This window comes from Carettochelys insculpta, unplaced genomic scaffold (genome assembly GCF_033958435.1).
Source record: "Carettochelys insculpta isolate YL-2023 unplaced genomic scaffold, ASM3395843v1 scaffold_0035, whole genome shotgun sequence".
In the NCBI taxonomy this organism is placed as follows: Eukaryota; Metazoa; Chordata; order Testudines; family Carettochelyidae; genus Carettochelys; species Carettochelys insculpta.
The window spans coordinates 9,203-78,479 of record NW_027439072.1 but is presented as its reverse complement, the minus strand read 5'-3'; the positions used below and the strand labels follow the sequence as shown (position 1 = coordinate 78,479).

The following is a 69,277-nucleotide window of genomic DNA, read 5'->3' as shown; positions in this document are numbered from 1 at the left end:
TTTGCTTGTTTTCCTTCCACCCAGAATCCCACTTCTCTTCCTGGGGTACCAGGAGCCACTCCTGGAGCACCATTGGACAGGCACAGGATTCTGCCTCCCTGCAGCCAGCCTCACCTGCACAGGCTTTGGCAGGAGAAAGAGTGGTGCTCCATTAACTGCACTGAGGTGCTAAGCTGCTCTCCTGCCTGCCTCAGCTTTACTTCCTTCTTCTGCCCCGTTCCAGCCTCACTTCTTCCTTTAGCAAGTCACGCAAAGGAGGCCAGCAGGAGAGCCGGCCTCAGTCAGTCAATCCTCAAGGGCAGAGGAGGCCAAGACACAAGCCTCCTGAAAAAGACCGGCCGAACTTGTGTAGCTTCCCCAGTCTGAGAGCGACGTATATGCTCTGCTGATACCTCTACCCTTTTTCACACAGCAGTTGGGTTTAACCCGGAGACAGAATGAGACCAGCTCTTCTCAGCCCCAAAGGGGAGCAAAGCAACCAAAGCGCTGGTGTTTTCATGGGGCTTTAAACAAGTACATTGCACGTGTAAAGCAAATGTAACAGCCACAAAGCTACAGAAGTTCTATCTGGGTTGGGTTCCCCTCCCATCACGTCCATCCACAAGTCACTGCTTACCCTGGCCCACGTGGGGAGCCCTTCAAAGGCTCAGCTGCTAGAGCAGAGGATGGCAGCTGCACCCAGGAACTGTGACTCCAGCTTTAAGAGTATCATGACCAGTAATCCCTATCACCTTCCTCTGTGTGTCAGTGTGATCTGGGATAAAAAGCAGCCGAGAGAGACGGCAGGGGAAGGTTAGGATGTGCTAAAAGCCATCTTTTTGGAATACTGTGTCACAGCCCCCTTTTATTGAAAACATGCTGACATTTTCACTAGGTATGACATAGGAGGCGTTTTAAAACTTCCTATGTCCTCTTGGTGTAAACTGTTCTGAAACTGAGGAAATGTCAAGAGAGGTTGATGCTCGTGGGAGGTGCCTTTTGTAGGTAGTGTGGCCGAGTGGTCTAAGGCGCTGGATTTAGGCTCCAGTCTCATTGGAGGCGTGGGTTCAAATCCCACCACTGCCATCTTTTTATGAACTGGAAGATGGATAGAAAGCTGCATTGATGGCCACACCCCAACTGTTGGAACTGACATCTCTGTTTGGAGATGGGTTTCAAGTATAATGTCCTCATGATCAGTTCTCTGTCTTGCAAGGTTCAACATCTTTATTGAAAAGCTGGATGAGGGGCAGGACTACACCCTTAGCAAATTTGCAGATGACCATAAACTAGTGGAATAGGTAGATCTGCTGGAGGGTAGGGATAGGCTCCTGAGTGACTTGGATAAATTACAGGGTGGGGTCAAAAGAAATGTCATGAGGATCAATAAGGACAAATGGGCTGTGTCCACATTTGGCCAAAACCTCAAAATAGCCATGCTAATGGCCAGCTGCTCTGCTGATAGGAATAGGGGGATTTCAAAGTCTGCGGGGTCCTTTGGAAACCTGCCTGTGCACCAAAAGGAGATGATGCCAACACCCAACCCCATTGGATGACTTCACCGTAGTTGCCAACACAACAAGATATTGCATCAGGAACCGGATTTGAGAGAAGGTCTGCCAGATCCAAGCGACCGCCTGTCGAGACTAGAGACCATGTTATGTCGTATTTACAGTGCTTTTGATGTAGGATTTCTGCCAACAGTACAGTGGCTTATTCCATATTTGTTGCTGTAGTTAGAATCAGTTTTATTTTAAAATGAAGAGGGCTTCTCAAGAGGGGAGGGAATGTGGTGCTTTAGGTGTAAGACTGCTTGTAACTACTAGAACTGTGAATCCAGGCTGCTGGCAGTCTGGAAACACAGAAAACATGAAGAAGAAGTTAGAAGATTCGCAGGGGCCTTACAGAGAGCTACAAAATGGTGCAGCAGCTTTGTCAAGAGGTCTCACTTTTGGAAATAAAGTGTGTGGAAGTTTGTTAGCGCCTTGCTTGTACGGTACCACAGGCTGGTGGGAGCAGGTCCCTCACAATCCTGGGTGTCCCTGAGGAGCGTCACACTCAGCTTAGAAGATTGAAAAGCTGAGTTCCCTTGTTCCTGCTCTGCCCTGTTTGTGTGCAAAAGGACACTTGCCTCCTCTGTCTGCCTCCACATCAGCTCCAGTAGCTCCACACCACAGCAGTGGTTCACAATCCGTGACCTGTTTGCAGCTCATTCAGCACCCACTTGTGACATCCTCACAAACACACAGGTAGTATTGGACACAGCCCACATTATGCACTGTGGTTTCATATGCAGCCTACAGTAGTGAACAAGTTGAGAACCATTGTGCTCGAGATGCTCAGAAGAGCCAAGTTTGGGTTAAAATTCCCCTCTGGCTGGTTCACCACCCATTCAGCCCGGCCCAGACTCTGGGAATGGGAAAGAAAGTAACTTCTGGAGGACATGAAATACCCTCAAAAAGTCCAGCAGCTCCAGATCAACCAAGAGATTATCAGACTGAGAATTGGGTGCCAGATAGAGGGGACTGTAACTGTACCTGCTGAGTCCCAGGGGAGGGAAACCAGCATTCGTTGCTTCTGTGAACTCCAGCACAGACAGAGAACTGCTGCCTGGTTCTTCTTTCCCCTGCAAGTTGTGTAGGGACAGAGGTCATCAATGGCCTTGGTAAGAAGCTGTAACATTTGTGAGTTCTCACTGGTTGTTTACACAGCTTTTCATCCCTGTGCTGGCTAAAGTGGGGCCAGCCAGCCAATCAGCTGCTCTGGGACTGTCATTAGGGCTGCAGGGAGCTGCATCATCAGAGACCTAGGCTTCATCACTTGCTTGCCAGACGGTGGTCTGGAGGGTTGTTACTCCTTTAAACCCTGACAGTCTGACATTGGGATTTCTGAGTGCCCCAGAACACACCTTACTGTCTCCTCTTCACTAGCAAGTAGCCCCTTTTTGCTTTTTTGTCACATGGCTGTCAGTGTGAAGAGGCACACCGAGGTGAAGTGCATGTACGGTCCCCCGCCCTGCTCATGAACTCTCTGCAGGGAGACACCAGCTAATCTCCTGCTTCTCAGAAATTTTCTTCTTCCTGTAAAGAATGTGCCAACAGGAGCTTTGTACTGCTGAAGGATTTGGGGAATGTGTCCTCAAATGTAAAGGTGCGCCCATGTAATGCCTTGAAAACAAAGCCTGATGGGAGCAAGTGAAGCAAAGCGTTTTCATCTCTTGTAAATAGCTTGTTGTTGGAAAGTCACATTTTATGACTTTCCCCAGTGTAAGAATTGTGGAGTCTCACCAGTGCTTGAAGTTGTTGTGGGCTACAGGGCACTCATGACTGCTGTGTCAGATATGGATTACAGAGGGATCCCTTCATGGAAACATTATGAAGTGAAAAAGGGTAGGACTAGTGGTTGATTCAGCTTGCTGAAAGCCTTTGGGCTATACAGCGGTAAAACTGGTTTGACTATTTCTTCCCCCCGCTGTTAGAAGGTGGACCTAAAAATGGGTCAATAACTATTCTGCTAGAATTCATCCTGGTGAATACGGAGATGCTGTACCTCGATGCAGAGCTGAATACCAGTATGAACTGAAATCCCCTATGAGCTGGTAGCTGAAGCCCTGGAGTGCTTCAAACACAGGGTTCTGTCTATTGCAAAACCCACAAGACAGGAGAGGGACATCTGGTGTGAGAAGCAGCCAGCAGGTGTGAGCAGCGGGTGGGCAGCTGGCAGGGGAAGCGGAACGCCAGTGCAGCACAAAGGTTGCATTACCTCCAGTTCAGAGAGGGAATGCAGCAAGGGCCATGTCTACACTAGCCTGTTCCTTTCGGAAGGGGCATGGTAATGAGTGAGGTCGGAAGATGATAATGAGGTGCTGCCATCAACATGCAGTGCCTCATAAGCATAATGGAGCACAAGGAGATTGAAAAGTGCCACTTTTGAATCTTGTACCATCTGTGTAGGGGGGCGGGGCCTGTCGAAAGGACCACCTATTATTCAAATGTCCCTTCTTCCTGTTTAGTTTTATGAAGGGGCGAGTGTAGACAAGTCGAAAGTGATGTGTCAGGGAGTGCAGGGACTGGGAAGACTTGGAAGTGGGGCATTTGAAGTGGGTAGGGAGAAAGTTTGGGTGTGTGGATTGGCTCTTTCCAGTATAGGACTGCTGAGCCTGAGAGGCAAAAGGCACAGCTCCATCTACTTGAGCAGGGATACTTACTTGAGGCTTGGTTGTGAACTCTGGGGCTACGTCTACACGTGAAGCCTACATCGAAGTAGCCTATTTCGATGTGGCGATATCGAAATAGGCTATTTCGATGAATAACGTCTACACGTCCTCCAGGGCTGGCAACGTCGATGTTCAACATCGACGTTGCACGGCACCACATCGAAATAGGCGCAGCGAGGGAACGTCTACACGCCACAGTAGCACACATCGAAATAAGGGTGCCAGGCACAGCTGCAGACAGGGTCACATGGCAGACTCAACAGCCAGCTACTCCCTTAAAGGGCCCCTCCCAGACACACTTGCACTAAACACCACAAGATCCACAGAGCCAACAACGAGTTGCAGACCCTGTGCATGCAGCATGAATCCCCTGCTGCAGCAGCAGCAGCCAGAAGCCCTGGGCTAAGGGCTGCTGCACACGGTGACTATAGAGCCCCTCACGGGCTGGAGAGACAGCGTCTCTCAACCCCCCAGCTGATGGCTGCCATGGAGGACCCCACAATTTCGACGTTGCGGGAGGCGGATCGTCTACACGGTCCCTACTTCGACGTTGAACGTCGAAGTAGGGCACTATTCCGATCCCCTCATGAGGTTAGCGACTTTGACGTCTCGCCGCCTAACGTCGAAGTTAACTTCGAAATAGCGCCCAACGCGTGTAGCCACGACGGGCGCTATTTCGCAGTTAGTGCCGCTACTTCGAAGTAGCATGCACGTGTAGACACAGCTTGGGTGTGGTATTTTCCCCAGCTTATGTCATATGACTTTTCTGCCTCTTTCATTAAAAGTACATTTTCTACACTCAGACTCTGTGCTTGTGAGTGGGGAAGCATTGCCCCCGCGAGGCACCCAGGGCTGTGCAAATTTCCCAGGTTTCTGGGTGGGGGCTGCAGCCGGTTATATGTGAAATGGATGAAAAGGGACCTCTCGATGTTGAAACAGACCCTGGTTGCTCCCAACTCATTCTGACAAAAGGCTTACACTACACAGCTGTAGACCCTCTTATCAGACCGAGCTCCTTCATGAGTCCCTCAGTAAATCAAAGGGGTGACTATCCTCCAGTCTTTTTCATAGAGTACTGGAAGTGGAAGGGACCTCACGAGGTCAACAAGCCCAGTTCCCTGCACGTTTCCTTGCACAGACTCCCCAAATGTCAATCAAAACTCCAGTAGCTGAGATTTATTCCCCACAAAAAGATCAGTTGCATGTGTTTCGAGGTGGTATTGGTGCAGGACTCCAGAACTGTGACAAGAGAACGAAAAGAGAAATTCCAGTCTAATTCCTAAATGTGCTCACGCTGAGCCAGATTGGAAGGTTTCCCTTCCTCATAACTTCTAGCAGTTTGTGCTTCCTGGGATGCTTTTCCGATTAGGCCACGTCAAAGGCTTCTTTGTCTTTCCAATATTGTTGCTGCCTTCAGTGTAGGTACAGGAGGAGAGGAGAAATGATCATGTCAATGTCCCTTACTTTACACGCTCCTCTGGGTGCCAGAAAGATCCTCGGTGTGTCTCAGAGCCAAGCAGCTCATGGTGTCCAGCCCATTGAGCAGCTGCCTTTCATGGCCATTGTGAACCTGTTCCCTACATGTCCCTTCCTGGTGAATGGCCAGGGATGGTAACTTAACATCTAGCTGGGTGTGGGTCACTGCTTTGTTGCTACTGCAGAGTTAATCTCTGGGCATTTCTCAGATTCTGAACAAAGAAAGAACAAACACAAAGAAAGAGCAAATGTTTTGTCTTCCAAGGTAAGAAGCGTACGTTTTTGAGAGAGAAATTTATCCCTTATTGCTTCTACCTACCTGAGTGGCCTAATGGATAAGGCGTGGGCCTCTGAAGCCAAGGATTCTGGGCGCAAATCCTAGCTGGGGTAAAGCCCTTTTTCCTGACTGTCAATCTCAAGATAAATGAAAATGTGGGCTTTTAAAATCAGACAGGGTCACTTCAGCAATTGTGCATCACTGGTGCTCTTGAAGTGCCTGAGGTTGGCTTCATGTGAATGAGTTGCTGCATATTCATATCACTGCCTCATTTGTATCTGTCATGGGGTTCAGGCTTCCCCAAACTCTGCACCCCATCTACAGGCAGGAGTGACTCTTACTCAGCAGGAGAACAGCAGGTTTATTAGCTGACAGGACACAGCATCTTACAGAAGAGTCAGTACAGCAGGCAGAGGCAGCCAGTCCAATCCATGCTGGTGAGAGGAGGCCCTGAGGGCCCCCAGAGCTGGGTCCTTCCCCCCTCCTTTGTCTCTCTCCCTCCCAGCCCAGACGAACTGCTTCCCACCTCCCAGTTTCAATTTAAACTCCTTGGGCCCGACCTCCCCCTTTGTCTGCAGTACAAAGGTGTTACCTGGTTGCCAACTTACCTCCAGCAGGAGCCCCACACCCTCTGTGAGCCACTCACATAAACACACACACATACCCCACACATCACAGCATCTTCTGAAGTGGCACACTCCCATAGCCCCTGCAAAAGAGAGGCTAAAGTGGCCCCACATCCTGCATGTATCAGACAGAAGTTGGTCTGTGGAGAAGGAGAAAGGGGTTGCTTGAGAAGAAGCAGATCCTGAAAATAGGCCACTGTGGGAAAGGAAGAGACTCAAAGCTGTGGGTACCCAAAAGGCTCCTGTTACCACCTGCCTTCAGCCTGAGGAGACGGATGGAGTGAGCTCTCTCCTGCTGGCAGCACAAGCACTCTCCTGTTCCTGCCCTGGGCTTTGCCGTTCCTCTGCATGCAAGTGACAAACACTCTCTTTTGAGTCATTGATCTTCAGACCCCTGCAGGACAAACCCGGCTTCCCCAGCTCCTTTTCCTCCCCACGTCCAGAGTGGTTTTACAAATGGAGTTTAATTAAACTTTCTCTCTCTGGAACAAAAAAAGCAGTAAAGTAGCACTTTAAAGACTAACAAAATAATTTATTAGGTGAGCTTTCGTGGGACAGACTCACTTCTTCAGACCAGAGCCATAGCAGAACACACTCAATATTTAAGGCACAGAGAACCAAAAATAGTCATCAAGGTTGAAAAATCAGAAAAAAATCATTATCAACGTCGGTAAATCAGAGAGAAGAGGGGCGGAACGGAGGGGGGGGGAGTCAAGAATTAGATGAAGCCAAGTATGCAAAAGAGCCCCTACAGTATCTCAGAAAATTTGCATCCTGAGTGAAACCACATGTTAATGTGTCGAATTTGAATATGAAAGAGTTCATCACGAGCATGGAAATTCTTTCCCAGAACAACCATTCCCATTGCATGGAGCACCAGTGCTCCACAGAGCAGCCTGGGAATGACTGGCTGAGAATCAGCACACGGGATCATTTCCAGGGCAGAAGGCAATATGCCGCCTCTGTGATAGACCCAACCTGGAAAGCAGCCTATGGAAACTGGAAACACAGAAATGATCGGGGCGCACGGACAGTACAGACAGAATGCCTGTCCACGCTGGAGCTGGGGACAGGAGCTGGCTGGCTTATGTCGGTGGACAGCAGCAACCTGGAGCTGTTTACTGCCTTTTGACTCTGTGCAGACGAGAAAGGACAACTTGTTTCCAGCCTCAGCGGAGGGTGGGGAGAAAAGAAGAGCTCTGCAAAGACAAGGGCCAAGTTATCCCTCCCACCCACCCCATATGCTGTGGCTGGAAGCAGCTCCTGTCCCTTTCCTCCCACACACATTACAAAAATTGCTGCTGGGCACATTCTGATGGGAACCCTGACAAAAATCTGGGCTGGGCGTGTGACCCTGCAGGCTGCGTTCTGCTGGAATCCAACTGAACTTGCTCAAACTTGAGGAATTTTACAGGTGTCCCATATTCAGCAAACGGAAACATGGTCACTCTCGGAAAAGTGCTGCCTTGGATTGTGGAAGAGACTCCTTGAGAAGAACCCGACCTTGTCTCTTGCAACAGTGTAAGATCTTCTCCAGCTCTAGCGGGGCTGGGTACAGGCACCTGACCCATTGTCATTGCCTCTACAAATACACGTCTACATCCTTAGCCGTGCACAGCCTTGCCCTCCGCTTTGGAGCCAAAATCAACAAGCCACAGAACTCTACTGCAAAATCCTGGCCTCCATCTACATAATCTTACAGTCCTTCACCCAGTCCCACTTTCTCCCTCTTCTGCGTACGGCACCTCTGACAGCTGTGGAAAATGGATCTTCATTGCAGTGACTCCTCGGTCACAGCACGGTCACCGCAGTGGTGTTGCCCTTCTGCACAGGAAGGCAGCCAGAAGTTGATTGGCCCTGCACCAAAACATGAGTAAGTAGCAAACCAAACCAAACCGACCAACCCGCTCACCTGAGAGGAGGAGTAACAAATAGACAAATAAGGTCTGGCGTATTGGAGCACTTTCTGTTTTGTCACCTGATAGCAGCAGAGTTATTTCCCTGGATGTATCATTCCATAACCCCAGCTGTGAGCAGGCAGGGAACTCAGGGCTCTGACTAGTGCAGCTCTCACTGAGTAGAGGCAGGGAGGTGCCATGGCTGGTTTAAATCTCCGCAGTGTTCTGGTGACAGGGGCCAATCAAGGAATCGGCCTGGAACTGATCAAGCAGCTTCTGGGGAACTCCAACCCACCAGAGTGGGTCTTTGCCACCTGCCAGGACCCAGCAGGGGAGCAAATGCAGGTGAGAACGGGGCAAGGGGGGTGGAGTTAGCAGTAGCTGGAGGGGGAAGCAGAAGCTGCGCAAGGGGCTTCCAGTGTTGCAGCACTTGGGGCTGAGACCCACACACTGGAGCAGGCAATGACTGCAGACCCTGCTCCAGCTCGAAGGTGCACAGTTGCACCCCAAACCCTCTACACCTGGCAGCTCAGGTCCCAGAGCAGTGAGGATGTGGCAGCATTTGGTGAGCCTGGGGCACCGACCCAGGGGCTGTGGATCGTCTTGCCCAGCATAGGTGAATAATGACTATAGCACAGCAATACCCAGTCCCACCAGCCTCCAGTGAGCCTAATTCATGAGTCTGACACCTCCCTTGTCTGCCACTACCTCAGGTCCTCTGTCTTCTCAGCTCTGCTCCCACACCCAGCCTGGAGAACTGCAGATTCTGAGTAACTTCTGGGTCATGGCACCAGCTCCTTCCACAGCTGACAAAATCCCCACTCACAACCAACTCCTGAGAACTTGAGACACTGCCAGATCCCAGCGGCTGGGGGGAACCCCCCTTACCTCCCCTGGGGGAACTGACCTCCAAAAGCCTCCTCCCAGTCCCCATGAATGATGGGGAAGTGATTTGTGTCCCAGACTCCATCACACTGAGTTAGACAATGGCACTGGAAATGCTCAGGGGCAATTAGAAGCCTCCTACTGGTACAGAAACCAGGGCAGGTTGTTGTACAAGGAGGCTTGGTGGAGAAAAGCAGTTAAGACATTGACTTGGTTCCCAGGGTCAGTGGGGATCTGGATCCTGCCCAGCATGGCCCTGGGCATGGGCCCAATGTCAATAACCATTTACTTCATTCTTTTTCAGGAATTGCGGAAGCTGGAGGCCAAACATCCGAACCTGGTGATCATTGCGCTGGGTGGGTGCCCGGCCCCAGGCCCAGAGCTGAGGTTCCATCTCCCTGCAGCATGTTCTTCCTGTTCCTATCCCCCTCTGCATCCCCCCTCCCAGGTTCACCCAGTCCCAGTGAGGAGAACAGGACCAGAGTCAATAATCGCTGAGAGCTCATTGATACCTTCACCAGCCCCAGAGGAGGCAGGTGTGAGTGGAAATTCTGGCAGGGTTGGTTGGCTCTGGAGAGGCTGGAAAGCCCCAGGACCACCATGTGGCAGGTTCCTCCTGTGAGAGTCACACATGGGCAGCTCTGTCTGGCATTCCCACCTCTGGGATGGAGCCCTGAATGTCCAGCTGGGGACTTCTCTCACCTACAATGCATCACAAGCAATTCTAAATCATCCACTTCCTTTGTCTAAGTGAGATCAACTCCGCGCGTATGAACTAACCACTAACTCCAGCACATTTCCATTTTCTTGGCTACTCAGATTGTCCAAGGAAATGATCATAATTGTCTCTCTGAATTAGCTTTTCCTCTTGTTGCTCCAGCACAGCTCCCCGTGCCTGGACCCAGCAGCAGTCCCCAACCCCCACCTCCTTTCCCCAACCCCCCTCCCACCTCTGAGCCCAATGGAAGAAGCCCTCTGGCCCAGGGGGCTGTGCTCTGGTGGGGGTGACATCGGAGAGCAGGAATCATGCTCTTGACCCCCTGCTCTGTCGCTGTAGATGTCACAGACCCAGCCAGCATCAAGGCGGCAGCAGTCAGAGTTGAGACACACCTGAAAGGCTCCGGGCTTAATCTGCTGATAAACAACGCTGGGATAGTGAAGTTGAACACACTGGAGTCAGAGACAATAGAGGACATGGCCCTGGTGTACGCGACCAACGTGACGGGGCCGTTGCTGGTGAGCCAGGTAAGGGCCCTGACAGAGAGCACGTGGCCAGATGCACCAGGGTTTGACAGTGCTTGGGCCAGGAGTCCTCCCTTCCCTGGGTTTGGGTCACTGGGTCAATATGGGGCCTTGGCTGGGAACACAAAGGCTGCAAGTGTATTGAGGGACTTGAACCTCTCAGAAATGAAACCTCACCCCAGATCCCTGCATGGCCCTGGCTCTGCACACACACTGCTTCAATCCCTCACTTTTCACACCCAGAGCATCAGTGCAAGGACAGCCTCATTCATGAAGCCCCAGTTCCCTTACTTGAGAGACCTCTGTCTCCCCAGTCCCACCACTATGTGTGGCCTTAAGAGGACTCTCTCCCCATCCCCTCAGATGGGGCCCAGCCGGCAGAGGGGCATCTGTCTGCTCCAGGGCTGAGGGTGACTGCAGCACGGAGCTGCGAGATGGTCTCTGGCTGGCCGGGCTGGGGCTCATGGACGTAGGTCCACAGCCAGGAACTACGGCCCTTCGAACTGTGAGGACAGAAACGTGTCCTTTCTCCTTGACAAATAGTCCCCAGTGGGATAAGCAGCAGGAAGGGGCTATCAGGGCTGGTTCCCTCTTTTACCAAAGGCACCGAGTGCTTGTGAGCATCTCTATAAAGCCCCTGGACCCCCTGGTCAGCCCATGAGACTCACAAATGGGCACCTGGGTCTGAGTGGCGGCAGGAACTGGCACAAACTCGACAGCCCAAAAAATGAGCTTCCCCGTGTGTTCACTACAAACCCATCTCTGCTGGTGCTCAGCAGACTGATGGCCCCAAGTGGGCTCACTCCAGGTGCCATACGAGCTGCAAGTGGCAGCGCACAAGGGGCTGGGGGGGAGCAGGACAGGCTCGGAGGGCTCCACGCTGGGTGGGTCTGTCACTGCCCTGTGTACAGAGACCGAGTCTGGCACAGGCCGGGGAGGCAGGGCTTGTGTGGCCAGAGGCCGGGGGGTTCAGGCACCTGCTGCGGAGCCGGCACAGACCAGTTAGCTTCACGCCAAGGGCAGCTGGTGGGGAGATGCCTCAGAGCAGGGGAAAGAGATTCTTCCAACCCCGGCAGGGCTGTGGGGAGGCTCTGTGCCCTCCCTGGTCCTCATCCTTCCTCTCCTCTCCCCACACACCCTGGCTCCTGGCCAAGCCACAAGCTGTAGCCTGGCTGGGCAACTCAAACCATTTACCTGCCCAGGGTAGGCAGGTGGGGGAGCAACATCCAGCCTGAGTCCCTGATCCCAGGGCCTCCTGCTCAGGATATAGGGGGGGTTCCCACAGGTGTCCACATGACTCTTCCCCTGCCCTGGCTCTGGCTTGCATCCTTGCCCAGCAAAGACTCACAGCTGAGGAGCTGCAGCTGGGCCATGCTCAGAGCCATGTGGGGAGCTCTGGGGAGCCGCAGACCCCCATCTATCTGCCCTGGATGGGGACTCTGAAGGCGGGAACATGAGTTGGGTCATTCTGGGCTCCTACCTGGGCATGAGCAGGGTCCACAGCTCCCCACACCTGCCTGTGTGGGGCTCCTACTTCTGGCCTGGCCGGGGGCTGGGTTTCAGGGGAAAGAGCAGAGACCCACCGCATTCTGGTGGCCTGTCTCACGAGCACGAGGCTGGTTCCTTTTCTGACCTCACGGCTGCTCTGCTCTCCCCACTGCCCAGGCCTTCCTGCCCTTGCTGAAGCAGGCTGCCCAGGGAAGCCCCCAGACAGGGCTGAGCTGCAGCAAGGCGGCCATCGTCAACATGTCCAGCGAGGCTGGCTCCATCCGGAATCTCTACCTCTGGCATCTGGGACAAGTCATCTCCTATCGCTGCAGCAAGGTACAGGGCACACCCAGCAGGGCCTGACTGCTGCCTGGGTCTGCTACTTGCACAAACCCCGGTCAGTCGGTGTCTTCCCCTTGTTCCCCATCCTACTGCCACCACTCCAGCCTCCAGCGCTGTGCTGGGCAGGGCTGGCAGATTTTTGTCTGCCTGCAATTCACTTGGGCTTCAGATCAGAGTTCCCATCCGGTGAGGAACTTTCTGTTGTGCCTGTATCCCGCTGGAGAAATCCTCACACTCTGAGGGGCCAGGGCAGCTCAGCCCCCGTCCAGCCAGTCTCAGCTGAGGGAAGGTCACTGCAGAGCTGTGAATTGTATCCCCCCTGGGGTGGACATACCCCATTTTGAGACCATCCCCAGTTCAACTCAAGGGGGTCAGATCCTTGCTGCGTCTGGCTCAAATGTCGGGTACCCCAAAGGAGCATCGATGTCACATTTCCACTTTCCTCTAACTGCCCAGATCCTGCGTAACAGAGAGCAGCCTCAGCACAGCTCTCATGTGTGCTCACCTGTCACGGCTCACTGCAGGCCTGTCAGCATCAGTGGCTCATCAGAGTGCAGCCACACCTGCATCTCGGTGGCTTGCTGTCCTCATTGAGCCCATCAGAGACTGCAGCTCACACGAGTGTTTTCTTCTCACTAGTGTTTCCGACAGGCTGAGTGCTTGGGCAGCCATCCTGGAAAAACTCACATGCCACCCAGCTGATCAGCAGAGCACGCACAGCCGGCAGCGTGTGTTTTCATTGGTGGGTGCCATCCACACATGCTTCAGTGCACATAAAGTTTATTCTGCACATAGAAGGACAAAAACAAAAGGAGCTCTGATCTCACCCCTTTGTCTCTCTGTCTCTCCCATCCCTCCCTTCGGGAGGGTGGGTCGTTTCCTACAAGGCTCATTCCCTCCCACACACTCTGCTGTCTCTGCTCATGGTGTCTCACCCGCAGGCTGCTCTGAACATGCTCACCAAGTGCCAGGCCTTGGGGTATGGTGGAGACGGGATCCTGAGTGTCGCTGTCCATCCTGGCTGGGTGCAGACAGACATGGGGAATTCTGACTCCATCCAGGTAGGTGCCTCGCTCGGAGAGGACAGTGACTGCCAAGTGTTAGGAGCAGATGTTTATTGTAGGGGTAATGGCTGTGCTGGAACCCATCCTGCCCTCCGCCTCTGCCCTGCGTGGAGGGATTGTGTCCCACTCAGAGGCCCTCAGGGATTCCATGCTGTGCTCTGGGCTTCCAACCTCCTGCTGCCGCTTGCTTGGTTCCTCAAGCTGCTGGCATCCCCAAGTGAAGGTGAGCAGAGCTGCTGCTGCTGCTGCTCTGGGGTTTTTATGGGCACCAGCTCACAGGTACTTTCATGCAGTCATGTCTGTGCTCTCCACCTAGTATCTTCATGTACCCCCAAAGCCCAAATCCCATCCTGGACTCTGGACAACTTCAACTTACCACTCTCTAGCCAAGAGCTGAAACCCACTCCAGCTCCCCAGCCCAGATCCTGGACCCCCATCCTCACACCCACCCCCCAGTCCTGAGCACCTTCCACATCTTCTGGTAGCCCAAATCACTAATTTCCAGCATTTCCCTAAAGCCCAAACTCCCAGGCAGAGCCCTCACACTCCTGCATCCCAACCCTCTGTCCCAGTCCAGAACCCCTCCCCCACTCACACCCCTTGGCCCCACTCCCACAGCATGAATTGTGTTACGTGCACCAGGGTGAAGGTCATGCATCACAACACAGCTGTGTTTTGCACACCCCCTGCCTTGGGACACACAAGAAAATTCATGCCACTCAGGGGAGGGACAGTTCAAGGGAACTCCAGCTGGGCCAAGGGCTCAACTTGGTCCTGTCTCTGGGCCCCTGGGGTCCTGGGATGCTCCCAAAGTCAGCTCCCCCACCTCACTCTGCTTCCCCCACCCACAGGCCCCAGTGACGGTGGAGGCGAGTGTCAGAGGGATGCTGCACGTGCTCTCCACGCTCTGCGAGAAGGACAATGGAGTCTTTGTGAACTGGGAAGGGAAAGTTCTTCCTTGGTGAGATGTTCCCAGCCCTGCGCCAAGAGCCCTGGGCCAGGCTTTTCCAGTGACCGTGCTGTCAGCTGTGCCTCTGGCCTCAATAAACCCACTGAGCTAACGCAGGGGCCCTGACTGAGCCTGGCCTGGTCTCTCCTGTCCTGGAAGCCACCGGCTGCACCTGGGTGGAGCTGCCATGTGACCACTGGTACCTCCCTCCACAGCCAAATCCCAGAGCTGGTCTGTGAGACAGGAGCTTTGGGTGTCCAGCTGGGAGAGGGTGGCTGAGAGTGAGGAAAACACCCAGGACCTCACTGCTGCAGGGAAGAGGCCCAGGGAGAGCTCACAGGCAATGACACCCCTTCTCCCGCACTTGTGCAGTATATTGAATTAGCCACCCTGAGTTATCTTGGCCAATGCTACCTAACCTGGGCCAAGAAGCCCCTGCCCCCGAGGCAGCCCAGGGGGCACTGGGAGGGGGAGGCCAGGAGCCTCTGGATACACTGGGTGTCTCTCTTCATCAGTCTGTCATACAGGAGGATTGTCTGGGCACAGCTGAGAAAGCCAAACCAGGGCAAAATGCTAACACAGTGTGTCCCGGTGTGGGCCAGGGTGTGCCCCAACTGGGGTGGAGCAGGCCACAAGACCTCCCCAACTCTCAGCCCTGCCTCGTTCTGGGCAGGCAGCAGTCCCCATAGGGCCCAGTCCTCCTTATCTGGGCTGCAGGTGGGCAGCATATAGGCCCTGTCCGTGGGGCAGGATTGGCCACATCCCACTTAGGCAGTCAAGATGTAAGCCCCAGCCCTAGGTCAGGGCAGGGCCACAGCTGATTAGTCAGGCTCAACCCTGACGATGTGCCGACCTACTCCGGGTCCCGTGGGTGCGCGTGGGGTGTGATACAGCGGGGGGAGTCGGGTGGCCCAGGACCAACCACCCCACCTTTATAGCAGCCTGATATAGTGTAGCAACAATATGTGATTCAGTGTATTCACTTTAAAACCTAGGTTTCCACAGTATTATGAGTACCAGAAACAATAACACTCCGATTGTGAACACCACAATGCCCTGTGGCTGTTCTAAGTCCCAATAATTCTCTATACAGACCCAGCTAGACCAGCTAGTGGTATTTACCAATAGTGATTTATTCATTTATTTGTAACTACAATTACTTAACACTTGTTATATATATATATATAGATAGTTATTTATTTGGCATAAGCTAAATACTAGGTTACATATAACTATATATAATTACATGTGACTTACCAATAACATCCAATGCTCCCACATCTCACCAATAACTACGTTACAGCGGCCCTTCAAGTCAGAGATACGGCTTGGTTGGGACCTTTCGTGGTGGTGACGTCCGGGTGATCAGGCCGGGGTCTGCTGTCTGGACTGGAAGTTGCTAGCCTCCGCCTTGTGTCCAGGAGCCCACCCCCTTATTCCTGCTAAATCACCTTTCATACTGTTTCTTACTTGGGGGTTCGATACCTGGCCAATTAAAGCGTTTGTTACCTAATTTGGGCTTTCTATCCTCCCGGCCTGTTAGAACATGTTACAAGATTTCCTCTGTCCTTGGTCTTTTTCTGAACCTCCCCTGAGACCCTCTGATGTTGTACAACCAAGATGTTCTCTTTGGGGGGCTTCCAGCTACTAGCCCCAGCTGTTCTCTTTGGGGGCTTACTATCTGCTTGTCAGGATGTTCTCTTTGGGGACTCTCCAACTACTTGTCAACTTTCTGATTTCTTTCTCCTGGCCTGACTTCAGACCTTCCCGCCGCTGTATGATAGCATTCCAAGATGGAGTGTATGGTCATTCTGCCTTGCGAGTGAGGCCCGGCCACCAGGTGCTCGTGCTCCCACAAACCCCTACAGCAGGGCAGGGCACACACAGTCTGTGTAGCAGCCCTGGATCTGGGGCAGGGCTGGGCCGTCTTTAATCAGGCTCAGCACCTTGTTAGCAGCTTGTGAGCAGCCACGGCTAACCTGCCTTTGCTTTGAAGTAGCCCAGGCACTTTGAAGTACCGGCGGGTTAGTCACTGTGAGAGACAAGCTGGCACTTCCAAGTTTGTTGCTTCAAAGTTGCCCGGGGGGGGCGCCCGCGGGAATCGAGAATTAGCTTAATGAAGTGCTGCTTTTGCATCACAGCACTTCGTTAGTAATCTCACAACACCCTATTTCCCATGCTCCCTTCCAAGATGGGAGCCAGTGCAAACACAGCCTGAGACAGCCGGGCAGCTTACTGAACTAATTAGAAATAGTGGATGGCTTTTTTCGAGGTCTTTAAGCCTCATCCTACTAGGAATAGTGCCTATTCCAAAAGAGAGAATGGGGGCTGTACGGACAGATAACTGGGGCTCTTTCAAAGTATAGTTTATTCCGAAATAATGCTGCTGTGTCGCCATAGCGCCAGGGTGCTTCAAGGGCTCTAATCTGAACTAGGCTCTCTTGTGTGGGGACGTGCTGTTTTCCAATAGGTTTTGTTTATTCTGGGCCTTCCTTGGTGCGTGAAGGCTTCATTATCAAATGGCTTATTTGGGAGGAATAATTCTGAAATAAGCTATTCTGAAATAACTCTGTAGTGCAGACAAACCTGGAAAATCTCTGCCCTGGGGAACAACAGCGGTGGTGAACTGGCAATGTGTAAAGACAAATTCCTGATTACAACCCGTCACAGTGTGGGATTATTTTGGGTGTGTCGACACTACAGAGTTTATATATATATATATATATATATACATATACATATGAGGATACACATGTCACGGAAGTGGAAGGGACCTCAGGAGGTCATTAAATCCAGTCCTCTGCCCTCCTGGCAGGACCTAACACCTTCCCTGACAGGCATTATTTTTTTTTATCTCTATATAGGGCTTGTCTACACTACCTCTACCTCCCTACTTGGAAGGGAGCATGTTACGTAGGGTGTAAGGAGATTGTTAATGAAGTGCTGTGCTGCTCAGGCAGCGCTTCGTTAAGCTAATTCCCCCCCACCAGCAACTCTTTAGTGTCGGCTTGTGTGTAGCTGTGGCTCACCTGCCCGTCCTTTGCACTGCCTGGGGTACTCCAAAGTCCCCTGAGTCCTCAAAGTTTGGAGGAGTTGAACACTTTGAAGTTGCCGGGGCCGGGGGAGAATTAGCTGAATGAAGTGCTGCTCATGCAGCACAGCACTTCATTGATGACGTCCTCACGCCCTGCTCACCAGCCTCCCTTTGAAGGAGGGCAGTACTGGAGACAGACCCATTTGCCCCAGACTCCTAAATGGCTCCCCTCAAGGGCTGAGCTCACCCCCCTGGGTTGAACAGGCCAATGCTCAAAGCACTGAGCTCGCCGGCCTGCAGAGCAGGACCTCCCAAGGGGCCTTTTTGGAAATGAGCAACAGGCAGCTGCAGGGCCCCTGGCCACTGAATGAGATTTCCTCCCCTCCCCCACCAGCCTGGCCTCCCCTTTCAGACTCTCTCACCCATCCCCCACTGCTCTGAGCCCAGCTGGGGGTTCCCGCAGCCCCGGCTGCCCCTTGCCAGCTGTCCTGGGCCCTGCAGTGGGTCCCCTCAGATCCTGTCTCTCCCACCCCTCCCCAGTGCTCTGATCCCCTTGTCCCCTGAGACCCTGCCAACCCCCCCACTGCCCTTTTCCCCTCCTCCCTCAGCCACAAGCCCTGCCCGGGTTCCCCTTCACACCTACCACCCGTCCCCCCTGGCACCCGGCCTCCCCCTCCCTCTGCACTGTTTGTCACCCACTGAGGTCTTGGGCCCTGCCACAGGCTGTGTCAGAACAGAGACAGCCCGTGGGTGCAGCCCCTGCCTGGGCATCCTGCAGCTGTGTCTTCATGTGCCGCTGCTTCCAGAAGTGGCGTAATAATGAGCTGTCCAGGAGATGCGAATGGGGCATGGATGGAAATGTTCTGTACCTCATTAGCACATGGGCGCATGATTGGGAGCCCAGAAGAAGCTCTTCCAAACTCCAAAACACACGTTCAGACGTGCGGCCCACGGGGATCTTACAGAAGGAAACGCTCCCTCCAGAAGCCCCTGCTGTATTTTATCATCTCTCCCATGAGCTTATCATTTCCAGGGCTTTTGTTTTTCTTTAGTCATCTCTCTGCTCTTTCTGCTTCCTCCTTCTAAACACCAGATGAAGCTCTGCTATGTGCACACACCTGACTCCCTGCCAGCCCCAACTCCTGGGCCTGCCCAGCTTTGATGGAGTTTGGATCTTGTAATGCGTGGGAGCAAGCTGAGCTTGTTCTGGGTGGAGTCACATGGACCAGGCAGGTAAAGAGTTGTGAAGGACTGAGCCCAGCCGCACCAGCCCCCTGAGCTTGTGAATCTCACTGTAACCAGGAGGCAGTGTGGGGAAGTCCTTGACAAGGTGAAGTCAGGTGCAGCTGGTGTGTGGGGCTGTTTGGTTTTACTTTTGTCTAACTTTGTTAGAAGTGAGGTTCGCTTTTTGTCAGAAGCCGGGTTTGTTTTGCAAAACCAGGTGTTGCTCAGGGAGCAGGAAGTCTTGAGTTGAACTCGCTGATGCTCCCCCCAAAGAATGTGTTTGTTGTTGTCCCTGACCTTGCGTTGCCTACATTTTTCTCACACACAGTGTGGTTTCTGAACTGACCTGAGTGTGTAGTTGGTTTCTTGCTTCAAAGCTGTGAGGGGAGCTTGGAAATGACCTTGGAAAGGTGAAGTTAAGTGTAGGATTTATCAGAGCACTGGGGGTTTATTGAAACCTGATTCTGTGGAACGCCCAGTTCATGCTTTGTAAGAGGGGCTTGTTGGTCTAGGGGTATGATTCTCCCTTAGGGTGGGTGAGGTCCTGTGTTCAAATCCCAGACAAGCCCTTGTTCTACCATTGTCTAATACCTGATCCACATGGTTTTGGGGCTCATGTCCTCTTACATGATTTTCCTCTCTTCATTTGCTCTGTTTAATGGAACAGCCACTTGCTACTGGATGGCTCAGCTCAAGCATCAGCTCTGTCAAGATATGCTCCTGCCAGTGACTACACCTCTCCTGTTCACTGTGGCAGCCCCTCTTGCTGGTAGAAGCTGCCACTGTCCAGCTTCTGACTCCCCCTTTTGTCTGGATGACTTGGCTGTTCTCCCTTCTGAGCTACAGTCCTTCATTTCTCTGTCACTCTCCGTGACCCAGACAATTCTCTCAGTCCCTGCCACAAGCCTGATCTATGCCCTCAATGGAGTTGGTGGAACCCAGGTGCTCCCTCCCTCTGGTTGCAGCCCAGCAGGGACCCTACACTGAGCACTTCTGGGCTTTTTCCTCCCACCTCTCCCTGCTCCTTCCTGGACTGCTTCCTATAACTCCCACTTCACTGCTCTGCACTGGCTATGAACCCTCAGCCATTCCAGTGTAAGCAACGTGCCAGCAGGAACTCAATGCTGCTGAAGGCTGGAAGGAATGTGTCTCCCAGAGATCATTTGCATGAGAGTGCAATGGGGTGCATATGTGGTACCTTGCAAACAAAGCCTGATGGGTAGCAAGGAAGCAATGAGATTGTTTATTTTCAAGACGTTGTAAAATCACAATTTATGTTCACACTCAGCATAACAATTGTGAAATCTCACCAATGCTCCAAGCTGTTGTGGGGGACAGGGCAGTCATCACAAGTGCACAAGACATGGATTGCACAGGGCTCCCCTGCTTTAAAACATTGTAAAACAAAAGATAGAGAAGTACAGCTTGAGTTAGTTATCTGACTGTGGATAGCTTATTATTTTGGATCTGGTTTTACTACTTTTCTGCACCTGATAAAGATAATAGTGAAAACTAGTGTTTTAATGGTAATTAAGATCACTGAGGCTGTACCTACACTAGCCCCAGACTTTGAAATGACCACGCAATAGGCCATTTTGAAGTTTACTTATGAAGTGCTGAAATGCATATTCAGCACTTTGTTAGCATGTGGGTGGCTGCGGCACTTTGAAATTGACACGCCTCGCCGCCGCATGACTCGTCCTGACAGGGCTCCTTTTAGAAAGGACCCCGCCTGCTTCAAAGTCCCCTTCTTCCCATCAGCTGGGAAGTTGGCTTCGAAGTAGGCGGGGTCCTTTCAAAAAGTAGCCCCATCGGGACGAGCTGCACGGCGGCTAGGCGTGTCAATTTCGAAGTGCCGCAGCTGCCTGCATGCTCATTAAGCGCTGGATATGCATTTCAGCGCTTCATTAGTAAACTTCGAAATGGCCATTTGCGTGGCTATTTCGAAGTTTGGGGCTACTGTCGACGTAGCCCAAGAGCTACAATCATAGGACTTGGTTTTAGAGAAAATCTTCAGCAAATACAATGACTAGCAGTTGGTTATTAGCACCAGCAGTGGATGGGTGGGGCAGCTGAGAGGGAGCAAACTCAATGCTGTAACAGGGCAAAGCTGGCATTGGCTCAGGTACGGTGAGGGAATGCGTCAGTGTGAGGTGTGGAGTCTGCATAAAATACAGACTGGATGGGTCACTTTTCAACCTTTGTCCTCTGAATGTTAAAATCAAGATGCTTGAGAGGCTCATCCTTGAAACCCTTTTTGCTGATGACTCTGCGCTGATGGCACACAGGGAATCTGATCTCCAGCTCATTGCCAACAAGTTTGCTGATGCCCCTGGCTTCTTTGGTTTGTCCATCAGCCTGGGAAAGACTCAGGTACTGTTTCAACCAGCTCCAGGATCTGTTGCTCTTCCCCACTTCAACCTTAACTAAAGGAACAAAGTTAAGAACAGTAGAAGAGTTTAAGTACCTTGGCAGCGTGAAAGCCAATGACAGCTCTCTTGACAAAGAAATCCACGCCAGAATCTGCCGGGCCAGCTGGACATTAGGATGTCTTTTAGGAGGTTTTTCTACAGAGCACCAGAAAGACTTGGCACCTGTAGTTTTACAGCCCCTTCTACTTGGAGTTTTGCTGAAACCTGGGTTTGAAGCAGGGGCCTTTAGATTTTTACTGTCCCACATGCCCTACTGAGCTACTTCAGCACCAGCTTCAACAATTCTGAGGCCATTCCTTATCAGTTGGAGATGATTTTGTCATGCGACTGCTGAGGGAACACAACAGCCAGGCTTTTGGCATCATCATCATCTTCATCACCATCATCATCATCGTCAATCATGGGCTCAGCGACCATTGGTGTCCAATGACTCCATCACGATTTCCTTCCATCTTTCCCTGTCCAGTGCGTGCGCCTTGGTTTCGGTAGATGAGCTCCACACCAATCTACTATATCATCTACCCATTTTCTCTGGGCTCTGCCACTCCTATTTGAACTGACCGTTATGCCGAATATCAGGGTCTTGATTTTCAATTCATTGTTCCTTTGGGAAATAAGCCCGAATAGCTTGTGGAACCTTCTGGAGCAGGTTCTCTGTGGCTGTATCTGCCAATCAAATACCTCATTGTTGACCTTCTCTATCCATCAAAGCTGCAGCCTGTGTTTGAGGAGGTGGAGAAGTGGGAGCCTGTGGAGGCTACAAAGACAGGGGAACTGTGTGAGCAGCAGGCCAGGAGAATGCTCATCACAGTCACCTCCTGGATGGGTGAGGGTTTGGGAGGTGGCACTTGGCTGGGCCAGACAGAAGGCTGTGGCCAGGAGAAAGAGGCTGGTAGGGGGGTTACCCGGGGTGGGTCAGAGAAGAGGCAGTTCCCTTCATTCTGAGCCAGTGTTGGGTGAGATGTGGCACTCATGTCTCTCTGTTACAGGGTTGTGATCTAAGCAGAGGCAGGGGAAGAGGGAGCTTTGCTCCAGGCCTTACCCCAGGGCTGTGGCTCAGGTTTTTCCTTTCGACTGTGCAGAGGCAATGGATGAAGGGGTTTCAGAGACAGCCCTGTCCCTGTGTGCCCCACCCCTGGGAATGACTGGAACAGCTCCCCCTCTCTGAACTCTCCAGCACAGCCCAGTGGTTCTGCAAAGCAGGTGAGAGGCTGCCAGAAATATTTGGCCGGTCACCAAGGGCTGCTGCTTCCCTAACCTCCATTTCCCTGGCAGGCACAGGGCCAGGGGAGCCACAGTGCCCTGCTGGGATGTTTCTCCTAACTTATGTGGGTTTTGTCAATGACAAAGGGACATGAGGGGAGAGTATCTCTTCTTGTCCTGCCTTGCCCCACCCGCAGAGGTTGCCACGTTCCCAAGGCCTGTCACAGCTGCCTTTCTCCAAACTCCAGGTTGTGGTTGGATTCTTTCCAACACTCCTCTCCCATCATCCTTTTCCTTCCACACCAATGACTGGCCTCGCCAAGGAAGGTCCCCTCTGTTCCACAGGCAGACACAGGAAAACTTTAAGAGAGACGTAGGGCAAGGCACCCCTGGGAGTTGAACCCCAGATCTCCTGTGAGCTAGCAGGTGTGTTAAAGCAGCTAAGACACAGTGTTTCTCTTAGAAAAGCTCTCTTTGGTGTCAGGGAAGTAGGTGTGTTAGTCTGTATCTTAACAATCAGAAAACAGTCCTGGGTTCTTAACACCACTGCCACCCTGTCATAGCTCCTTCCCCATCTAACAAGATAAATGCAGAAGTGGGGGCCAGCAGAAGTACCTCCAAAACCTTATCCACTAGGTTTTGGTATAAACTTCCCCCCAAAAATCCTAAAAACCTTAGATTTGGGGGATAAAATTCGCTGCCACCTCACGCTCATGGGTTCAAGCCCCATGCTGGGCACTTCCTTTCTTGCACTCATGTTCTCAGCCTGCCTAACAATTCTCAAACCCTCCCCTTTGCAGCTGTCACAGGCCACCTGTGTGCTGAGTCTGCACTGCCCAACCACCACCACTGCCAGCAGTGCCCTGGGAAAAGCTGTCTGGTTGGCAGGGCACTATCTGCACCGGGGTAGGTCAGTGTCCCTCTTACTCAGGAGGGGGTGTGGGTTTTACAGCCCTGACTCACACAGTGACACTGACCTGGTTCTCTAGTCTGTGCAATGAGTCACCCCCCTTTGGGAGTAAAACTGCTCCAGCCTCTTCCTGACAGGATCCAAACACCACTGAAGCCAGGCAGGCCCTGGTGTGGGCTGGCAGGAGTCAGGTGTGGGCAGAGGGCAGAGCTTAACTAGAGCAGGCACCATGGCCTGGTTGGTAAAGAACCTGCCAAGTAAAGGGGAGATCCTTTGTTCAACTCCCAGTGGTACCTGCCTGCTGGCTTCAGGAACATGTGGTGTTGCCCCTCCCAGAGGACAGGACACTGGGCCAGACAGACCTTTGGCCTGACCCACAATGGACATTTGGATGCTTTACATGATGCTGACAGGCACTGACCATAGAGGTGCCTGTCTCCATTGCAGCGTGAGTGCCCTGGGGTGGCACACTGTGCTCCAAGCACCACCCAGAGTCACCACTGCCACGTGGCATGAGACGTGTGATCTGGGCTTCCCAATGTGCTGGAAGTTCCCAGCAAACCTCTGGCAAGGACCAAGGGCTGAGAGCAGAAGCCTGGCACTGCAAGCAAGGGGTTTGGGGTGAGTTTGAGGGACAAAGACACCGGGGGGATTGCCCTGTGTGGATTCATATCCTGCCAGCTACAGAAATGCTGTTTGCCTGGTGGCCACCACTTGGGTGCTGAGCAGGTTTGTTACCAAACAAAGCCCCAGGTTGTCTTGTTATTACCCTCTTGGTACTTAAATGCTCCAGTCTCACTGCACTTCTTCAAGGAGTTCCCTCACGCACCACCTGGGCTTTGCTGAGAGCCACCCATCCCATCCCTTGCACCTCTCTGCCTGGGCACATGGGGATGGGGGAACTGCGGGTGAGATGCCATGAGCAGAGACAGCAGAGTGTGGGGGAGGGAATGAGCCCTGCAGGAAATGACCCACACTCCTGAAGGGAGGGATGGGACAGACAGACAAAGGGGTGAGAACAGCGTTCCTTTTAATTCCATCTTTCCATGTGCAGAATGAATTGTATGTGCACCAAAGCATGTGCGGATGGACACCACCAATAAAAAACACTCGCTGCCAGCTGTGGGTGCTCTGCTAATCAGCTGGGCAGCATTTGAGGTGTCTGCTCCATGACCACTAAAGCACTCTGCTTATCAGAAGCACTCGTGAGAAGAAAACGCTCCTGGGAGCTGCACTCTCTCATGCTCTCAGTGATGACAGCAACCCACAGAGATGTGGGTGGAGCTGCACTTTGATGAGACACGGATCCTGAGATGCTTCCAATAAGGTGTGACAGGTGAGCACACCTGAGAGCCGTGCTGAGGCTGCTCTCGGTTATGCAGGATCTGGGCCGATATGGAAAAGTGAGAATATGACATTGTTGCTCCTTTCGGTTCTCCCATAATTTTACTCGGCACAGTTAGGATCTGGCCTCCTGGAGTTGAGCTGGGGATAGTCTCCAAAAGGGGTATGTCCCCCACTACAAGTGGGTGGGATGAAGAGCTCTTCAGTGGCGCTTCCCTTAGCTGAGACTGGCTAGACTGGGGCTGAGCTGTCACCACCCCATCTCAGCGTGGGGATTTCTCCGGCGGGATACAGGCACAACAGAAAGTTCCTCACCGGATGGGAACTCTGATCTAAAGCCCAAGTGAATTGCAGGCAGACAAAATCTGCCGGCCCTGCCCAGCACAGCGCTGGAGGCTGGAGTGGTGGCAGTAGGATGGGGAACAAGGGGAACACAGCGAGTGACAGGGATTTGTGCAAGTAGCAAACCCAGGCAGCACTCAGGCCCTGCTGGGTTTGCCCTGTACCTTGCTGCAGTGATAGGAGATGATTTGGACCATTTCCCAGCCACAGACATTCTGGATGGAGCCAGACTCGCTGGATATGTTGACCATGGCCACCTTGCTGCAGCTCAGCCCTCTCTGGGGGCTTCCCTGGGCAGCCTGTTTCAGCAAGGGTAGGAAGGCCTGGGCAGAGGGGAGAGCAGAGCAGGCTTGGGGTCAGAAAAGGAACCAGAGTTCTGCTCGTGAGGCCGGGAACCAGAATGGGGGGGGGTCTCTGCTCTTCCCACTAATGCCCAGCCCCCAGCCAGCCCAGAAGCAGGAGCCTCACCCAGGAAGGTGTGCGGAGCCATGGATCCTACTCATACCCTGTAGAGGCCAACAATGATCCCCAACTCATGTCCCTGCATTAACAGTCTTCGCGCAAGGCAGATGGGGGGGGGGGTCTGTGGCTCCCCACTGATGCCTACATGGGTCTTGCCATGGCCCACCTGCAGCTGTTCAGCAAGGAGGATTTGCCCACGCAAGGGTACCCCCACCTGCGGCAGTGGACGGTCAGGTATGTACCCCACACGGCACACACCTCTGTGACATGGGGCGAGGGCACCAGACATGACTGGGAGCCCCACACCCCCAGCGGACCCCGACCTGCAACTGCACAGTAACAGCCCCAGGCCCTGCTCAAAGGTTTCACACAGGGAAAGCGGGGAAGTCAGCCCCACCCCCAGGGCACAGTGATTTGCACTGGGCTGGTAATAAACCAAAGGGGTTGTGTGGAGGGTCACAAGTGGGACTGAAGGGCAGAAGGAGACAGAAAGGCAAAATGTTCTGCTAGTTACACCGCAGCAAATGCTCACCCTGAAAAGCTCCAGCCGGGGCGGCACAGCCCATCCCCCACTCCGTGAGAGACAGGAGATAACTCTGCCCCACAGCTGGGCCCTCCTCGCCCCACCCCTGGGGTGTGAAGAGGGAGAAAGGAGGGTTTGGGGAGCACAGAGTGAAAGTCAGGCTGAGGGAGCAAAGGGGGGCAGGACTCCAGGCTCTGCTGGTGGGATCCTGGCACTGGGGCAGGTGGGGTGGGAGGAGGGTAGATTGGTGGAGTCTGATCTGCACACGGCAGAGGGGACAGGAAGTGAAAGGGGGTTTTTCGTTCCTCTCATCCGCAATGTCCTCTCGGCAGCAACTCCAGCTTCCGTCGGGCACAATGTCTGTGCTGGGGAACGGGAAGGGGTTGTTGTGGGCATCCATCAGAGTGGGTCGGCCCCCACAAAAGCTCGTCACTTGATAAATTCGTTTGGTTGTCGTTAAAGTGCTGCAGGACGGCTTTTTGGCTGAAGACACAGACGAACACAGATACCTCCCTGTCAGGACCCACAGCTCAAGCAAGGGGGGCACCGAGGCTTAACTGGTAAAAGCACCTGCTTTGTAACCAGGAGATCCTGCGTTCAACTCCCAGTGGTGCCTTGTTGTGGATTGCGAGCAACATTTTCCTGCAGGTGTCTGGGGAACCAAAAACCCCTCCCTTGGCAATCCCAGTCATGGCTGGGGGAGGCAAAGGCTGATGGGAGAGGAGCATTGGGAAGAATCCAGGCACAGACAAGATCTCAGGCAAAGGCAGCTGTAACTGCTGTTGGGAAGGTGGCTCCTCTGGCTACAAGAACAGAGACTGATCCTCCCAGCCCTGTGGCTCTCTGGCACTGCCTGTGCACAGCTGCTGACAGCGCAATCTCAGCTGGGCAGGAGAGGGAGAGTTACTCTCCTCTCACATCCCTTTGTTTGTCACTGACAAAACCCAAACGAGTTAGGAGAAAAGTCCCAGAGGCTCTGTGGCTCCCCTGCCCATGGACCTCCCAGGTAAGGGGAGATTTGGAAAGCAGCACCCAGTGGTGACTGGACAAATCTTTCTGGCTGCCTCTCACCTGCTTTGCAGCACCTCTGGGCTGTGCTGGAGAGTTCAGAGAGCTGCAGGAGGCGGCTGCCGTCCTTCTGGAGGAAGAAGTAACAGACACTGACAGGTGGACAGCTGAGGTGGCTGCAGAGTGGGCCTGGGGAGCATGGGAGGAACCCCAAAGCCCTTTGTCTGTTACTAAGGCAGGGAGGTGATGCCCTTGATTCTTGTTATTCACCAACAGGTCTATGCAGCCAAGGGCTCAGCATTAAGGCCTGGGCCACTGAGCACTGGGGAATCCCATTCACAGTGTGTATTGCCTCCTGGCCCTCTCCTGCCCCAGACCTGCCTCTGCAGAGACACCCCCCACACTAGTGAGCGACAGAGTTGGCCTGTGCTTGGAGTCTGCCCAGCACAGGAGCTGGGGGGGCAGCAGGCTCAGCTGTGCTAGAAGTAGCATCACACAATAGGACTGGAACTCAACAAAGCTCAGCAGGGTGGTGCCTATAAAGGCTCAGTGAGGATGGGATTCAAGCCCTGCAGAGCACAATGGATTAGCCGTCCATCACCTTCACCACTCGGCCACTTCACCCAACATACCTGGAACTTTTCCATATGTCCCAACTTCAACCCTGCCTGGAACCTTTCTGCCACTCACTGGCTGGCCGGGGACACGGGAAGGGCAGGTTTGGCCCAACAGGGCTGTGATCACTCATGTCCCCTGCAGAGCTGCTTCCTGGGGTGAGCAGGGGACTGTGGTGCCCTGCCCTGGGAGCAGCACAGCTCAGCCCATGTGTCCCTGCTGGGTGGGTCCAGAGCAGGGCCATGGGCAGGGACTGCAGCCTTTGCGTCTCCTCCTGTCACGCTCTGCTCCTTTCCAGCTGCTCTGTTAGCACAGCAGCTCCAGCTGGATTGGCCCCTTCTCTGCCAGGTCAGTCTGTGAGGGGCCGATGGGAGGCAGGTTCAGGAGCAGGCGTTGGCTGGGTCTGGCTGGGACTGAACATGTGGGATAGGGCAGGGGCACTTGCCTGGCACAGCTTCTTTTGGCTGAGGGGCAAAGATAGCTCTGTGATTCCCAGCCAGCGACATCAGTGAGGGCAAAGCCTTCAAGTCCATGCTCCTGACCTTGCCTCCCATCACACACACACATTGCCCCCACCACCCACTCACCGCCCCCACAGGTAACACATGGGGGGTGAAAAAATGAAACAGATTGTGATAGTGTGGGGGGGAGGCGTGTGGGTGCATGTGTGAGACTCAGGCTGTAGGTAAAGTATCTTCTGTAAAAGGCCTTGTGATTGGAGAAAAACATCTCCAATACGCCTACCTTCATACCTCCAGCTTCCATCCCAGACACACCACACGATCCATTGTCTACAGCCAAGCATTAAGATATAACCGCATTTGCTCCAACCCCTCCGACAGAGACAAACACCTGCAGAATCTTCTGACTCAGGAAGCTGCCAACGTTCCTCCTGCCTCCCAAGGACACTTGCTATCACAGCAATAGCTGAGAAAAACATCTCCAATATTGAGGTGATGACCTGAAAGCCTCATAAACAGCTGCTGAAGTAGCTCAGTTGGGAGAGCGTTAGACTGAAGATCTAAAGGTCCTTGGTTCAATCCCAAGCTTCAGCAGAGCTTTTCTGAACTTTGGCCAGAGAGCAATTAGTGACTGCTTGGTGCCTTACTGCTGGCAAATGCTCCTGCAAAGGATGTTGTCAGCCCTTCTGGGACACCAAGGGGCTAGCGTGCTCTTCCTTTCTTCTCTTGCTCTTCCGCAGCAAGGGGAGGAAAAAAGACCCCATTGTGCCCAGTATGATCCAGCCAACTTCACAGATCTTGCTGAGTGTTCCCAAAAGTCCACTGCTCAACCCGCTGAGCGAGTGAAAGGCAGCTCTGAGGCCCTCTCACCACCACTTTCTCCAGGTTGGCCCATCCAGGTGTCACAGCAAATGCCACACTGGTGGATGGCATTGCAGGGGAGGGTCAGAGGAACACAGCCGAGATTCTGTGGTGCACTGGTAATCACAGAACTCTCCAAGCTGAAATCAGCAAAAAACACAGTATGTCATTTGTGTCCTGGCATGTGTTCCTGCTTCTATGGCTGGCCTGGAGCCGGGCATTCCCTGCCCCGTGAGTGCCAGCAATCAGACAGCCTGCGGTACCTTTCAATGAGACATGGGAACACTTTTGTAATTAGTGAAACAAAAAACATCCACCAACAGTAGTTGTTCCCTTTGCTGCACTTAGGTGCCTGTATGCTGTTGATTTCTTCTCTTTGAAGCAATAAGAAGCAGCCAACTCAGAAGGTGCTGAGCTCGCCCATCTTCCCTGAGATGTGAGATTGCCTCTCCCCACTTGAGACACCCTTTGAGGTGGTGGGCCGAGAAGCCTTTAAGGACTCGCTTTTCTTAGTTTCCAGCTTTAAGCTGCTGGATGAGGAAAGAGTGGCTGGGCAAGTGGGTGGCTGAAAAAGGGAAAGAGGTCTGACAAACAGGAAATGGTGGAGTGACAACAAAGTCCACAACCCCTTGCATATTTTTCCAGCCAACAAAATGCAGCACGAGATTTGTGCTTGGTCCACAGGGAGGGCTTTGAAGCAGTTAGGGAATGTAGGCCATTTTCTGGGAGGTTCCCCTAAAGTTAAAATACTGTTGATGGAGCTCCAGAGGGCCTCACTCATCCACTAGGAGGAAAAAGCTCCAACTCAGGTGTACCTGTGGAGAAGAAAGGCCTTGGAGAGACAGAGATTTATAGCAAACCCCACAGATTTGAAATCAGATTGCAGAATGCGGAGCTCTGAACACTGCCATTACGCCATGGGACCTGCAGATAAACAATTTCTGGGCACCTGTGATTCTTTGGAGGTTGGCACCCTGCTTACCTTGGCTATTGATACTGGCATACATGCATTCCTTCTGAGAAAGGTAGAGTTGCTGTGGTGGGGTTCAGGGGTCCCCATGCACTGCACCCTGGCCGTAGGCAGGAGTGACTCTCACTCAGCAGGTAGAGTAGGAAGTTTGTTAGGTGACAAAGGTCCAGTTTCTCACAGAAGAGTCAGTGCAACAATCAGAGAAAGTCATTCCATCTCATCCTAGGGAAAGAAGCCTGAGGGGTTCCTCTCTGAGGTGTAGCTTCCCCTTGCCCGGCTGGCTGGCTTCAAGCTCCCTCTCCCCTCCAGCTTCTAACTGCCCCCTCCGATTCAAAGCCAGATCAGCTCTTCCGTCCTCTTTGTTCAGGGCAGAGGTGTTACCTGCCAGCCTAGGTTATAGCCCCAGGGTCATCCTTAGCTGCTGGGAGTTGCTCTGCTTCTCTCACACACATCCAGCCTGAGTCTCACACATGCACTCCTCCCACTCCATCACACTTGCCTCTACAGCATAACCAAACTTTCACCATTTTCCACTGGTATAGAGTACAGCTTCGTGGTGGAGCATTTGACTGCAGCTGAAAAAGTCCCAGGTGCTCCTTCACAGATGGTTGTCTTAAGGGAAATAGATCTTCATCTCCAGTCCATTTGGGGTTTTCCCTGGATGTTTGAAATAGATTTAAACACTTATCATTTTCCTCTGCCAATGTACCAGCACTGAGCAAACCTATCCTTCAGCGGAGATCAGTTCCCAGCCTGCAAAGCTCAGGGTTCTGTTCCATTGAACACACGAGGGTACTGTACATCACAGATATGCAGGGCCCTGCTCACAGTGGCCTGTGCTGGGCAGGAGAACCAGGCCCAAAGCCAGGGGGCTCAGGAATCTAACACACAAAGGCCACTTGGTTCAGACTGAGCTCACAGCACTTTGGCTTCATCACACTCGTCCAGCAGTGTCAGGGCCCACCCCAGGCACAGGAAGAAGCCTGTGTCTTTGACCAAGAAACATTCAAATGGCAGGGGCAGAGCTGCTGGAAGCCCCAGAAAAGAACCCAGCCCAGGACCAGGCAAAACCCTCCCACAGTGGGGGCTGCAGAAAGGGCCAAAACATCTCAGAAAAGTCACTGACAGTTCCCAGCTGCAGAGCCCCAGGCCTTGGCCCAAAGCCCCCAAAGTGAGACATGAGTGAGCCACGCTAACACGAACCCCACAGCCAGGGGTTAGAAACTTCTGTCATGGCTCCTTCCCCACTCTAGCAAGAGAAATGCAGAAGTGGGGCCCAGCAAAAGTACCTCCAAGACCTTATCTACCAGGTTTTGGTATAAACTTCCCTTCAAAAATCCAAAAACCTTAGACTTTGGGGATAAAATTCACTGCCACCAGCCAAGTAATAATAAGGAAACTGGGGAGAGACGACGTGGGAAATCTCAGCCCCAAAAGTAAGAACCAGGACACAAAAAACATTAACCAAAACCAGGTTAATAAAAAGAAAAAGGAAGAACTTTTGTTATTACAACAATATTTGTGCTGCAAGCCTCATGACGAGATGGAAGAGTCACAAAGTAAAACACATGGGGAGTCTCCACCATGGGCCTAGAACTTAGTTACAAGGAGAGTAAAAGAACATTTCTAAAAAGTGCACAGACATCAGACCCCACTTCCCAAACCATAGAGCAATGAAGCCTAATGGATCTATGTAAACTTTACCCGACTCACAGAAGATTGGAGGGTCTGTTCTTGGAGGGAGATATTCTGTGTCTCTCTCCCTCATGGCTGGAAAGAAGAAGGAGGAAAAAGACAGAGAAGAGAAGAGGGAGGAGCCAAAATTCAATTCTTACCTCCATTCCTATAGGCCAACCCCACCTGGCTCAGGAGGGTAATCCTTTTACTTCCAGGCTGCTGGCTAACCCTCATGATCGTGACAACTTGCCTTGAGAATGAAAGGATGAGAGGTCCCTGGAGTGACTTCTGCCCCAAAAGGCTCATTTATGAGTTAACCCTGGGACTCCCAGAGAGGCCAGAGTCTGGAGGATGAGGGGTTTCTTACCTGGAACAGCAGCCTGACATGTTTCCTGCTGCTCAGATTGGCCATGAAAAAGATCGAAGATCAAGAACTGAACACTCAGAGCCACAAAACACATTCAGAGACCGGAACAAATTACAATCCTCAGAATGAATGAAACCAAAAGGTAACTGTGCCAGGGTATCCGCCCACCATTGCTCTGGCTGTACCTGCAGGAAAAGGCAGGGAGGAGAGATTCATTGCTAGCAGGAGCAGGTGGACCTATAAGTCAGAGATGGAAGCTGGTAACACAGAGGCTCCTGCGGAAGGGCAGTCACTTTTCGGAACACCAGCTGGGAAACACGGGCCTGTGTGAACGTTGGCAAAAAAAGACATGTCAATGACACGACCGGAGCTGAACTGAGATCTTTGGGAGCTGGATGGAAGAAGTGTCTGGGAAATCCCAAAGCAGTAGTGCTGTGACATGGAGCCTTCCATCAGGAGCAGGTGCTTCCACCCTGGTGTGTGAGGGTTGCGACCTGGCACTAAGGGATGTGACCTTGAGACAGATTAAAGATCTCAGGATGTGGAAGTTGGTGTTAAGCAGAAGTGCGTTGCATCTAATGGTGGGCAGTATGGAGTCCCCAGAGATGTAGCACAGGGAAACTGGGACATTGCAGAAAAGGAAGTCGAGGGTAACCACTCTGCTTTGTGGCAAACACCAGACACCAACCTCTGGACATAGCTTAGAAGGCCAGACCGCTTTCCATTGCACCACACATCTCTGGCACACAGAGACGAGGGACACCCAGCGTATGAGCTCCCCTCTCTCACTCTCCTGGCTAAGGACCATCCATGTCCCTCTCCCTTTATGTACTGGGACAGAGCTGTGCCCTTCACTCCACAGTGACACACCTCTGGGCCCCAGAATTCAAGGGAACAATTCCAGAACTATGAGAAAGATCCCTGCAGGGCAGAACATTTTGAAGAGAGACACAGACGGACAGTCAGACAGACAGAGAGACAGACAGATTATTTGGGTTCTTTTTTATGTACCTCTTTTGTTCCAGAGCCTTCGGGTGTGTTCACCCAAGGGGCTGCTGGGGTCAGGACATGAGCCCTGCAGAGCAGGGGTGGGTGTGGCAGTGACATCACAAGGACCTTTTGCAGAGCAGTCACTGATTGGTTAAAGGAGGTGGGGAGGTGATGACCTCACAGACAGTGCAGAACAATGGCCAGGTGGGACAGGCTGCAGGACAGGGGCCATCTCAGAGTCCGCCCCAGGGCTTTGCTGCAGGGAGTCTATTTCTTGAGAGCTCTGCCCTGGAGTCTGGGGAGAGAATTCAGGGTGAGGAAGACGAGCGTGAGGAGAAGCCTCTTTGACGTGTTCTCCTTCCCCACCACTAACTGCGCTGGATGGCAGACGTCCCTGTGGGGAAGGTCGAGTCTGATCCAGCTGGTACTGGGCAAATTGAGGGCAGGAAAACAACAGCTTAAGGTTCTGAAATCCCCAATGGAACCGCACAGTAAATGAATCAGGATTCTCCTTCCAGCTCCCTTGGCCCAGAGCTGGAAAGCGCAACAGTCTGGGAGCCACTAATGCCTTTTTCTCTGGAGCAGGGCTACCAGGCCATCTGCCACAGAAAACTCTCTTGTAATGTGCAGTGCAGCTGTACATGAAAAAGAGACCTGTTCTACCGACTGCACTGGCTCAGCGCTGAGGTCAATTTTGTCAGCGTTAATTTGTTGTGTCGATATTGCGGGAGGTGTAGGAAGTGTTGGGGACAGCTGCAGCACCAGTGAGTGGCAAGATCAAGATGTCCAAATACCGCGTCTACACACAGGAAGCCTATTTCAGATGCAGCCATTGGACACGCTATGGTTGATTTCAAAATGGGCTCCAGTCCCTATCTTAGCAGCCCCTGTTCCCAAGAGCTGCTCTTACTCGTACAAGGAGGTTTACGCCTTTCAAAATAAGCCAACCCCGATTTATTTCTGAATTATTTCAAAGCAGCGGTTGCCTTGTGCAGATGCTGGGATAGTTATTTTGAAATAGCTTTGCTGAGTAGAACCCCCTTATGAACACAGGGCTGTGACAGGCACAGCAGCAGCTGCTCAGAAGACACCCAGCACTGCAAGTCACGTTGTCACTCACCAGCATCCCAGGGACAGGAGATTTGGAATGGTAAATGAGTGAGGGGAGTAAAGGGCAGAGCCTCCCCCACACCCAGTAAAGCATCTGCATCCTGCCACCTCCTCTCAGCAGGACTCTGGCCTGCTCCCTACAAGCCACTCAACGCCTTTCCTTGATCTTTGGCCCTTGCTGTCTCGAGCAGTCAAGCAAAGGGGAGCAGACCAGCACCCTGAAGCTGTCTCCGAGGTAGCAAAGGGCTCAGTGTTAACCAAACAAGCCAGCCAACCCACAGAGGACCAGGCTTCTCCGAGGTGCTTTCAGAAAGGAGCAACTGGCAGTTGCAAGGACAGTATTACCCCTGCAGTGAGATCGCTGTCCATCCCCCACAGCTCAGCATCCCACCTGCGCATTCCCAAACCCCCTCCCCCACCATCCTGAGCCCCAACCTGGCTCCCCCGCCCCGCCCTGCCCCAGTCTGTGTCTCCCATTCCCCACTGCCCTGAGCCCTGGCTAGGAATTCCCTCAGACCCTGCTGCCCCTCACCCCCTGTCCTAGGCCCCTGCCGGGTGTTTCCTCAGACCCTGCCTATCCCCTACCCCCACTGCCCTGAGAACGACACTAACAAGGCCCATGTTCCCTGCCAGAGGGGTCACAGCATCACCACCTGCTGCAAAGTGCTTCCAACGGAGGGACCCAGCCTGCTGCCTGCTGCTGAGCTCAGCTGCTCCCAGCTCACCCAGAGCACAGGGCCCTAGACCAGCAGCTGCCCTGTCTGCTCTCCTACCACAGACACAGAGCCCACAGGAGCAGATCCCACAGCTGCCACCCCAACTCCAGAACCTCTGTGTATGCAGCATTCAGCCTGCCCACCAAATGACACACCTGCAACTTGTTCCTACCAACTGCAGGGGTATCTCCCTATGAGGTAAATGGCTCACGTGTGCATCACAACTTTCTCTCAGCAGAGGCAGTCCATGGCCACGGCCTCCTCTTTCATATCCAGCCTCCACATCAAATGTGTGTCTGTTCCCACCAGGTGGGAGAGGAGATGCTCAAAGTGCTCTCTTGAGCCCTTGCACACAGCTCAGCTCAGCAAGCTACAGATCCCCCCCCCTGTACATTGAGAGCTTTCTGGGGGGTCACCGAGAAGGAGGAGGAAGGAGGCACTGCTCTCACACTGCCTTGGAAGAAAAGTGTGGAAAATGGAGTAGTCATTGGAGAATGTGGGTATCGATCCCACTACCTCTCGCATGCGAAGCAAGCGCTCTACCATTTGAGCTAATTCCCCTGACTATATGCCAAATTTGTGCCCCAGCCCCCTCACTGTTGAGTCCCTATGTCCCTGAAGCTCCCTGGCTCCTTTTCTAAGATGACACTTGTAAGACCCGTTCCTACCAGCTGGCTGGCTGAGCTGTTCAGACAGTGCTGCTAATAATGCCAAAATGACAGTTTCCAGGTCTAGGTGAGCCCTTGAGGCATCTTGACTTAGTGGCCTGGCTGCTCTGGACAGGGAGGTTCCTGTGGCTTTGTAGTGCCTGGTGTCCTCTGCACAGGTTCTGGGGGCTGTGTGCCCTCCCTGGACTCAGCTTGATTAAGGTCCATGGGCAGGTGATATACATGTAACAGGTGACTGTGTGAACTGTAGGCGTCTGTAGTATGCGGTGCTTTGGCAGATGCTTCATTTCTGAGAGCAGCTGCAGTGGAGAGTTAGTGGTCTGTGGGAGGAGGGGTTTCCACTGGGGTATATTTTTAAGCTTTTACTGAATAACCATGTCTGTGATTTATTTCTCAAGCCTTTTTCAGAGTGTCCCATCTGGGTGTGTTTAACAGCTGGAACTGGTAGAATGGGTGATCAAATAGAGGTTCTGAAATGGGGCGTTAATGTTCTTTTTAGAATGACATCATATGAAATAATCATCAGAAGCATCGCTCCTTGTCAGTTATCAGCTGCTTAAATCTGATTGTCTTCCCTACCTATGAGCTGTTCCATATATGTATTTATGGCAAGGATGTTTATCTGTACCCATGAGGCAAATCTACACATGAGCCCAGCATTGGCGTTACCCATAAAAAATTCTTTCCGCCCCAAAGGAAATTCCACCAGCCCGAGGATGGGCAATGTCCAAGGGAACACAGATGTGGCCTTGGTTCTCTGGTGGCTGACAAAGGAAGGGATGAGGGCTGCACAGGTTGAGGCTCGTGAGCTGCTGCCCTCCCCCAGTGGCCAGACCACTGAACGGATGCAGTACAGAAGCTGTTATTCTGGATACTTCTGCAGAAACCTTTTCCTCCCTGCCCTGGAATTGAATGGGGGGAGGAAGGTGTGGACTGTTTGATGTTACACCACTGAAGGGGACAATGCTACTCCTTTTGCTTGACGCCTCTCAGATATTCATGTGATTTTTCTGGCCAAGTTTAGGAAACTGATTTATTCAGCCTGATGCACTCCCCTGTGGGAACAAGAGCCCCCAGAGTGCAGGTGGGCGCCTCCACTTTGGTCTTCATTCCAACTCCTCTCTTGTGGAACCTCTCTGCTAAGAAGTGAGCCCAAAAGGCCTTCTGAGCCACGCTCAGAGAGGAGGAGGAGGTGGTTAGAGTCTTGTTTTAGCCAGCTGGCAGTTTACTCTACAGCTCTTCAAGCCTGCACCAAATCTTTGCAATTGGGGTCAGTAATTTGATGGCTCTCACCATTTGACTGTCAACATTTTCTCCCTTTCTTATTTCTGAAGAAAGCTTTCGAATTTAGATTATACGGTATTGGCACAGTCTGCCCTTTTGGGTAAGAAGCTGAGAGGGAAGGCTGCTTCCAGTAACAAGGAAACTCACACAAAGGTAGTCAGTAGCAGACTCTTAACAGCACCATCCCTGTGTGGGCTTGAATCACCACCTTTCCGGATAATAGCTACAGGATTAGCACATGGCTGCAAAGCCACTCGCCAGTAGGACACTTGCCCTCTGCCAGCATCAGTGCAGGATACTCACCAGACTGCATGCTGGGTAAAGCCTTCACAGCTGAGTGGTGTGGAGTAGCAGAAGTGTGCTGTGCCCATAACCCAGTGGTCAACGGATGAAAATGGTTCTCTGCCAGCTGTAGAGACTTTGAAGATACCAGCCTGGCCCACTTCTGCTGCAAGTCTGCATCAAAAACTTTGACTGGGGTGTGCAATTTGATTGTTTTGGCAATTTTACCCTCCACCTCGTCTTTCTTTTAATTAATAAATGCAAAAGGATTGGCCCAGTGGGCTCTTTTGGGTAAGATCTTCTGGGTACCTTGACCTGGGGCTGTGGCAGGTCCTTTGGAACTGGAAGAACCTGGGTGGATTTGGTGAGATTGGTTTACATCTGTGTAAGGAGGATACGGGCTGTGGCACAAGGGAAGCTGGGGTGTGCAAGAAAACTGCTTGTGTGACTTCTTGCTGGCCACGCTGGCAACAGATGTGCTCTTTGTGACTGATTTGGTGCCATGTGGGGAGAACACCCAGTGCTGGGCTGTAAGCAGCCCTGTGTAGCAAAGGGGTGTTGCACCCCCATCCCCAGAAGAAGGGGACGCCTGCTGGAGGCCTCAGTGGGTGAGCCCAGAACACCTGTGCCCAGCCCACAGAGACTGACACAGGAGACAGGACATGCTCATGGCAGGACCCAGGGCTCATTAAAAGGGTGGCCTCTACGCCAAGCAGAGGAGCCTGGCTGAGGTCCTGGAATCAGGAGACAAAGACCATACACCCAGGTGGCTGATTGGCCAGAAGGGCCCACCTGCTGCTTTGACATGACCCCAGAGGTGGAGATGACCCTCCTGCTTACCTGCTACTCAGAGGTCCTGGACTGACCTGAGCTCTCTGCCCCTCTATGAAATCACTCCAGGGAAGGTCCTGATCTGCTGGCTGCCAGCTACCTGTGCATCCCAGACCGACCCAGGGGTCCAGGACCGGCCTGAGCCTACAGCTCTGCTGTCACTGCACTAGCCCAATGACGTAGGCATGCCCGACTTTCCAGACCTGATGGCGGCGACTTACCCAGACGACATAGAACTGCCCAACCTCCCAGATAACACGGCGTGGGACCTTGAGACAAGGGAGGTGGAGGTAGGAAGCAGCCGGGGGAACGCCCCATCAGAGCCCATGTCGATGTGTTTTGGGGGATCCCCACTGACCAGAGCTGGTGTGCCTGTGCCCCCTCCCCATCTCCTTTGCCTCTCCCAACCCAGAGTGCCTTGGTGGTGTGCTTGGGGCTGTACCCTGCCTCAGGGAAAACCCACTGGCAAACTGTTTGAACCGCTCCGCCCTGCCCCTGGCCCAGGGCTCTTATATTGTTTGGACTGCCCCGCCCTGCGAACAAGCTGCTGAGGCTGATTAAACGCCGCCCAGCCCTGCCCCAGGCCCAGGGCTTCTACACAGACTGGGTGTGTAGAGGCTGAGTCTGACTAAGGGACTGCCCTAGGGCTGGGGCTTCTACCTTGACTGCCCACCTGCAGCCCTGTTAAATGGGACTGGGGCCCATGGAGACTGTTGTCTGCCCAGAACCAGGCAGTGCCTTGATTTGGAGAGGTCTTGTGGCCTGCTCCACCCCAGAGGGGGGCACATGCCTGACCCAACCTCTACACCCAGTTTGAAGCAATTTGCCCTGGTTAGGCTCTCTCAGTTGTACCCAGAGTATCCTCCTCTCTTCCAGACACATGAAGAGAGAGAGAGATCCAGTGTATGGAGAGGTTCCTGGCCACCCTATCCCAGTGACCCCTGCCTGCCTTGGGGACAGGGGCTTCTCGGCCCAGGTTAGGGAGTGTCGGCTGGGAAATCTCGGCACAGCGAATTCAACACACTGCATGAGTCCAGGAAAGGTGGTATCATTGCACGTGGGCTCTCCCTGGGCCCTCTTCTCTGCAACAGTGAGGTCCTGGGTGTCCTCCTCACCCCGGCTGCCACCCTCAGCCACCCCCTCCCAGACAGCCACCCACCCAAAGCTCCTCCTTCACAGGCCAGCTCTGCGCTTTGGCTCTGCGGGGAGGAACCAAAGGTCACATGGCAGCTCCACCCAGGCGCAGCCAGTGTCTCCCAGGACAGGACAGAGCAGGCCCGGCTCAGGCAGTGCTGCTGCGTTAGGTCAGTGGGTTTATTGAGGACACAGGCACAGCTGACAGCAGGGTCACTGGAACAGCCTGGCCCAGAGCTCCTGGTGCAGGGCTGGGAGCGTCTCACCAGGGAAGAACTTCCCCTTCCCAGTTCCCAAAGGCCCCATTGTCCTTCTCGCAGAGCGTGGAGAGCACGTGCAGCATCCCTCGGACACTCGCCTCCGCCGTCAGTAGAGCCTGCGGGGGGAAAGCAGAGTTAGGGGGGAGCCTGCCCTGGGACTGACTCAGGACACCAGGGGCCCACAGGCAGGGTCCAGCTGGCATTCCCTTGAATTGTCCCACACCCGAGTGGCATGAATTTTCTCATGTGTGTCGAGGTGAGGGGGTGCAACACGCAGCTGACGTGTGACTCCTCCCCTTCACCCTGGTGCACATAACACAATTCATGTGGTGGGAGTGCGGCCAAGGGGTCTGAGTGGGGGATGGGCTCTGGGCTGGGACAGAGGGTTGGGGTACAGAAGTGTGAGGGCTCTGGCTGGGAATTTGGGCTTTAGGGAGATGCCAGACATTAGAGATTTGGGCTGCCGGAAGGGAGCTCTGAGTGTGGAAGATGCTCAGGACTGGGGGTGGGTGTGAGGATGGGGGTCCAGGCTCTGAGGTGGGGTGCTGGAGTGGGTTTAGGCTGTGGGTTGGGAGTGGGCTGTAGAAGGGGTCCAGGGTCATGGCTGGGAGTTGGGCTTTTGGGTACATGAGGATACTGGGTGGAGATCACAGATATCACCCCCATGGAAGTACCTGCGAGCTGGTGCGCATGACGACCAGCTCCCCCTCTCCGGCTCCTCACAGCAGCAGCTCTGCTCACCTTCACTCTGGGATGCCAGCAGCTTGAGGAACCAAGCAAGCGGCAGCAGGAGGTTGGAAGCCCAGGGCACAGCACTGAATCCCTGAGGGCATCTGAGTGGGACACGATCCCTCCGTGCAGGGCAGAGGTGGAGGGCAGGATGGGTTCCAGCGCAACCATTAACCATACAATGAACATCTGCCACAACATGTGGCAACCACTGGCCTCTCCCAGTGAGATCGCTAACTGGTCAGAGCCGGAATTCCCCATGTGTGTCTGCACAGCACCAGGGTGGATAGCGACAATCAGGATCCCGTCTCCGCCGTACCCCAAGGCCTGGCACTTGGTGAGCATGTTCAGAGCAGCCTGTGGGCGAGATGCCATGAGCAGAGACAGCAGAGTGTGGGGGAGGGAATGAGCCCTGTAGGAAATGACTTGCCCTTCCGAGGGGAGGGACGGGAAAGGCTGACAAGGAAGTGAGGTGGCATTAATTTTAATTTTGTCTTTCCACGTGCAGAACAAATGTTATGTCCACTGAGACATGTGTGGAGGGGCACCGCCAATAAAAACACATGCTGCCGGCTGTGTGTGCTCTGCTAATCAGCTGAGCAGCATTTGACTTACTCCTGGATGGCCACTCCAGCACTCAGCTTATGGGAAGCACTCGTGAGAACAAAACACTCCTGTGGGCTGCACTCTCTCATGCTCTCAGTGATGACAGCAACCCACAGAAATGCGGGTATAGCTGCCCTTTGATAAGCCACTGATGCTGAGGCCTCCAGTGAGCTGTGACAGGTGAGCACACCTGAGAGCCGTGCTGAGGCTGCTCTCAGTTATGCAGGGTCTGGTCGGTTAGGGAAAAGTGGCAATGTGACATTGATGCGCCTTTTGGTTTTCCCATAACTTTTCCAGATGCAGTGAGGATCAGGCCCCCCTTCAGTTGAACTGGGGATGGTCTCTAAATGGGGTATGTCCACCCTTAGAAAGGGGTAGATTTAAAAGCTCCTCAGTGACCCTTCCCTGAGCTAACACTGGCTCGACTGGCGCTGAGCTGCACCCAGCCCATCACTGCATGGGGATTTCTCTGGCGGGAGACAGGCACAACAGAAAGTTCCTCACCGGATGGGAGCTCTGATATAAAGATGTGAGCTTCCACGGCTGTAAGTGGTGTTGTACGCAGGGGAGGGAGAAAATGGCAGTGGGTGAAATAAGACTATCATACTTCCCCTTTATAAAGCTATGGTATCCCCACATCTTGAGTACTGTGTGCAGATGTGGTCTCCTCACCTCACAAAAGATATATTGGCATTAGAAAAGGTTCAGAAAAAGGCAACTAAAATGATAAAGGGTTTGGAAGGGGTCCCACATGAGGAGAGGCAACAGAGACTGGGACTTTTCAGTCTACAAAAGAGGAGAGTGAGGGGCGATATGATAGAGGAAGATACAATCATGAATGGAGTGGAGAAAGTGGACACAGAAAAGTTATTTACTTGTTCCCATACTAAAAGAAGGAGAGGACACCAAATGAAATTAATGGGTAGCAGGTTCAAAACTAATAGAAGAAAGTTTTTCTTCACACAGAGCACAGTCAACCTGTGGACTCCTTTCCAGAGGAGGCTGTGAAGGCCAGGACTTGAACACAATTTAAAAAAGAGCTTGATAAATATTTGGAGGTTAGGTCCATAGATGGCTATTAGCAAGGGGTAAGGGATGGTGCCCCTGGCCTTTTGTCGAAGGCGGGAGACCCATGGCAGGAGACAAATCGCTTGACCATTGTCTTCAGTTCACCTCCTCTGGGGCACCCGGCACTGGCTACTTTCGGCAGACAGGATACTGGGCGAGATGGACCTTTGCTCTGACCCAGTATGGCCGTTCTTATGTTCACCTTATAGACTGGGTAAGGGCAGCTATGTTCTTATGTTATTTCTTAACAGCCTTTCTGTGGGCACTGCTGAGCAGGGACCCCAGGGTCTCCAGGGTGGGTCAGCCACATGGACACCTGCCTCAGGCCCTGTGGCTGGTGCTGCAGACTGATCTATTGCTCTCAGTGTCAGAGAGAAGGGAGTGTGACATTCAACCCCACAGGCAAGTGTCTGCCCCTTTGCCAGCTGTGCACAGCCCAGCTCATCCCAGCTGCTGGGAGAGACCACAGCCCCTGAGCCAGCCTGAGGGACAGGCCCTTCTCTCAGAGGTAGCTGCCCACGTGAGTGGCTGCAGCTGAGCCAGGGCTGCCCCCAACCTTGTCCCCATGTCTGGCTGGGGTGCTGCACCCCGGCTGTGTTTGGAGCCCTGCTCACCCCAGGAAGCCACAGTGCAGGGAACAGGAGTGAGAGTAGCACTGCCGGGCCAAATCTGCCCGTCCTGTGTCCCTGGCACACCAGTGAGTTGCAGAAAGGTTCCTGGCAGGGTTGACTTTGGGACATATGAAAAACATGCAACAGGAGAAGATGAGGTGGCCGAGTGGTTAAGGTGATAGACTGCTAATCCATTGTGCTCTGCACGCATGGGTTCAAATCCCATCCTCATCGCATCTTTCTTTGTTGATTTCCAGCCTTATATTGGGATGCTACTTCCACCACAGCTGAGCCTGCTGCCTCCAAGCACAGGACGCCTCTGTGAGGCTGAGCTGAGCTCTGGCTGGCAGAGGTGGGGGTGGCATAATTTCATTTGCCCTGAAAGTGCCAAGCCTGACTCCAGTGTCAGCTCCACTCACCTCTGCCCCCTGCAGTGCTGCTGCCTGGAGTTAAGCAGGGCCCCAAACACAACCAGGGGTGTAGTTCCCTGGCAAGGAGGGGGCAGCCCTGACTCAGCTGAGGTCAGGCACAGGTGCAGCTGCCTCTGAGTTAATTGCTGGTTCCCCAAGGCTTGATGCAGTGCTCTGGTCTCTCCCAGCTCCTTGGCTGGGCAGTGCACATCTGGGAAAAGAGCAGATACTTGCCCGGGGGCAGAATGTTTCTCTGCCCCTGACAGCAATAGATCCAGCCACAGGGCCTGGGGCAGGTCTCCATTCAACTGTCCCCCCCTGAGCCAGCCCTGAGTTCTTCTGTGCTTCTCAGCAGCTGGGGAAAAGCCTCTTTGGGACATATCTCCTGCCCCACAGCTGAAAGGAGTGCAAAGGAGCTGCTGAGTTCAGCTCCCAGGGGTGCCCGGCTGCTACCTTCTGGAGCACCTGGTGTTGGCCCTGACAGGACATGGGGCTGGAGGGACCTTTGTTCTGACTCACAATGGATGTTCTGAAGGTTCACATGCTGGTGACAGGCCAGTGCTCCAGGCCCTCCTGGACACTCCTGTCCTTGTGGGAAAGGAGCAGCTCTGGGCTTTCAGGTCAAACTGCACATGGCGGCTGCCACACTGTGGGGTGGGTCTTGCAGTGCTGCTGAGGGCGGCTTTGTGTGCTGTGTCTGAGACTGGAACCCCCAAGTCCCTTTGGGGTAATGACTGCAGCAGGACAGGTCAGTGTCCGGGCCCCAAAGCAGCCAGACCCACTGAAATGCCGGAGAGTCCAGGGAAACACTTCCCTACCTCTGGGCTGTTTTCACCGGCTTAACTCCCTTCCAGAATTGACCTGAGTGAGACGCTGATAGGGCCACTTCTCAGCCCCAGCCAGGGCACTCAGCCACTAGCACACCCAGGTGCCGCTCTCAGAGCTGGGGCAGCTGGGTTTGGCTTGTGCTGCAGGGCTGTAAAATGCCAGGGGAGTCACTTTCCTTGAGTGCTCCTTCCTGCCCCATCTCCCCCTGCCCACTCCCAGACATCGCTCCCAACCCTTGTTGCTACTCGCGCCAACTGGCCAGAGGGGCACATTTGTCTGAAGCCCCCAGAGCTCATTTTTCTTTTCTTTGCTTTTCCAGTTACCAGTCTGGAAAGAAGTCATGGAGATGCAAAGATTGGCAAGCTTGGTGGTGATTGGGTGGGAATATCTGGCTGAGGGAGGCCACAACAGCCTTGGCTGGGAGGTCACAGAGGCTCTGGCCACACTAGCCTCTTGTTTGAGAGGGGCTGTGGTAATGAGCCACGTCGCCAGATGCTAATGAGGCACTGCCGTGAACATGCAGCACCTCATTAACAGAATGGCAGCCGCTCTTGCTTTGAAAGTGCTGGTTTCAGAATACACACTGTGAGTGTAATAGGGGACCCTTCAAAACACTCCCCTGGATTTCAAAAGCCCCTTCTTCCCAAACAGCAACTCGTACAGCAGAGGAAGCTTGAACTCAGAACGTTTCTTTGCAATATTGGCCCCAAGCCATTGCACTACTGAAAGACGAGCAGCTCACCGCTTTGTACACCTCAGAGCTCAGCTCAGTCACTGCCAAGGCTGGATCAACAGCTCATAGGCCCTCACCGCTGCATGGCTTTTTTGGGGGTGGCAGCCAAAAAGGAAGAGGAAATACACTGACCACCTATGGTTAGACTGCAGGTGTATCTCAAAGTAACTGGCACAATTTGTGCATTGCCAATTGCATGGTTCATCTGGAAATACCTTATTTGAAATGTGGGCCAATTGCAAAGGTTCCATTCGCCCTCTCTGCAGGAGGGGGAGCAGAACCAGAGTAGAGCACTGAAATGTCTGTACCTCTGTGGCCCTAAATAGCAGCTGCAGTCTAACCATCTCAAGGAAGCAAGCTGCAGGATCATCAAAAGTGCCAGATAGAAAAATTACTGCCACTGACTGCAAACTCAGCAGCATCTGATTGATTGGTGGGTGTCCTTCAGCAGGTTCTTTTTGCAGTGATTGATGATGCTCCAAGCAGATGAGAGAGAGGTGCCCCACACATGCTGGTAATCTGTCTCCCTAAGTGGCTGTAGCTCTGTTAGGCTGTGTCTACACGTGCCCCAAACTTCGAAATGGCCATGCAAATGGCCATTTCGAAGTTTACTAATGAAGCGCTGAAATGTATATTCAGCGCTTCATTAGCATGCGGGCGGCAGCGGCGCTTCGAAATTGACGAGCCTTGCCGCCGCGCGGCGCGTCCAGACGAGGCTCCTTTTCGAAAGGATGCCACCTTCTTCAAAGTCCCCTTATTCCCATGAGCTCATGAGCTGGGGAAAACAGTGTTTGTCCTGCAGGAGGGTGAAGATGAATGAATCCAAGGGGCACTCTTTGTGTGGTGGTATAGTTCAGAGGTAGACTGTCTAAATACAGTTTAAGAGATTTTTGTTCAAATCTAAAGACCTCCCTTTCCCATCACATTCTGCATTTCTATTCTATGTGTGTTTGTCATATGGAGATGAGCCCTCAACATTTGCTACTGCCAATGCATATAACCCCAGCAAGCCCTTCCCTCAGCTGACAAGAGAGAGTGATATGAACAAAGAGGTGCTCACTGAGAGTCTATAAAATGTATCCCATTCAGCCACATGTATCTGCGCACTTTTAAATGTGTGTGAATTCCGAGCCAGGGTTATTGTACCCTCCCTCACCCAGATATTCCTCGACAATCACCTCCAGCCTTTCCAGTCTCTGCTTCTCCCTTACTTCTCTCCAGGCTGGTTACTTTAAAGGAGTAATGAACCTGTCTAGTGTCTCTGGGCTTAGCAGAAAGAAGGGCAGGGATTGATGTCTGGGGGAGGACAGCAGCAGAGATGGGGCAGGAAGCAGTGTCCTGAGAGGAGAAAGAGTTGGAGGGTGGCAAGCGCTGCAGGGTGCCAGCCTAAAAAGAGTTACAGGAGCTGAGAAAAAAACCAAAAGACAGGTCCTATGGTGTAATGGGCAGCACTCAGGACTCTGAATCCTGTGATCTGAGTTTAAATCTCAGTGGGACCTTCTGTTTGTTCAGTGTAAATCTCTTCTGGATCTGTAAATCAAGGGGGACTCTTCATGCATGTGAGTGATGATTTCTTCCTCCTGGTTGATGAATGAGGCCCCCTGGAGCTGGGTCTCTTGTTGGGCTGGTTCACTAATATACCTGCAATAAGTTCAGCCTCAAGAACACAGCAGCCCTTCTAGGAATTCAGGAGGACCTGTGGCTGGTGCTGCAAATAGATGCATTGCTGTCAAGGCCAGAGAGAGGGGAGTGCCACATTCATTTCCCCAGGGCGGCAAATGTCTGCACCTTCCCCAGCTCTGCACTGCACAGCCCAGCCCAGCAGCTGGGAGAAACCAGAGCCCCTGAGGCAGCCTTGGGGAAAGGACCTTCCCTCCCAGGCAGATTCCTGTGCCCCTGTCTGCAGCTGAGTCACAGCTGTCCTTTCCCCTCTGCCTGGCTGAGACATCACACTCCCCAGGTGTGTTTGGGGCCCTGCTTAGCAGGGGGGAGTGCGGCACTTTTGAGCTGACATCAGAGGTAGGTTGGCCCCTGCCATGGAAAATTAAAGCTTCCCCCTCCAGCCTCATGCAGTTACCTTGTGCTTGGAGTCTGCCCAGCAGAGGAGCTGGAACCGACCAGGGTCGGGGACGGGGTGTGCACAAAGCAGGAGCCACAGAAGAGACTTCAGTAGGAAAGGAAGCAGAGAGGCTAAACAATAACGGGATTTGAATGCAGTGTGCAGAGTACAACACATTAGCAATCCTTTTCCTTTTCCCCTCAGCCACCTCACCTGAGTGGTGCCTGGGCTTTTGAAACATCCCAAGGTGAGCACTGCCAGGAACCTTTCTGCCACTCCCAGGCTGGCTGGGGACACCCGAGGGGCAGGTGTGGCTGTTTAAAGAGCCCCCCTGTGCTATTGTGCACTTGTTTGCTCCTCCCCTGGGCTCACCTTGTCCCGCAGACACACACTCAGTGGGCACCTGTGCTGAGCTAATGTCCCTGCAGCTGCCTGGCCTGGGCCTCTGCCTCGGGTGCTGTAGGGCAACCGACAACAGGGAGAGAGAATTGGCCTCATCTGGGCTCTGGCCTGTGCAGCTCCACTATCCCTCTACAACCATTTCCAGTAATATCATTGACACCCCAGACTCCAATCCTGTCCCTGGGCGCACACACACCACATGGCAGTGAGTGTGTCGGGGAAGCTGGGCTTGCCTTGGCTGAATGCATTGGCCCAGAGCCCCCTTAATCAAGCCATGAGTGAGGCAGGCTAACACCAGCACCACTGCCATGGGTCAGAAGGTGGCCTTGTGAGTAAAGAGACAAGACATTCACAGAGTGACACTTGAGAGGCTGAGGGTTCAGAGCCAGTGCAGCCAACTGAAGCGGGAGGTGTAGGAAGGAGTCCAGGGAGGAGCTGTGAGAGCTGGGAGGGGAAAGCCCAGTTGTGCTGGGAGTAGGGTCCCTCCGGGGCTGGAACCAGAAGGAGGATGGGCCTAGCTTCCCCCACCAGCCACTGAGGTCATGGTGTAGACCAGGCCTGTGGCAGGGAATGAGAAGACTGCAGGGCCACTGTGGGAGAGACAGAGAATTGAAGGACTTGGTCCCAGGAGGGGGGAAATGCCAAGTTATCCAGACAAGTGCTGAGTCAAAAGCTGGACCTTTGCAGCTTCTGCCAGTGAGAGGTGCTGCCACAGCAAACGGGACAGGTGTCGTCACAGCAGGGGCCACATCTTGAGCAACTGAAGGGAAGAAAAACACACACAAGGACACCAGCCCCCACTTGGCCTGACACACTGTCAGAGAAAGGCAGAAGAAGGGCTAGTTTGGGCTTGGGAACCCTGGAGCTTTCTCATCCTGAGCAAGAAGCGCACCCTGAGACCACCCTCAGAAAAGAAGCTCTGGGGGCTCTTCAGGACCACGTTTCAGCAAAGAGCCAGTAGCTGATAAAAACAACAAGAAGTCCTTTGGCGCCTCACAGACGAGCAGCTATTTAGGAGCAGATGCTTCCGTGGGTTTCATCAGTCCTACTGATAAGTCCTATGTCAAACTTCAGGACTACCACTGTGCAGATGTAACTTTGTGTGCCTGAGCCCCAGCCATGAGGCAGCTGCAGGAACGCTGTCGCCTCTGGAATGAGTTCAGTGGGTCAGAAGAGCTCATTCAGCCCGAGGGGAATTGGCTCAAGTGGCAGAGCGCTTGCTCAGCACGAGAGAGACAGTAGCACTGATGCCCACGTTCTCCAGGGGGAGGTGTGTTTTTATTCCCTCTTCTCCAAGGCAGTGTCAGGCCAGGGGCTAAGTGCTTCTAGTGCCTCCTTCCTCTTCCCACTTGGTAGCCCCCCACCAAAACAAGCCCACGCAGGGCAGAAAGCTGCTGGTCCCGGCCCTCCGAAATACGATTCAAACCCATCAGGGTTTTTAGAGACACGTCACTTCTTAGTTAATATTTCAGGAGGAAAAATATCACGAGCATTGAAATTCTTTCCCAGAACGGCCATTCCCATTGCATGGAGCACCAGTGCTCCACAGAACAGCCTGGGAATGACTGGCTGAGAATCAGCACACGGGATCATTTCCAGGGCAGAAGGCAATATGCCGCCTCTATGATAGACCCAACCTGGAAAGCAGCGTATGGAAACTGGAAACACAGAAATGATCCAGGCGCACGGACAGTGCAGACAGAATGCCTGTCCACACTGGAGCTGGGGACGTGAGCTGGCTGGCTTATGTCGGTGGACAGCAGCAGCCTGGAGCTCTTTGCTGCCTTTTGACTCTGTGCAGGTGAGAAAGGACAACTTGTTTCAGCCACAGAGGAGGGTGGGGAGAAAAGAAGAGCTTTGCAAAGACATGGGCCAAGTCATCCCTCCCACCCACCCCATATGCTGTGGCTGGAAGCAGCTCCTGTCCCTCTCCTCCCACACACATTACAAAAATTGCTGCTGGGCATATTCTGATGGGAACCCTGACAGAAATCTGGGGTGGGCGTGTGACCCTGCAGGCTGCGTTCTGCTGGAATCCAACTGAACTTGCTCAAACTTGAGAAATTTTACAAGGTGTCCCGTATTCAGCAAATGGAAATATGGTCACTCTAAGGAAAGTGCTGCCTTGGATTTTGGAAAAGACCCCTTGCCGAGAACCCGACCTTGCCTCGTGCAACAGTGTAAGATCTACTCCAGCTCTAGCAGGACTGGGTACAGGCACCTAACTGATTGTCATCACCTCTACAAATGCACATCTACATCCTTAGCCATTCAGAGGCTTGCCCTCTACTTTGGTGCCAAAATTAACAAGCCATAGAACTCTACAGCAAAATCCTGACCTCCAACCACTCGCTGCTCCAATCTTTCACCCACTCCCATTTTCTTCCTCCTCTTCATACAGCACCACTGACAGCTGTGGAATGGGGATCATGATTGCAGTGACTCCTCGCTCAGGGGATGATCAGTACAAGGGTGCTGCCCTCCTGCACAGTAAGGCAGCCAACACTTGAATGGTTCTGCACCAAAATTTTAGTAACTAGCAACCAAACCAACCCACCTGCTCACCAAGACAGGAGGGGTAACTTAGAGACAAATAAGGTCTGGCTTATTCCTTCTATTCCTTTCTAGTCACCTGATCGCAGCAGAGTTATTTCCCTGCAGATATCCTTACACTAACTAACTAACTAATCAGGGTGAAGGTCATGCATCACAACACAGCTGTGTTTTGCACACCCCGCTGCCTTGGGACACACAAGAAAATTCATGCCACTCAGGGGAGGGACAGTTCAAGGGAACTCCAGCTGGGCCAAGGGCTCAACTTGATCCTGTCTCTGGGCCCCTGGGATGCTCCCAGAGCCAGCTCCCTCACCTCACTCTGCTTCCCACCCAGCCCCGGCAGGCCCCAGTGACGGTGGAGGCGAGTGTCAGAGGGATGCTGCACGTGCTCTCCACGCTCTGCGAGAAGGACAATGGAGGCTTTGTGAACTGGGAAGGGAAAGTTCTTCCCTGGTGAGATGTTCCCAGCCCTGCGCCAAGAGCCCTGGGCCAGGCTTTTCCAGTGACCGTGCTGTCAGCTGTACCTCTGGTCTCAATAAACCCACTGAGCTAACGCAGGAGCCCTGATTGAGCCTGGCCTGGTCTGTCCTGTCCTGGAAGCCACCGGCTGTGCCTAGGTGGAGCTGCCACGTGACCATTGGTTCCTCCCTCCAAAGCCAAAGCTTAGAGCTGGTCTGTGAGGCAGGAGCTTTGGGTGTCCAGCTGGGAGGGGGTGGCTGAGAGTGAGGAAAACACCCAGGACCTCACTGCTTCACGGAAGAGGCCCAGGGTGAGCTCACAGGTAATGACACCCCTTCTCCCGCACTTGTGCAGTATATTGAATTAGCCACCCTGAGTTATCTTGGCCAATGCTACCTAACCTGCGCCAAGAAGCCCCTGCCCCCGAGGCAGCCCAGGGGGCACTGGGAGGTGGAAGCCAGGAGCCTCTGGATACACTGGGTGTCTCTCTTCATCAGTCTGTCATACAGGAGGATTCTCTGGGCACAGCTGAGAAAGCCAAACCAGGGCAAATTGCTAACTCAGTGTGTCCAGGTGTGGGCCAGGGTGTGCCCCAACGGGGGTGGAGCAGGCCACAGGACCTCTCCAACTCTCGGCCCTGCCTGGTTCTGGGCAGGCAGCAGTCCCCCAAGGGCCCAGTCCTCCTTAACTGGGTTACAGGTGGGCAGAATATGGGCACTGGCCCTGAGGCAGGATTGGCCACATCTCACATAGGCAGTCAAGGTGTAAGCCCCAGCCCTAGGTAAGGTCTGGGCCGCAGTTCATTTGTCAGGCTCAGCCCCTACAGCAGGGCAGGGCACACACAAGGGCTACGTCTACACGTGCACCCAACTTCGAAATAGCTTATTTCGATGTTGCGACATCGAAATAGGCTATTTCGATGAATAACGTCTACACGTCCTCCAGGGCTGGCAACGTCGATGTTCAACTTCGACGTTGCTCAGCCCAACATCGAAATAGGCACAGCGAGGGAACGTCTACACGGCAAAGTAGCACACATCGAAATAAGGGAGCCAGGCACAGCTGCAGACAGGGTCACGGGGCGGACTCAACAGCAAGCCGCTCCCTTAAAGGGCCCCTCCCAGACACACTTTCATTAAACAGTGCAAGATACACAGAGCCAACAACTAGTTGCAGACCCTGTATATGCAGCACGGACCCCCAGCTGCAGCAGCAGCAGCCAGAAGCCCTGGGCTAAGGGCTGCTGCCCACGGTGACCACAGAGCCCCGCAAGGGCTGGAGAGAGAGTATCTCTCAACCCCCCAGCTGATGGCCGCCATGGAGGACCCCACTATTTCGATGTTGCGGGACGCGGATCGTCTACACGTCCCTACTTCGATGTTGAACGTCGAAGTAGGGCGCTATTCCCATCCCCTCATGGGGTTAGCGCCTAACGTCGATTTCAACTTCGAAATAGCGCCCAACACGGTGTGGGGACGTGCTGTTTTCCAATAGGTTTTGTTTATGCCGGGGCTTCCTTGGCGCGTGAAGGGGTTATTATCAAATGGCTTATTTGGGAGGAATAATTCTGAAATAAGCTATTCTGAAATAACTCTGTAGTGCAGGCAAAGCTGGAAAACCTCTGCCCTGGGGAATAACAGCGGTGGTGAACTGGCAATGTGTAAAGACAAATTCCTTATTATAACCAGTCACAGTGTGGGATTATTTAGGGTGTGTCGACACTACAGAGTTTATATATATATATATATATATATACATATATATGGATGAGGATACACGTGTGCCCTGGTATGGTCTGTATGGCTGTCTGCAGTCCAGGCATGGGCATGGTCCTCCCCTCCTCTTGCCTGACTCTCAGCTGCTCCATGGCTTTTAAGTCTCTCCTTGGAGCTGTGAGCACCAGCTGCTCCCTGCACCAGGTGCCTAGAGGAGGGAAGGCGACTGGGCTCCAGCCTGGGGACCTTCCTTCCTCCCACTTTCCCTGACTTTGGATTCTGGCCCTGCTCCTCCTTCCCTTTAGTGCCATGGGGGGCAAGGGGCAAAGGAACCCCCCACCCTCACCCCCCTTTTGGACATAAATTCATGTTTTGCTTTATTTGTAAGGAAGTTTAGTAAAAAGTTAAACCTCTTAATCTGTTTAATTATTTTTGTTTTTATTACTAATAACTCCTTTCATATGAATTATTACAACCCCCCCTTCTCTTAGAGACCTAATACTGTAATGTGAATAATTTAGTATTTGAGGTATTTGGAAGCAAAAAACAAAATGCATTTGTCATCGGGGTGGTTGGCTGGTGGCACAGGAAAACGTTTGTGTTGAGCGGGCTGGGCCAGGAGGCAGAAAGTTCAACTTTCACTGAGTCAGCAAGTTTCAGGGCTCTGAAGAGACAAAGAGGCCATGTCGACATGAGCCCAAAACTTTGAAATAGCCATGCAAATGGCCATTTCAAAGTTTACTAAGGAAGTGCTGAAATACATATTCAGCGCCTCATTAGAATGCCAACAGCTGCGACACTTCAAAATTGACACGGCTCCCTGCCATGGGGCTCGTCCAAATGGGGCTCCTTTTCAAAAGGACCCCGGCCAGTTCAATATCCCCTTATTCTCATCTGCTGTTTGGAATCAGGGGATTTCGAAGTAGCCGGGGTCCTCTTGAAAAGAAGCCCTGTCTGGATGAGGCGTGTGGCGGTGAGCTGTGCCAATTTCGAAGTTCCACGGCTGCCAGCATTCTCATGGGGTGCTGAATACATATTTCATGACTTCATTGGGGAACTTCGAAATGGCCATTTGCATAGACATTTCAAAGTTTTGGGCAAGTGTAGACACAGCCAGACAGGGGAGGTGACCAGCCCCTGGGTGGGTGCTATGGAACAGCCAGCACCAGACGGTCACCAGGTTCAAAGAGAAACTTGTATGTGAATCACAGGGGTTTCTCTTCTGTCTTTGTCAGGATGGCCGAGTGGTCTAAGGCGCCAGACTTAAGATGATATCTTCTCAGTGATCTGGTCTCTGTAGAGAGACGTGGGTTCAAATCCCACTCCTGACACATACTCTCTCTTTAGCCTTGTTTTGGCTGAGGGGTTCAGCAACAGTGGAGGTAGGTGAGTCAAGATTGTGCCCTTGGAGCCAGCGAAGCTAAAAGCATCTTGGGGGGCCTTGGCAGGAGAGTTTCTTGCAGAACCAGAGACTTTGTTATCCCCCTCTTGATTCAGAACTGGTGAGGCCACAGCTGAGGCTCACCTACACTAGCCACCTGCTGGAAAAGGGGCATGGAAATGAGTCAGATCTGTGAATTGCAATGAGGTGCTGTATTGCACACGCAGCACTCAGGCTCACCAACCTCTGGTTCCAGACCAGCCTATACACCTACGCACCCCATGCCTGGCCCTGCTGGGTTCCAGCTCCTCTGCTGGGCAGACTCCAAGCACAACCTAACGGCGTAAGGGTGGGGTGGGATGGTTTAATTATCCCCCATAGAGCCCAGCCTGTCCCCTGTGTCAGCCCCACAGTACCACACTCACCCCAGCTGAGTAGGGACTCAAACACACCGGGGGGATATGGTGCTTCAACCAGGCACAGGCAAAAGGGCGGTTGTGACTCAGCTGCAGACAGGGACATGGCCAGTTGCTTGTAAGGGAAGGGTCTGTCCCCACAGCTGACTCAGGGGCTGTGGTCTCTCCCAGCTGCTGGGCTGGGCTGGGCTGTGCAGAGCTGGGGAAGGGGCAGATCATTGCCCTGAGGGAGTGAATGTCACACTCCCCACTCTGCCTCTGACAGCAACAGGTCAGTCTGCAGCACCAGCCACAGGACCTCCTGTATCTCCAACCAGACAGGACATTGCTGGGGCCCCAACGTATCACAGAAACGTTGGTGAACCAGCCCAAGCAGAGACCCAGCTGCAGGGGAACCAATTCAGCAGGCAGGAGGGAGAAGCCCTCACGCAGGGGCAGCTGGGGAGAAAGAAGCCCAGCCCTGACAGAGATGTATCATAAACCACACGCAGGTCCCCCTGAGAGCTGAGCTCAGAGTGCTGAGTGCCAATCATTGCACCATGGAACCTGCAGTTTAAGCCCTTTCTGAGCACCTCTGACTCTTGGCAGGCTGCTCCCCTGCCCTCCTTGCCCCCCTCCAGCTCTTTCACCTCTCAGGACACTGCTTCCTGCTCCACTTCCCCTGCTCTCCTCACCACACGTCCATCTCCGCCCCTCTCGCTGCAACTCCAGAGTGAGGAGGCAGGTTCATTTTTCTCTGAAAGTGACCAGCCTGGAGAGAACTGGTGGAGAAGGAGAGACTGGAAAGGCTGGTGGTGATTGTAGAGGAGGATGTGGGTGGGGGAGGACACCACAGCCCTGGCTGTGAACTCACAGAGTGATCAACAACCTCTCTACATGCACTTAAAGCTTCACAGATACACAGGCCTGAACATGATACATTTCATTAACCAGGGACAAGAACCTCTTTATAGGTATGAGGCCCAAAATTGCTCATGTCACTATCTACTGCCAGCTAAGGGACAGGTTTGTGTGTTAGCAGGAGCAATTGTTGAGGCTTCAGCTCTGTGGAAAGAATCCCCCTAGAAGAGAAAGCCAGAGTGTGTTGGAAACAGGGAGGTCAGTAACTGTCTTTGAAAGGGAGTGCTTGGATTTGAACCAAGGGCCTCTTGATCTACAGTCAAATGCTCTACCACTGAGCTACACTCCCTCACCCAAAAAACCTTTTGAGTCATTGATCTTGAGTCTCCTACAGATCAAATACTGTTTTCCCAGCTCCTTTCCCTCCCTGAACCCAGAGTGGTTTGACAAACGGACAGACGGGGTTTGATTAAACTTTATTTCTCCCTGTGCATGTTACAGCTTGTGCCCCGCTGACCTGGCTTCTCCTACTCACAGTTACAGCCCCTCAGGGAGACAGATTACCGGCATACGTGGGACAGTTCTCTCCCAGCCACTTGGAGCAACATCAGTGGTTACAAAGAACGAGGAAAAAACCTACTGCAGGACACCCACCAATCAATCAGATATAGTTGGGTATGCAGTCAGTGTCAGTAACTTCTCTACCTGGCACAGGTGGTGACCCAGCAACCTGCTTCACTGAGGTGCTGGACAGCAGATCTTTTGCAGTGCTAACACGTCAGCCCTCGTGACAATATGAGCGCACTGTTTTCAGTAAGAAGGTGCTGGGATGCATTGAACATGCCCGTACCAGTGACATTTAATCCATGTAGAGTTTGGGGTTCAACACTTTCACAACGTCACACACCTTTTAAACTGGTCTGGCAGCACAATTTCCAACAGTCCCTTTCCCAGTCATATTGTCAGAGGCACGTTGCTCCTAGGAAAGGTGGAGCATCCTCTGCACAATAACAAACCTCTCCCCATATTCCAGTGATAGAGAGCCTGGCTCAGTGGTGGAACACTTGACTGCAGATGAAGCTCTCCCAGGTGCCCCTGTTTCGATGGTTTTCTTAATGGAAATCCATTGTCACCTCTGGCTCCAGTATGTTTTGGGGTTGCACTGGATGCTTGACATGGATTTAAACACTTCACACTTTCCTCTACAAACGTACGAAAACCGAGCAAACCCGTCCCTCAGCTGCCTCAGTTCCCAGCCTCTGAGGCTCAGGTTTCTGTTCCCATCCATCACACAAAGGTGCAGTACGATGCACATGTGCAAGGCTCTGCTTCCATGGGCTGCACTGGGCAGAAGAACCGGACCCACAGCCAGGGAGCTCAGGAGCGTGACACAGAAATGCCCTGGGTGCAGGCTGACACACCTAGGCCGTGTCACACTCAACCAGCAGCAGCAGGGACTGACCCAGGCCCAGGAACAAGCGTGTGGCTCTGAGCAGTAAATAGTCACCAGGCAGGGGGCAGAGCTGGGCACAGGGCCAGGCACAGCCCTCCCACAGAGGGAGCTGCAGAAGGGACCAATGCAGCAGAGAAAAGCACACAAAGAGACATAACTGCCGAGTCTCACACATTGGCTCAGAGCTACCGAAGCAAGATACGAGTGAGCCAGGCTCATGCCAGTCCCACAGCCATGGGTCAGCAATTCACCCTGAGACTGAAGGGGAGAGAGGTCCCGGGAGTGACACCTTCCCCCAAAAGGCTCATTTGTGAGTTTACCTCTGGGCACCCAGAGGGAACAGACCCCTTGGGGCACAGCCCCTGCACAGCACAGTTTAGTAAGCATGAAAGGAAGCACAAAAATCTACCCCACGAGCCCCAGTTTGAACTCTTATTGCCAGAGACAACGACATCTCCACTGCGGCTGCTCCCAGAAAATGGAGCATCCACCAAAATGCTCGCAAGTGGCAGACTTGTGCGGTTGACACAACCAGCCCTGTTGCATGTATCTCACCTGCCCAAGTAGCTCAGCAAATCTGTGTGACCAGGCAGGTGACAGGCACAGAAACACAGAGGATGCCAAGAACAGTAACAGCAGGTTACTGCCAGTCACCAGCACCCCTGGACAGAGGCATTTGGAATTCTTTTGGTGATACCAACAGTGACACCCAGCAACCCCCCACCCTCCAGGCTGACCCCTGCACAGCCCTCTGGGCATCGTAGAGCCTATTTGTCCATTGCAGCCAGGACACCAAGCAAAGGTGAGCTAAAAGGTACTGCAGGACTTGAACCCATCATCGGAGCATTAGGAGACTCACAATAACCAGTTCATCTCGCCAGCCTCGGTGGAAAGGAGCCATGGGCAGCTGCAGAGAGTTTGTGGTCTCTGGAATGAGCTGTGCGGGTCAGGACATTTGCTTATTCCGAGGGTCATGCGCTCCAGGGGTAGAACATTTACTAGTGCTAGTGGGTGAGTGCCCAGGGCTGGGTCTGGGAAGTAGCCGTGTCAGCGTCTCACTCAGGTCAATGCTGGAAGGGAGTTTAGCCCATGAAAACAGCCCAGGGGCAGAGAAGTGTTTCCCTGGACTCTCTGGCATTTCAGTGGGTCTGGCTGCTTTGGAGCCAGGACACTGACCTGTCCTGCTGCAGTCGTTACCCCAAAGGGGCTTGGGGGTTCCAGTCTCAGACACAGCACACAAAGCCGCCCTCAGCAGCACTGCAAGAGCCACCCCACAGTGTGGCAGTCGCTATGTGCAGTTTGACCTGAAAGCCCAGAGCTGCTCCTTTCCCACAAGGGCAGGAGTGTCCCAGGGGGGCCTGGAGCACTGGCCTGTCACCAGCATGTGAACCTTCAGAACATCCATTGTGGGTCAGAACAAAGGTCCCTCCAGCCCCATGTCCTGTCAGGGCCAACACCAGGGGCTGCAGAAGGTCGCAGCCTGGCACCCCTGGGAGCTGAACCCAGCAGCTCCTGTGTGCTCCTTTCAGCTGTGGAGCAGGAGATATGTCCCAAAGAGGCTTTTCCCCAGCTGCTGAGAAGCACAGAAGAACTCAGAACTTGCCCTGGGTGGCACAGTGGAATGGAGACCTGCCCCAGGCCCTGTGGCTGGATCTGTTGCTGTCAGGGGCAGAGAAACATTCCTTCCCCCTGGGCAAGTATCTGCTCTTTTCCCAGATGTGCACTGCCCAGCCCAGGAGCTGGGAGAGACCAGAGCACTGCATCAAGCCTTGGGGAACCAGCTCTTCACTCAGAGGCAGCTGCACCTGTGCCTGACCTCAGCTGAGTCAGGGCTGCCCCTTCCTTGCCAGGGAAGTACACCCCTGGCTGTGTTTGGGGCCCTAGTGAGCCCCACACAGCAGCCCTGAAGGGGGCAGAGCTGAGTGGAGCCGACACTTCAGTCAGGCTTGGCACTTTCAGGGCAAATGAAATCATCCCACCCCCCTCCTCTGGCAGCCACAGCTCAGCTCACCCTCACAGAGGTGTCCTGTGCTTGGAGTCTGCCCAACACAGGAGCTGGGAGGCGGCAAACTCAGGTGTGCTGGAAGTTGCAAACAATGGGGCTGGAAATCAACAAAGAAAGATGCAGGGAGGATGGGATTTGAACCCATGCAGGCAGAGCACAATGGATTAGCAATCAATCACCTTCACCCCCTCATCTTCATGTGCTGCAAGTTTTTCATCCTTCCCAAAGTCAACCCTGCCAGGAACCTTTCTGCACCTCGCTGGTTGGCCAGGGACACAGGATGGGCAGATTTGGCCCAACAGTACCACTCTCACTCCTGTCCCCTGCAGTGCGGCTTCCTGGGGTGAGCAGGGCCCCAAACACAGCTGGGGTGCAGTGCCCCAGCCAAACATCGGGATGAGGTGGGGGAAGCCCTGGTTCAGCTGCAGCCACTGACATGGGCAGCTGCCTGTGAGAGAAGGGCCTGTCCCCAAGGCTGGCTCAGGGGCTCTGCTCTCTCCCAGCAGCTGGGATGAGCTGGGCTGTGCACAGCTGGGAAAGGGGCAGACACTTGCTTCTGGGGTTGAATGTCAAACTCCCCTCTCTCTGACACTGAGAGCAATAGATCAGCCTGCAGCACCAGGCACAGGGCCTGAGGCAGGTGTCCGTGTGACTGTCCCGCCCGGGAGCCCCTGGGGTCCTGTAACCAGACACAATCCCCCTGCTCTACTCCATCTTGCCCCTTTTCGGTGCCTCTGAGCACACAGCACAAAGGAACAGCACAGTCTTAGAGCGTCTGAAAGCACAGACGCGCCTATCTCAAGCCCAGCGTTTAGATGCTTCAGAACACAGATGTGCAGTGTCAGCATGACCCTGGACTGAAGCGTACAGACAAGGGGGCTAACAGGCTAGATGTTGACCACAGGGCCTCAAATTGCCCTCGGCTGCTACCGATAATTGAGACGCCCACACTTCATGCAAAGCCGAGCTGCTGAGCCTTCAGCTGTACCCCTCGCTTTCCCAATGAGCCAGCAAGTCAGCAGGGGCTACAGGATGGGACATTAAGCAGGCGAGGCAGCGTATTGCCCAATCGTCTGTGAGTGTGACCCAGAAACCTGCCACACGCTCTGTAGCACAGACAGACAGACGGACAGACACATCCTGCACCCAGCTACAAAGGCTGTTCACACACAGAAAAGAGGTTCTGATATTTGACAGCTAAACCATTTCCCTCAAATGTCATATTAAGCACATCTGCCCATCACACAGGCAGGTGGAGGGTTTGTGGTCCCAGTTGCTCACAACCGGACACATCCAAAGCCATGAACCACCAGCCTGGCTCAGTCACAAAGGGACAGTGGTCCCTGCTGCCCCAAGGCTGACAGAGAGTCCCTCAAGACCACCACTGCCCAGTCCACCCAGGACCTGCTCCTTCCTCACTCAGACAGAGCTTTGCTTGTTTTCCTTCCACCCAGAATCCCACTTCTCTTCCGGGTTACCAGGGGCCATTCCTGGAGCACCATTGGACAGGCACAGGATTCTGCCTCCCTGCAGCCAGCCTCACCTGCACAGGCTTTGGCAGGAGAGAGAGTGGTGCTCCATTAACTGCACTGAGGTGCTAAGCTGCTCTCCTGCCTGCCTCAGCTTTACTTCCTTCTTCTGCCCCGTTCCAGCCTCACTTCTTCCTTTAGCAAGTCACGCAAAGGAGGCCAGCAGGAGAGCCGGCCTCAGTAGGTCAATCCTCAAGGGCAGAGGAGGCCAAGACACAAGCCTCCTGAAAAAGACCGGCCGAACTTGTGTAGCTTCCCCAGTCTGAGAGCGACGTATAAGCTCTGCTGATACATCTACCCTTTTTCACACAGCAGTTGGGTTCACTCCGGAGACAGAATGAGACCAGCTCTTCTCAGGCCCAAAGGGGAGCAAAGCAACCAAAGCACTGGTGTTTTCATGGGGCTTTAAACAAGTACATTGCACGTGTAAAGCAAATGTAACAGCCACAAAGCTACAGAAGTTCTATCTGGGTTGGGTTCCCCTCCCATCACGTCCATCCACAAGTCACTGCTTACCCTGGCCCACGTGGGGAGCCCTTCAAAGGCTGAGCTGCTAGAGCAGAGGATGGCAGCTGCACCCAGGAACTGTGACTCCAGCTTTAAGAGTATCATGACCAGTAATCCCCATCACCTTCCTCTGTGTGTCAGTGTGATCTGAGATATAAAGCAGCCAAGAGAGACGGCAGGGGAAGGTTAGGATGTGCTAAAAGCCATCTTTTTGGAATACTGTGTCACAGCCCCCTTTTATTGAAAACATGCTGACATTTTCACTAGGTATGACATATGAGGTGTTTTAAAACTTCCTATGTACTCTTGGTGTAAACTGTTCTGAAACTGAGGAACTGTCAAGAGAGGTTGATGCTCGCAAAAGGTACCTTTTGTAGGTAGTGTGGCCGAGTGGTCTAAGGCGCTGGATTTAGGCTCCAGTCTCATTGGAGGCGTGGGTTCAAATCCCACCACTGCCGTCTCTTTATCAACTGGAAGATGGATAGAAAGCTGCATTGATGGCCAGACCCCAACTGTTGGAACTGACATCTCTGTTTGGAGATGGGTTTCAAGTATAATGTCCTCATGATCAGTTCTCTGTCTTGCAAGGTTCAACATCTTTATTGAAAAGCTGGATGAGGGGGAATACTACACCCTTAGCAAATTTGCAGATGACCATAAACTAGTGGAATAGGTAGATCTGCTGGAGGGTAGGGATAGGCTCCTGAGTGACTTGGATAAATTACAGGGTGGGGTCAAAAGAAATGTGATAAGGATCAATAAGGACAAATGGGCTGTGTCCACATTTGGCCAAAACCTCAAAATAGCCATGCTAATGGCCAGCTACTCTGCTGATTGGAATAGGGGGATTTCAAAGTCTGCGGGGTCCTTTGGAAACCTGCCTGTGCACCAAAAGGAGATGATGCCAACACCCAACCCCACTGGATGACTTCACCGTAGTTGCCAACACAAGAAGATATTGCATCAGGAACTGGATTTGAGAGAAGGTCTGCCAGATCCAAACGACCACCTGTCGAGACTAGAGACCATGTTATGTCGTATTTCCAGTGCTTTCGATGTAGGATTTCTGCCAACAGTACAGTGGCTTATTCCATATTTGTTGCTGTAGTTAGAATCAGTTTTATTTTAAAATGAAGAGGCTTCTCAAGAGGGGAGGGAATGTGGTGCTTTAGGTGTAAGACTGCTTGTAACTACTAGAACTGTGAATCCAGGCTGCTGGCAGCCTGGAAACACAGAAAACATGAAGAAGAAGTTAGAAGATTCGCAGGGGCCTTACAGAGAGCTACAAAATGGTGCAGCAGCTTTGTCAAGAGGTCTCACTTTTGGAAATAAAGTGTGTGGATGTGTGTTAGTGCCTTGCTTGTACGGTACCACAGGCTGGTGGGAGCAGGTCCCTCACAATCCTGGGTGTCCCTGAGGAGCGTCACACTCAGCTTAGAAGATTGAAAAGCTGAGTTCCCTTGTTCCTGCTCTGCCCTCTTTGTGTGCAAAAGGACACTTGCCTCCTCTGTCTGCCTCCACATCAGCTCCAGTAGCTCCGCACCACAGCAGTGGTTCACAATCCGTGACCTGTTTGCAGCTCATTCAGCACCCACTTGTGACATCCTCACAAACACACAGGTAGTATTGGACACAGCCCACATTATGCACTGTGGTTTCATATGCAGCCTACAGTAGTGAACAAGTTGAGAACCATTGTGCTCGAGATGCTCAGAAGAGCCAAGTTTGGGTTAAAATTCCCCTCTGGCTGGTTCCCCACCCATTCAGCCCAGCCCAGACTCTGGGAATGGGAAAGAAAGTAACTTCTGGAGGACATGAAATACCCTCAACAAGTTCAGCAGCTCCAGATCAACCAAGAGATTATCAGAGTGAGAATCGGGTGCCAGATAGAGGGGTCTGTAACTGTACCCGCTGAGCCCCAGGGAAGGGAAACCATCATTCATTGCTTCTGTGAACTCCAGCACAGACAGAGAACTGCTGCCTGGTTCTTCTTTCCCCTGCAAGTTGTGTAGGGACAGAGGTCATCAAGGGCCTTGGAAAGAAGCTGTAACATTTGTAAGTTCTCCCTGGTTGTTTACACAGCTTTTCATTCCTGTGCTGGCTAAAGTAGGGCCAGACAGCCAGTCAGCTGCTCTGGGACTGTCAATAGGGCTGCAGGGAGTTGCCTCATCAGAGACCTTGGCTTCATTACCTGCTTGCCAGAGGGTGGTCTGGAGGGTTGTTACTCATTTAAACCCTGACAGTCTGACATTGGGATTTCTGAGTGCCCCAGAACACACCTTACTGTCTCCTTGTAACACGTCACGGGACGCCCAGCCCCTGGGTCTAGGGCGGGCGGCAGTTCACCAGAGTTATATAGTTCTGGGCCCAGCCCTCAGTCCAGGGCGGGGCAGCAGTTCCCAAGCTTTCTATAGTTCTGGGCCCAGCCCTCAGTTTGGGGCGGGGCAGCAACACAAGGGAAAACACCAGCCCAGCCCTCAGTTTGGGGCGGGGCAGCAACACAAGGGAAAACACCAGCCCAGCCCTCAGTTTGGGGCGGGGCAGCAACACAAGGAACTATAGACAGGCTCAGCGGGGGCTGGCCCTGTCAGGGAGGGGGGTAGGGGGTCGCAGGCCCTCCCACTCCACTGCGACCCGGCCCGGGGCCCTGAGGGGTCGCTCACATGCAACCCCGGCAGTGGGGATCCAGACCGCAACACACTGCCATTGGTTCGTGAGCGACGTTCCCCGGGCCACTTCCTACCTCACCCTCTGTTGGCGGCAGGTCCCAGTCCATCTGGTCGAGGGGTCCTCCTAGGTCGGTCTCCTCTGGGTCATCCACCTGTGGGGGCCCCGGCCAATCGTCCATGACCACGTCGTTAGGGTAGTCAGGCGGCGGCAATACAGGAGACGCAGGGCGGTCCTGGGTCTCAGCGTTGTAGGGGTCCGCCGGGGCTTGGGGGCAACCCGCTCCCGGGGCCTCTTCCACGGCAGGGGGTCTCCACCGGCGGGAAGGTCCTGGTAGGTCTGGTAAGTCCGGGTAGTCTCCTTGGGGCATACGGACCCGGGGTTGCGTGGAGCCTCTGGGGGCCTGCTCCTCTGGCCTGGCCGGGCGGCCGCAGGCCCTCTCCCTTTGGCCCCGGGGAGCTCGTGCAGGCACGTCCTCCCTGCCCGGAGGCCCAGCCCCGAATGGTTCCCGCGTCCCGCCTTTGGCTCTTCTAGCCCTTGGCCCCGCCCTCTGAGGGGCGGGCCTCTGGTCTCCTGACTCCGGCCCCGCCCACCAGGGCCTCGGCATAACTTCCCCGGCCTCCGGGTCTGCAGGAGGCCAGCTGCAGGTGCTCCTGCAGGGCTGCTGCTGCTGCTGCTGCCACCGCCGCCGCCGCCGCCGCCGCCGCCGTGGGACCCTCTCCCACGGCTGGAAGGCGAGCATCTGGGGGCTGGCGGGCCTTGGCTGGCTGAAGCCCCCACAGGGCTGCCTTCCCCCCCCCCCCCCCCCTTTCTGGGGTCAGCCTCCCTCCTGCCTCGGGCAGGCAGGGTCTATCTTCTCCCCCCAACCCTCACCCAGTCCTTTTAGGAACTGCTGAGTGGGTGGAGGGTGGGGGCCTCTTGCCCCCTGCCCTACAGCAGGGGGCCCCCCCCCCTTCTTCCATCTTTTGGGGGAGACACTGCTGGCCCCCATTTGGGCCCACCTTCCATCCAGCAGCTGCTGCATCCTCACCACCTGGAGAAGGTAGGGGGCTCTCTTAAAGCGGCGGTTGGGCTCCCTCCACACAGCCTCCTGTGGAGTGGCTTGGGGAGGGGTGAGCCTGGGCAGGGCCCCTCCCCACCGGGGCTCCGGGGGGGAGCTGCATAGCCAGGGGTGGGGTGTTAGGGCGTGGCCCCTGCCCCACCCCTGCAGCCACCCCCCCCCCCTCCTACTGCCCCCCCCACACCCAGCTGCCGCTGGGGCCCCTCCACCTGGGCCCCTCCAATCAGCTGCCCCTGCCTTCTCCCCTGCCATCTCGAGGCTCTGCAGCAGCAGCTGCTACGGGCCCACCCCTCAGGCGCACGTGGGCACACCCTTCCCCTCATTAACCCCGCCATCCCCCTTAAGTGGGCTGTGCCTCCTCCCTGCCCCCCCACGTGCCCACGCCCCTTCCCCCCCCCTTTTTCTGTTTACTCAAGCGCCTGAGGCCCCCCCACAACCCACACACACACACACAAACTTTGACTCCCTCCACACCCCAGTGCAGAAACAGGAGCCATCTTACCCTCTTGTGCTGGGAGTTGTGGTCTCTCTTCTGTGTCTCCTTTTCCCTGCCCTCACTCCCCTTGCCCTGCCCTTCCCCCATCTGACTGGGTCCTCAGCCCAGCCGGTGGGGGAGGGGCAGCCACGCCTCACTCCTTCCTTCCCTTCCACTCTCCTCCCCCTCCCCCGCTTTCTCTTAAAGGCCCCCACCCCCAATGAACCTTTTCCCCCTCAAACCCACCAATATGGCCCCCACGCCCACTGGAGGGTCATCTGGTGACCCCTCCCTCCCTCTCCCCTCCACTGTCACCCCTCCTATCCCCGAAATGGCGGCCCACTCGTCCAGGGCTGCCCAGAACATCACAACCACGTCGGCTGAGGGCGCGGGCGCAGGCTCCGGGGCTCCTACTGCCTCCGCCGCGGCGCCCCCTGGCGACCCAGCCCCAAACCCCCCCCCCCAAAAGGGCAGGAGGGGCCAGGGGAAAAGAAAGGGCAAGAGCCCCGCCCGGAAGGCCAAACCTCCCGTGGCGGGGACTCTCCCCCAGGCTGCCCAAACATCCAGTGCAGCCTCCCCTTCTCCCCTTCCCCCTGTTCCCTCCACCGCTCCTGGGGGCCCCGACCTCTCGGCCCCCAGGTCGTACGCCCAGGCGGCGGCCGCCGCCTCGCACCCTACTCCTGCCGCCTCCGCCGGGACTACCATCCCCAACGGTCGCGGCCCCTTCCCCGCGCTCACCAGGAGGCACGGAGTCCGCTGCCTCCTGGTGGCTGCCTCGCCCCACGTGGAGACCTACGTGCGGGCGTTGGCACGGGTGGTGGGGCCCGCGGCCGTGGTGGCGGCCTCCCGGATGTTCGGGAAGATCGTGTTCTTCCTGGCTTCGGAGGCCGCCGCCCAGGAGGCGGTGGAGAGGGGCCTGGCGGTTGGGGGCGTGCACGTGCCCCTGGAGCCGCTGGAAGACCTGGGCGTGCGGGTGGTTTTTTCCTCTGTCCCACCCTTCCTTCCCAACTCTGCCCTTCTGCCTTTCCTCACTGCCCTGGGCCGGCCTTTGACGGTCCTGAGTCCCCTCCCCCTAGGCTGTAAAGACCCCGCCCTCCGGCACGTGCTCTCCTTCCGCCGGCAGGCCCGGGTCCAACTGCCGCCGGCGGCAGCACGGGGCGGGGTGGCCCAGGAGGGGACTATACTGGTGCCCCATCAAGGGGCCCAGTACCGGGTCTTTTACACCCTGGGGGAGGCCCGGTGCTTTATGTGCCGGGCGGCGGGGCACGTCCGGAGGGATTGCCCCCTGGCCCGGCACGAAGGGGAGCCCGGGACCTCCTCCGACCCGGGGGGCGTCAGCCACGAGATCGGCGGCGCCCCGACCGCGACAGGCCCCGGGACCGACCCTCCTCCTCTCGTCCCGGACGGATCCATCGCCGCTCGGGCGTCGGAGGATGCCCGGCCGCATGGTGCCGGGCAAGAAGAAGCAGGCGCTGGCGCCCGAGCGGGCACAAGAGCCGGGCCTGCGGAGGAGAGGGAGGAGGGGCCGGCGGCAGGACCAGAAGAGGGCCCGTCCCGGGGCGGGTCGTCCCCCCCCCTTGCCGCCCCGCCCCCTTCTTACCTCCCTTCCTCCTCGTCGGCCCTGTCCCCTGGCCCCTCCTCCTCTACTGCCCAGCCCGCCTCCTCGGAGGGCTGGGTGCTGGTGGGGGGGAAACGAAAGAAAAAAGTGCGCGCACCCGGCACCCCCACCCTGTCGGAGGACGGGGTGGAGGCGCCGCGCAAAGCGCTAAAAAGAGCCGCCAGCCCAGACCCACCTGCCGAACCCCCGGCTGCCGATCATCTGCCGGGGGCGACGGGGGCTGCCGCGGTGGCGGCTGAGAACGGCAACACCCCCTCCGCCCCGGAGCCAGAGCCTCAGGAAGCTGAGAGGGTTTTTTGCACACCCGCGCCCTCCCCTGACACCCCTCCGGCCGCGACCCAGACTACTGCTGTGGAGCGTCCGGAGGAGGTGAGCCCCGGCCTCGCCCTCCTCTCGCAGGAGGTCGAGGCCCTAGGCCTCACCCCGGTGGCCCTGGACGTGGACAGCCTCCTACTGGAGGCCTGTGGGCCGTCCATCCACTCACCCCCACCCCCTCCATTCTCCCCCTCACCGTCTACCAGTGATCCCTCATCCACCAATGCCTCCCTCTGCCTTGGGACGTCGCAGGAGGCGACCCCCCCCTTAATCAGAGATGACCTCCCCACGGGAGTTGGCCAGCCCCTGGGCACCCTGGGGGAAGCAGAGTTCCCCATGCCCCCCACTTTTGGCCCCGAAACCGAGGACCCCAACACCCACCCCCTCGACCAGTTGGCACTTCCTGCCGAGTATGTCGGCACCTCGCCCCTATCCCCCTCCCTCGCCCCACCATCCGAGGAAGCCCCTCCTCCCGAGACACCTTCTCTCCATATCCCCGCTCCTGCTCCCATCTTAGCCCCACCACCCGCCATTATCCCCGCACCTTCTCCCAGCCAACACCCCGCCCCAGAACCTGCAATCCTACCCCCTCCAGACCCTCCTCCCCCTCCACTTCCTCCTCCCCCTCCCCCACTGCCCCCCCTCCCTCCCCCTCATGAACCTTCCCCTCCCTTGATGAGTCCCATCCCCCCTGCCCTCCCCCCCACCCCCCCTCCTCCTACCCCTCCCCTCGACCCCTGCCCACTCATACCTGCCCCCGAAACCGTAATCCTTCGGGAGGCCCCCCCTACATCGCCCTCTCCCAGCACTTCCGGGGCTGCTCTCCCTCCGCCGCCCTCATCCCCCCTAAAACCAGACCCCAGTCCCCACCCCAATCCTTTCTCTGGCCGTGGGGCCCAAGGGTACACGAGGCCGATGGGTACTGGAGACCCCGAGGCCTCGGCACCCCATGCGCTGGTGGGAGAGATGCGCCGGTTCTTGGAGGACATTCGTGGCTCCAAGAACAAGGTTGCTCTCGCCCTCCAGCGCTGGGGGGACTTCCACACCATCCTGAAATCCGTGAGGGCCCTTCTTAAGGAGGGCAAGGGGACCGGGAGGAGGGATGCCTCGGCTTACCAACGGGCCCGCAGCTTCCGTGACGCCCTCGTCGCCTTCGGGGTTGGTCACGGTTTGCTGCGTGGCCCCACCGGAGCCGTCGGTACTCCCTCCGGCGAGGATCCTCCCCAGCCCTCCAAATGGCGCCGATCATCTTTGCCACTTTAAATGCCAGGGGCTGCGGGTCGGGTCTCCGTAGGTGCCGAGTGCTCTCCTTCCTTCGGGAGGGGGGGTACTCGGTCACCTTCCTACAGGAGACCTACACTACCCCAGCCGCCGAAGCGAAGTGGCGGCTGGAGTGGGGAGACGGGGTCCACTTCAGTCACCTCTCGGCCCATCGGGCCGGGGTGGCGACCCTGTTCTCCCCAGACCTGCGGCCCGAGGTGCTGGGGAGCGTCGAGGTTGTGCCCGGCCGCCTGCTGTATCTCCGGGTGCGGGTGGAGGGGCTGCCTCTCCATCTCGTCAATGTCTATGCCCCGACACGCCACCCGGAGAGAACTCCCTTCTTCCGGCAGGCGGCAGCCTTCCTCGACACCATCGATCCTCGCGAGTGCCTGGTCCTCGGCGGGGATTTCAACTGCACCCTCGAGGAGCGGGACCGCACGGGGACCGAGCATGGCCAGGCCGCTGCGGGCGTCCTCAGGGAGCTTCTCATCCATCGCTCCCTGGTGGACGTCTGGCGCAGCCACCACTCGGACGACGACGCTGGTTTCACCTGCGTCCGAGTGGTGGGCCATACATCTGTACACTCCCGGTTGGACCGCATTTACATCTCACGGCACCATCTCTTCCGGGCCCACGCCTCCAGCGTGCGGCCGGCCCCCTTCTCGGACCACCACCTGGTGGCCGTGAAGGCTTCCCTCTCGCTGGGGAAGCGGGGGTCGGCCTACTGGCACTTCAATAACAGCCTGCTGGAGGACGTGGGCTTCGTGGCGTCCTTCCGGGAGTTCTGGCTGGCCTGGCGCGAGCAACGGCGTGCCTTTCCCTCGGCGCGGCGGTGGTGGGATCTGGGAAAGGTGCGCGCGCGGCTCTTCTGCCGCGACTATACTCGGGGGGCCAGCCGGCGGCGGGATGCGTTGATAGGGCAGCTGGAACGGGAGGTTCTTGAGCTGGAGAGGCGTCTAGCCGCCAGCCCCAACGATCCATCCCTCTGCGGCACGTACCAGGAGAAGAGGGACGAGCTCAGGGCCCTCGACGCCCTCCGGGCACAGGGGGCCTTGGTGAGGTCGCGAATCCAACTCCTCCGGGAGATGGACCGCGGCTCCCGCTTCTTCTACGCCTTGGAGAAAAAGAGGGGTGCCGAAAAATACATCCTCTGCCTTCTTGCGGAGGACGGCACCCCTCTTACGGATCCGGTGGAGATGCGCGAGAGGGCCCGCGCCTTCTACGCCACCCTTTTCTCCCCGGATCCGACCGACGCCGACGCCTGCAGGGTGCTCTGGGACCAACTGCCGTCGGTCAGCACGGGCGACCGGGACCGGCTAGAGCTTCCTCTCACTCTGGCCGAGCTCTCGGAAGCCCTCCGCCTCATGCCCACCAACAAATCCCCGGGCATGGACGGGCTGACCGTGGAGTTTTACCGCGTGTTTTGGGACGTCCTCGGCCCAGACCTGCTCAGCGTCTGGGCCGAGGCCTTGCAAAGCGGGGTCCTCCCCCTGTCATGCAGGCGTGCCGTCCTCGCCCTGCTGCCCAAGAAGGGGGACCCCCGCGACCTCAGGAACTGGCGTCCCATCTCGCTCCTCAGCACGGACTACAAGATCATCGCTAAAGCCATCTCCCGTCGCTTGGGGTCCGTGCTGCAGGACGTGGTCCACCCCGACCAGACCTACACCGTCCCGGGCCGTACCATCCTCCATAATCTGTCCTTGGTCCGGGATCTCTTAGAGCTTGGGTGTAGGGACGGCCTGTCGTTCGCCCTCCTGTCCTTGGATCAGGAGAAGGCGTTCGACAGGGTGGACCACGGGTATCTCCTGGGCACCCTGCAGGCCTTCGGCTTCGGACCCCGCTTCGTCGGGTTTCTCCGGGTGCTGTACGCTGCCTCGGAGTGCATGGTCAAGCTCAACTGGACCCTGACCGCTCCGGTCAGCTTCGGACGGGGAGTACGACAAGGCTGCCCGCTCTCAGGACAGCTGTACGCTCTGGCCATCGAGCCCTTCCTCTGTCTCCTTCGTCGACGGTTGATGGGGATGGTGCTTCCAGAGGCAGGGCTGCGGCTAGTCCTGTCGGCGTACGCCGACGACGTGCTCCTCGTGGTTCAGGACCCGGGAGACCTGGCGCGTCTGGAGGCTTGCCAAGCTATCTATTCGGCGGCCTCCTCCGCCCGGGTCAACTGGGTCAAGAGCTCTGGCCTGGTGGTCGGGACTGGATGGCAGACGAGCCGCCTCCCGCCCGCGCTTCAGGCCATCCGGTGGAGCGCGGGTCCGCTGCTCTATCTAGGCGTCTTTCTATCCGCCACGCATCCCTCTCCGCCGGAAAACTGGCAGGGTTTAGAGGGCAGGGTCGCTGAGCGGTTACGGAGGTGGACAGGGCTGCTCCAGTGCCTCTCCCTGCGGGGGAGAGCACTGGTGCTGAACCAACTCGTCCTGTCCAT

At 54.7% G+C, this 69,277-nt stretch overlaps 1 protein-coding gene and 8 non-coding genes across 9 annotated transcripts; 7 read left to right on the top strand and 2 right to left on the bottom strand.

Moving 5' to 3' along the window:
* Positions 1–983: 983 nt before the first annotated feature.
* On the top strand, positions 984–1,065 carry TRNAL-UAG (transfer RNA leucine (anticodon UAG)). Its single transcript has one exon. It is a non-coding gene; the product is annotated as a tRNA-Leu (tRNA).
* Positions 1,066–8,670: 7,605 nt separating this feature from the next.
* On the top strand, positions 8,671–14,458 carry LOC142005746 (C-signal-like). The gene is made up of 6 exons (XM_074983096.1): positions 8,671–8,817; positions 9,662–9,713; positions 10,415–10,602; positions 12,265–12,423; positions 13,371–13,490; positions 14,345–14,458. Exons 1-6 carry the CDS (start codon positions 8,671–8,673, stop codon positions 14,456–14,458), a joined length of 780 nt encoding a protein of 259 aa, XP_074839197.1.
* A 14,063-nt stretch (positions 14,459–28,521) lies between these two features.
* Positions 28,522–28,594, top strand: TRNAF-GAA (transfer RNA phenylalanine (anticodon GAA)). The gene has a single exon. It is a non-coding gene; the product is annotated as a tRNA-Phe (tRNA).
* Positions 28,595–35,179: 6,585 nt separating this feature from the next.
* Positions 35,180–35,252, bottom strand: TRNAA-CGC (transfer RNA alanine (anticodon CGC)). Its single transcript has one exon. It is a non-coding gene; the product is annotated as a tRNA-Ala (tRNA).
* A 7,064-nt stretch (positions 35,253–42,316) lies between these two features.
* On the top strand, positions 42,317–42,398 carry TRNAS-GCU (transfer RNA serine (anticodon GCU)). Its single transcript has one exon. It is a non-coding gene; the product is annotated as a tRNA-Ser (tRNA).
* Positions 42,399–45,562: 3,164 nt separating this feature from the next.
* Positions 45,563–45,634, top strand: TRNAQ-CUG (transfer RNA glutamine (anticodon CUG)). The gene has a single exon. It is a non-coding gene; the product is annotated as a tRNA-Gln (tRNA).
* Positions 45,635–52,556: 6,922 nt separating this feature from the next.
* On the top strand, positions 52,557–52,657 carry TRNAL-UAA (transfer RNA leucine (anticodon UAA)). Its single transcript is given in 2 exon segments — positions 52,557–52,594; positions 52,612–52,657. It is a non-coding gene; the product is annotated as a tRNA-Leu (tRNA).
* Positions 52,658–54,240: 1,583 nt separating this feature from the next.
* On the bottom strand, positions 54,241–54,312 carry TRNAY-GUA (transfer RNA tyrosine (anticodon GUA)). The gene has a single exon. It is a non-coding gene; the product is annotated as a tRNA-Tyr (tRNA).
* A 5,521-nt stretch (positions 54,313–59,833) lies between these two features.
* Positions 59,834–59,915, top strand: TRNAL-UAG (transfer RNA leucine (anticodon UAG)). Its single transcript has one exon. It is a non-coding gene; the product is annotated as a tRNA-Leu (tRNA).
* The last annotated feature ends 9,362 nt before the right edge of the window (positions 59,916–69,277 follow it).

Coding starts and splice junctions, on each gene's coding strand:
- LOC142005746 (XM_074983096.1), top strand. CDS start 8,671: ATGGCTGGTTTAAATCTCCGCAGTGTTCTGGTGACAGGGGCCAATCAA. Junction 9,714..10,414: donor CCTGGTGATCATTGCGCTGG/GTGGGTGCCCGG, acceptor CTGTCGCTGTAG/ATGTCACAGACCCAGCCAGC. Junction 13,491..14,344: donor GGAATTCTGACTCCATCCAG/GTAGGTGCCTCG, acceptor CCCCACCCACAG/GCCCCAGTGACGGTGGAGGC.